Source organism: Eretmochelys imbricata, chromosome 1 (assembly GCF_965152235.1).
Source record: "Eretmochelys imbricata isolate rEreImb1 chromosome 1, rEreImb1.hap1, whole genome shotgun sequence".
NCBI classification, from domain to species: Eukaryota; Metazoa; Chordata; order Testudines; family Cheloniidae; genus Eretmochelys; species Eretmochelys imbricata.
The window spans coordinates 39,887,594-39,959,682 of record NC_135572.1 but is presented as its reverse complement, the minus strand read 5'-3'; the positions used below and the strand labels follow the sequence as shown (position 1 = coordinate 39,959,682).

Sequence of the window (72,089 nt, the reverse complement as noted above, 5' to 3'; positions counted from 1 at the left end):
TCATTTACAGCTGGTACAAAAAATTCCAACTAAACATTTTTTCTTTGGATTTTGTTTCTTCAAAATCCAAACATTTTATGGAAATAGTTTGATTCCAATGAAGTTCCAAAAGAACTCAGGCAAGGTTCCATTAAAAACCCGATGAGTTTCCTGCCAACTCGCCTGCCCAGCTCCTGGGTAGTTCAGGCTCCATGCTCGTCATCAGCCCACCTGGTGGACCGATACGCAGATCTTTGGCAGCCCAGGGCTTCCAATCTTCTGTTCTGGGGCAGTCTGCCAGGCACTCTGTCCCTGAGTTCGGCACCCCAGGGCTTCTTGAGTCCATGGCAGTCCCTCAGGCAGACTGCCATCGAGCCTGGATTCCATTCCTTTTCACAAAGAATTTTTAAATGTTTGGGTTTTTTTCCAAACCAAAATGAAACCAAATGTCATAATATCGAAGTCCTCTACAAAACAGCATTACTTTTCTACACCCAGCTCTACTTTCAATTCATCAGCTGGCTACCAGTGTTAATGAACTAGCCTTCCCTTGAAATGGCAAGTCTTCCTGAAATTATAACTAGACAAAGCAATAGGGTCCCCCACATAGCAAAACCATTGTTTGGAAAGGGTTTGAGAAGGGTTGATTTTTTTTTAAACCAGTTTAAAGGATAATTTTAGGAACTACTGAGGACATCAGTACTGACAGCAAGTTCTAGCTTTAGCCTGAACACTTTCATATACCTGCATTAGAGCCCTGAATGGTTGGCTGAGAAAATGAAATAGAGCTCATGGGTACCAGACAGAAAGAGCCCTTCCCATTAGCCCCAGCTAGCATTTGACATAAGGATTTCTCTGTCTGGTTCACTAATGTGTGGATCCTTTCAAAAAATCTGAAGTTCTGCATTCATGGATTGAGGGAGCCAAGAATAGATAATTGGATCTTGACCTCTGCCAATGGATGTGATAGGGTGCGATGTGGAGGAGCTAACAGGATTTACTGGGTAGGCCTCATGTGAACCCTGGTTCCCTGAAGCAGGTCTGTGCATGAGGTTAGCATTCCCAATAGGTTTCACTAAGAATTGGATTTTCATTTCTGTGACACCACTTGTTTTTGTTTATAGCCATCTTCATCATGGCTTCATCTTCATCTTTTAACATTCCGCTGAGAAGAGACCCTGGGCCTACTTGTCAGATCAAATGGTAATTATTCCCATCAGCCATATGCAAAGTGGGAGAACTGTCTGTGGGATGGAAAAATGGAAATTTGAAAACAGGCCTCTTTTAGGAACTTATTCAGATGTTTCAGACTGAGTCCTGCTCCATTTATTCCTGAGTCCCTGCAGCTAGAAGTAGAATAAGGACCAGCCCTCGATAGGGAATGGGTTATTTCTAGAGCCCCATTAAATTCTTTTTAGTTTTTGTACTTTTCCATTTTATGTTTCCAGAAATCATGTCTTGTTTTAGCTGTCAAAAATGTTTTTTTCTTTTTATTACATTTGCATTAATAAAATACTGTACCTCAAATGACCGTGTATAGACAAAAACAGTGTAAAAATGCCACTTATTTATACTACATCATTTTATTAAGCATTAATCATTATTCCATGCCTTGAGACATTCACCAACCACCCCTCCCTCCCACACACCATAGTTAACCACCCCAAAATACCCTGGACATCTCTTTAGGGTTTTCCTCCTCAAAATTTACCCAATACTGCATTCCCCACTTGGTGCCACAAACCCCATGGGACACTGCAGATCCTCCCAAACCCTACTGGTTCCTTCTCCAGCACCCCCCTCCCACCTGCTCCCACTCTATTTAGTCAGGGACCGATCCCTGGGCACCCTCATCTTCCTTTCTATATTCCTTCTCTGCCATTGAACCTTACCCACCCCATTAACCCTCCCCCTTTTAATATTTCCCATCCTGCATTGAGTTCCAGGGATCCCCTCCTCTATACCCCTTTATATATTCCCTCTGCCTCACTGAACCCCTAACCCCACCCCTCTAGCCCTGCTCCCCCAGGAGAAGAGGGTGTCAGGTCCTGCTTCCAGGGCGGTGGAGGTCCTTGGCTGGGGGGGCGGGGAGGGAGGGGGAAAGGAGGGTTGCAGAGCAAGCCCACCCTGCAGTAGTGGGTCCTGTCTGTGGAGCTGGCCCAATGCCAAACTTTGTGACCTGGCGCAGCACTGGTGATGTTTGGCCTGACCATCCCTTTCTCATGATGTTGGCGAGGCAGCCAGGCCAAATTTGAGTGAGTGGTGCTGTGACCCACATGTGCCAGGTCACAATGCCACTCTCTCAAATTTGGCCTGGCTGTCCCGCACTTATTACTGTGTACCCTAGGTCACAACTCCCAGAGTGGGGAGCCCAGCCCGGGCCTGCTCTAGGGAGTGGGGAGCCACTGCTGCAAGGTGAGGCTTTTCACTTTGTCATTTTTTACTTCCTTTTGTTTTGTGTTATTTTGCATTTGAGAAATCCACAGGGTGCTTGCTATAGCACTCTGATCAAAGTAGCTGATGGATGTCTTGGCATTTCCAGGGGGGTGCGTGAAATTGGGAATCGGACAAAACTGTGCTTCTAATTCTTGCACAGTACCATAGCGTGCTCCCTCTGGATATCCAGGGACCTCATTTTGACCAAAGCTGTAGATAATTTTCTACCAAACTGAAAGAACCTGGAACTAATTTCAGGTTTAACTCCTGGTAGGGCTGGTCAGAAGTTATGCTCTGACCTTCCCTCACCAAAGTGGTATTCTCTGTCATACTACAGCAACTTCGTCAACTTGCCACATGCTCTGTAGTCTCTGACAGGAGCTAGGATTGTAAAACTTCTTTTCCGATGTCTATGAACAGCTCCGGCTTTCTGTAACGATCCCCACTGCAACATGAAGAACTGGAAACTGTTTTGCCTGAGCAGCTGATCTCAATGGCAAAGGTCCCCTCAAACCAGCATGAAACAGCTTTGTGCCCCACTGTTTCTTTTCAGGGTGCAGCCCTTAGATTATGAGCTATTTTAGGATCAGAGAGCTGATATGGCAACACTGACCACCCATGTAAGCATTGCTTGTGCAAGCGTGTGGAGGCTGTTGAATGTCATTTTGCGCATTTATTTCTGTTGGTAGGCAGTGGCCTACAGACCTTTCATGCCCAAGGGAGGGAGCTAAAGTGATACCTGCCCAGACTTGGCTGCCTGCAAAGGGCCTCCATAGTAAAGAGGCCACTGTTTCAGGTACAAGAGTCTCCCCCAGTTAAAAATGCTGAGTCCCTGGCCACCAGAGAAGATAATCACATTTACCTTTGGAAGTGACACCATATTGAATTTGGACTAGTGCACCCCAAAAAAATGTATGACCTTATAAAATGGAGGCCAGGCACCATTAGAAACAAGGAAATGGTGAGCCAAGAGACTCCTCAGTGCCTGCTTGTTCTTCCACATCTGGGCTACTCTCCTTATGACTCTATGGAGAACAGTTTCAAGGCAGAGTTAGAGGTGAAGCTTGGCAGCATGCAGCAGCAGCTAATCTGGCCTGGTTGCCCACCACTGCAACCAGGGGACAGCAGCCCAATCTTTAGGGTGTGGTGACCCAAAGAGGATGACAGCCCATTTCCTAGTATTTTAGGAGTGGCAGGAAATCCCCAGTCCTTTATTATATCGTTCCAGAACACTTGAGGAGGGACAGTTACAGCTTGTTTAGAGCAGCTCTAGCCCTCCCAAGTATTGTTTCACAGTATTTAGTGCTCTGCTGATCCTGTTTTATGATTTGGCCAGCTGGCCTTCCTCACATAAGAAGGACGAACATCTTCTTTGTAAAAAAAAATTAAGTGTGCACCATAGAGGAATCTGCAGGGCTTTTTGGGTTGGTCTGTTCTGCATTAATCTGCCATGCTGCATACTATGAAGGTAAACTGGGGAATTGGGTGCTGAGGCTTATCTACCATGCTCCACTCTGTAAAGTGAGCGGGGAACCAGTGCTGAGTTATTTATAGTAGCTTTGGGAGTTTGTCCCTATAATCCTGCCTGAGGGGGCTCAGACATTGCACCAAATATAGTTCAAGTGGCTCAACCTCACTGCCCCCCACAAAGGGGCTGACCTTGTCTCCCCAATAGGGGCCTCATCAGGCAGGAGCACCATTTAAAGCAGGGGGAGGCCAGATGGGGCATGGGGGGGGGGTGTTGCATCCCACCACCAGGGGTTGTGATGTAGTGGAAGGCATATTTGGGTCCTGCCCTGGCTGGGGTTGGAGAATGAGCCCATCCTCACCACTCATCCCACAGCAGCTCCTGTCCTTCCAGGGTGGTACCAGCTCCCCATGCTTGCCCATTGGCTCTTGCCACAGCATGCAGGTAAGGCTCGCTCCCTGCAACACTGCACTCTGCCCTCTTCCTGGCCAGAGTACTGCTGGATCGCTTGCTCTGAGCTAGACTGTGGCAGGCCAAAAATTGGTCAGGCCATGGCCCAGTTATCCCCTCCACCTCTGTGGCCTGTGTTCTTAGGGATGGTACTGTGAATTACGAATGGACTGGTAGGCAGCTCTACCCCTTTCTGTTGTATGAAGTATAGATTGTTCTGCATTTCTCCTAGGGCCTAGGCTAGCAGTCCTCTTATAGAGGTGGCAGACTAGGGGCAGGGCTGGGCCTGAAGGTCCCTTATTAGACTTTGAAACATTAGTAGGGTCCAGGCTGTATCCAGTGGCTTCCATCCACAATCTGCAGGGAGGTGGAACAGGAGGAGCAGCAAACTTCCACTCAGAACTATGGCTGCTGGTGGGAGCTCTAGGGATGCTGTATTCATTTCCCACCTGGCACATGGTCCTTCTAGGATTGTTTGCTGCATGGAGATGGAGGAATTTCATGCTCCTGAATCCAATTATTGCAGTCCTGGATGGACCCTTTCCTTCCCTGGCAAGGAGGCTGAGGCAACTCAGTTGAGAGTGGGCTGGATGGTTGATCATCACACGACCTGAGAGCTGGCCGAGCTCCCTGACTAGACACTCAAAGAAGTGAAACAGGAGACAAAATCCTCTCCTTTTGCCTTTGGAATTTCTTAGCTTAGCTCTCTCCCTGAAGTCTGCAAGGGCACCTATAGCACCAAACCCTTCAGAAAGCTGAGGTGAGGGGACAAACTCCCCAAAAGGCAAATGCAATCCTGAAGGTTAGATTAGAGGTGAGGTATTCCATTGCTGCCAGGTATGGTTCTGCCCCCTACCTGCACATGCACACCATAATGGGAGCTGCAGTCCTTAGCATAATGAAGAAAGGATGAAAGTAGAGGGAATCAGGTTAAGTCAGCTCCTTCCCTTACATAGGAAAACTAAGGATGAGTGTAGTATACTCTGCCTTAGTTACCTAAGGATTAAGCTGTGACCCCTCTCACCCCTTAAATTTCTGTCAGAAGATAAATGCAATTGTAAATCATCCTTTCCTTAGTCTTTACTTCCACGATACAGTTAGATCAGTAATGTATTTTGCTATTTAAGTAGTCATCCACAATAATGAAGTCATTTAATAGGGAAATTAGAAAATACCATGTGCCAAAGTTGTCCCTACTGTACTCCTACTGAAGTCAACAAGGTTACAGTAGATCGATATATGGTACCAAATATCCTACCATACACTGAGTTATGTATTTTCTGAAGTACGTGGCAATTCCTTCACCCTTCCTCAGATCCACATTCCTATACAACATAGGACACGCACAGAAGCCAAAATGGACTTTGCGGTCTCTGTTTGCCTCTCTCTGCTGAATGAATTCCTCCAATAATCATATTTTACAAAATCCAAAAGAAAAAACCCCTCACGCTGCAGGAGGCCTTCTTGTGAAGTGCTAACACATGAGAACAGCTCTGCTCTAGCTATACCAAAGACAGTTGCACATTGGTGGTTTCACATTTGTGTGGTGATACAGAGCTAGATTCACAAAGGGACTCAGACATTGCAAGATTGAACATCATTGTTCCTATATTTTAGATGCCTAGAAAATCATTGGGATTTACAGTGCCTGAGTTATGCACACAGATTTCCTGTGGAGTGAAGGGAGGGACATAGGCACCTAAGAATGGGATTCACAGAAGCCAGCACACTAAGCAGCTCCCTGCCGAAACTAGCCAATGTGAGGGGAGTGTGGCCTAAGGGGAATTCAACACCTAAATTCAGGATGGACAGCGGCACCTACAGCTGCTGGGATTATCAGATGTGCACACTCTCTTGTTGGGGAGGAGGGCGGGGTAGAAAAGCTCTCATAACTTTTAGCCGTGGTTAGAATATTCATCTTAGCTATGGAAGGACCCCACCCACAATGCAGAGAAGTACCTGCCATTTCTTAGGTAAGTATCCTATCACTGGGTTCCTGGATCAGAATATCCTGTACTACCCCAATCACTGCTGTTAAAGCTGGTCCACTTAGGATAAATAATTAGAATCACTGGGCCAGAGAGCACAAGTGGACATATGTGAGCATGATAATGACTTCATAGCCTGCATAGAGCATTCACCTAAGATGTAGGAGACCTAGGAACCAGTTCCCCATCTCCCATTTATCCAAAGCAGAACAGCTTCAACAGGAGAGAGTGAGGGAGCCCCACACCAGAATATCCCATAGAGTGTATCTTTTCTTGCTTTATTAAATATATTATAATTGCTTATTTCCTTTAAATAAATGATACTTTGTTTTCAAAGACTTACTGTTTGCATGTCAATCCTTTGAGCAGAGGGCTGTATCAGTGTCCTTCCAAGGGATTAGCAGGATTAGCCTGCTCCATGCCTTGCCTCTGAGGGCTAGAGGCAAACCCCTGGTAATAATTCTAGGGCGGGCCAACACCTTATTACCCATTTGGATGGAATAAATTGCATAATTGTAGGCAAATCACTACGGGAGTGCCTAAGGTCCAAATTGTGGATTAACAAGATGAAACCTATAACAACAAATGATGATGGAAAACAGGTTAAGTTGCTTTCACTAATGAATGTTATAAACAAGTGGAAGAGAAGCCGAGAGACTAAATTAATTCAATCAAATAAGGGGCAGGTTGATATGATTAAAGGAGTCAGCTGAAATCATGCTTGGTAAAAAGATAAGATGTGGAACTGGCAATTGACTAACCAAAATTGGTGTGTCAGATATTAAGACCTCAGTGGTAGACAAAATAATGACGGGATGGGCTATTGCTCCCATCACTCCTGTTTTGGGTCCGTAAAGAAAGACTTCAGAGGGTGGGATGAGGGGGGAATATAGAAGAGCAGAGTCTCCTGGAGCTGGATGCCACCCCCACACTGTCTTTTGGGACCCCAGACCTTCTGCATCCTAATCCTGAGGAAATGTCTTTACTAGGTCAGGCCAGAGAGAGGGACTGAGAGAATATCACCACCACCACCTCCACCTTCACCACCTCCAGCTGAATCCCAAACAACACATGGAGTAAAATAGAAGCAGACTATCAGCTCCAGCTCATTAACTTCTTCTCTTTTACACAAAAAGACAGTTACCATCTTGGACACTGACTGACTGTCAAACAAGAGGGGGGGGGGTTCCTTTCAAAACTTCTTTCATAGAAACATTTACAAGTTCACAGAAAGGCCAGCAACCAATTCAAGGGCTTCAGGAGATGCAGAGTACATCTTTTCTATAGCTATTGGAAATGAAAAGATGAAGCAGTTGTTTGATGGTTTGGAGGTCTCCACATTCACACTGTGGCAAATCCTCGATTGTCCATTTGTGCATGGGATGCACACATCTTCCATGGAACATCCTAATACAGTTGATGGTCGTTCACGGTCTTTGGTGGAACAAGAAACCAGGCAGTTCAACAGCAGAATCATCTACGAGGTGCTTGTTGTTTACATCACTCCCTGCCCGTTGCAGGCACCAGGTGTCTTCTGAGTTGAAGCTGGATGAAAAAAAAAGTATCTTCAGTTGCCCTGAATGGTTGGTGGCATTAAATCAAGTGTAAGGCAACTGAACAAGGTTGTCATGGAGCAGCAGCTTTTGATTAGTGAGAGCTTTCTTGTACTCATGCAATATAGCCAGCTGTCACCAGACGGTTCGAAGATGTCTGTGAGGACTGAAACCAAGGCAGCAGAATGAACTTCAGGGTGCCAGCCCCATTTAGCTTGATATCAAGGTCTGTATCTGAATGTCCTCCCCAAATAGGTGGGCAATACTTGGACATGGAATAAACAGTGTTACTGTTCATAGCATTCGAGCACCACGAACTCAGACAGCTGCAGCAGCACAGGAGCCAGCAAACAGAGCTGTAAACAGGGGAGTTTGAGAGGGGAGTTTGTATTGTGGTACTTGTTTGGGATTTGGTTTTGCTGTGGGTGGTGGTGTTTTGGTGTGGTTTGTGTTTCCCAGATTAACAGGATTTTTAGGTGGGAAGGCTATGACAGATACAGAGGCAGCAGTGGGAGTGACCCATGTAGTGGAAGATGCAATGAGGGTGACTGGATGTGGAAGCTGCGGTATGTACATGATCCTGGAGGGGGTACCTGATAAGAGTTCTGTCTGCATGAAATGCCGTCTGATAGAGCTGATGGAGGAAAAGATCCAAGGGTTGGAGATGCAGGTGGAAAGTCTGGTTGAGTTTAGGAAGGGGTTTGAGCAGATTATGGAGCAAAGACATGAGGTATCTGAAGGGAAAAGCTCAGACTTGCAGATGGAAGCAGGGCTGGGGAATTCTGAGGAGAGACTGGGTAAGGAAAGTGGTCAGTGGAAGCATGTGACTAAAAGAACCAGGCAGAGGAAAAGACGGGCTAGTGAAGGAGAAATAGAGCTCAAGAACAGGTTTGCAGAGTTGGAAAATGAAGGGGCTCAGCAGGTAGTCGCTGAAGGTGGAAGGGCAAGGAAGAAGAGAAGAGCTGCTAGTCATATAGGAAAAGGGGAAGAGTCAATGGAGACTACACCAAATATGAGCCCCAGGAGGATACAGGATGGGTTGAAGAGGATTACAAGGGAGAATAGGAATGGAAAGAACTTGCAGCCAGAGGGAACAGGGGATAGACTGGAGAATAGCACCGTCACCAGGAAAAGGCAGGTCTATGTGATTGGGGACTCTTTACTGAGAAGAATAGACAGGCCTGTAACCAGAGCTGATCCAGAGAATAGAAGGGTGTGCTGTCTTCCAGGTGCTAAGATACGGGATGCAGACCTGAGGTTGAAAAGGATCCTAAAGGGAGCAGGAAAGAATCCCCTAATTATCCTTCATGTGGGAACAAATGATATGGCTAGATTCTCGCTGGAAAGTATTAAGGGAGACTATGCTAGGCTGGGGAAGACGCTTAAGGAAATAGAGGCTCAGGTAATCTTTAGTGGGATTCTGCCTGTTCCTAGAGAAGGGCAACAAAGGTGTGACAAGATTATGCCTATCAACAGATGGCTTAGGCAGTGGTGCTATAAGGAGGTCTTTGGGATGTATGACCATTGGGAGGCATTCATGGACAGAGGACAGTTCTCTCGGGATGGACTTCATCTGAGTAGGAAAGGAAATAGACTTCTAGGATGGAGGCTGGCACAACTGATTAAGAGAGCTTTAAACTAGTAATTTGGGGGAGATGGTTGGGAGATGTCCAGGTAATCTCCACCTCAGATTTTAGCATTGGGAGGGAAGAAAACAAAGTAAGAAAGGATACAGCCGTGGGTAGGAGAAAGGGCAGTGTGGATACCAGTCTAATAGGTTATACTGGCTGTAGAATGACCGTGCCTAATAGGGTACAGAATGTGAGTGAGGCCAAACAGCAAAAATTAAGATGTTTGTACACCAATGCGAGGAGCCTTGGTAATAAAATGGAGGAACTAGAGCTACTGGTGCAGGAAGTGAAACCAGATATTGTAGGGATAACAGAAACATGGTGGAACAGTAGTCATGACTGGACTACAGGTATTGAAGGGTATGTGCTGTTTAGAAAAGACCGAAATAAAGGTAAAGATGGTGGAGTAGCATTGTATATCAATGATGAGGTAGAATGTAAAGAAATTAGAAGCGATGGAATGGATAAGACAGAGTCCGTCTGGGCAAAAATTACATTGGGGAAGAAAACTATTAGAACCTCCCCTGGGATAGTGCTTGGGGTGTGCTAGAGGCCGCCGGGATCTAATTTAGATATGGATAGAGCCCTTTTTAATGTTTTTAATGAAGTAAATACTAATGGAAACGGCGTGATCATGGGAGACTAACTTCCCAGATATAGACTGGAGGATGAGTGCTAGTAATAATAATAGGGTTCAGATTTTCCTAGATGTGATAGCTGATGGATTCCTTCATCAAGTAGTTGCTGAACTGAGTAGAGGGGATGCCATTTTAGATTTGGTTTTGGTGAGTAGTGAGGCCCTCACAGAGGAAATGGTTGTAGGGGATAATCTTGGTTCAAGTGATCATGAGCTAATTCAGTTCAAACTGAACGGAAGGATTAACAAAAATAAATCTGCAACTAGGGTTTTTGATTTCAAAAGGGCTGACTTTCAAAAATTAAGGAAATTAGTTAGGGAAGTGGATTGGACTGAAGAACTTGTGGATCTAAAGGTAGAGGAGGCCTGGGATTACTTTAAATCAAAGCTGCAGAAGCTATCGGAAGCCTGCATCCCAAGAAAGGGGAAAAATTCATAGGCAGGAGTTGTAGACCAAGTATCTCAGAGAGGTGATTAAGAAAAAACAGAAATCATACAGGGAGTGGAAGATGGGAGGGATCAGCAAGGAAAGCTACCTTATTGAGGTCAGAACATGTAGGGATAAAGCGAGACAGGCTAAAAGTCAAGTAGAGTTCGACCTTGCAAAGGGAATTAAATAGTAAATAGTAAAAGGTTCTATAGCCATATAAATAAGAAGAAAAAGAAAGAAGAAGTGGGACCGCTAAACACTGAGGATGGAGTGGAGGTTAAGGATAATCTAAGCATGGCCCAATATCTAAACAAATACTTTGCCTCAGTCTTTAATAAGGCTAAAGAGGATCTTAGGGATAATGGTAGCATGACCAATGGGAATGAGGATATGGAAGTAGATATTACCATATCTGAGGTAGAAGCGAAACTCAAACAGCTTAATCGGGACTAAATCAGGGGGGCCCAGATAATCTTCATCCAAGAATATTAAAGGAATTGGCATCCGAAATTGCAAGCCCATTAGCAAGAATTCTTAATGAATCTGTAAACTCAGGAGTTGTACTGTATGATTGGAGAATTTCTTAAAAATAGGAACTATGTTAGCAAGGGAAAAAAAGTGATCTGGGTAACTACAGGCCTGTTAGTTTGACATCTGTAGTATGCAAGGTCTTGGAAAAAAATTTGAAGGAGAAAGTAGTTAAGGACATTGAGGTCAATGGTAAATGGGACAAAATACAACATGGTTTTACAAAAGGTAGATCACACCAAACCAACCTGATCTCCTTCTTTGAGAAAGTAACAGATTTTTTAGACAAAGGAAACGCAGTGGATCTAATTTACCTAGATTTCAGTAAGGCGTTTGATACCGTGCCACATGAGGAATTAATAGTTAAATTGGAAAAGATGAGGATCAATATGAACATTGAAAGGTGGATAAGGAATTGGTTAAAGGGGAGACTACAACGGGTCCTACTGAAAGGTGAACTGTCAGGCTGGAGGGAGGTTACCAGTGGAGTTCCTCAAGGATCAGTTTTGGGACCAATCTTATTTAATCTTTTTATTACTGACCTTGGCACAAAAAGTGGGAGTGCGCTAATAAAGTTTGTGGATGATACAAAGCTGGGAGGTATTGCCAATTTAGAGAAGAACCAGGATGTCATACAGGAGAATCTAGATGACCTTGTAAACTGGAGTAATAGTAATAGAATGAAATTTAATAGTGAGAAGTGTAAGGTTATGCATTTAGGGATTAATAACAAGAATTTTAGTTATAAGCTGGGGACGCATCAATTAGAAGTAACGGAGGAGGAGAAGGACCTTGGATTATTGGTTGATCATAGGATGACTATGGAGCTGCCAATGTGATATGGCTGTGAAAAAAGCTAATGTGGTCTTGGGATGCATCAGGAGAGGTATTTCCAGTAGGGATAAGGAGGTTTTAGTATGGTTATACAAGGCACTGGTGAGACCTCACCTGGAATACTGTGTGCAGTTCTGGTCTCCCATGTTTAAGAAGGATGAATCCAAACTGGAACAGGTACAGAGAAGGGCTACTAGAATGATCCGAGGAATGGAAAACCTGTCTTATGAAAGGAGACTCAAGGAGCTTGGCTTGTTTAGCCTAACTAAAAGAAGATTGAGGGGAGATATGATTGCTCTCTATAAATGTATTAGAGGGATAAATACTGGAGAGGGAGAGGAATTATTTAAGCTCAGTACCAATGTGGACACAAGAACAAAATGGATATATACTGGCCACCGGGAAGTTTAGACTTGAAATTAGACGAAGGTTTCTAACCATCAGAGGAGTGAAGTTTTGGAATAGCCTTCCAAGGGAAGCAGTGGGGGCAAAAGATCTATCTGGCTTTAAGATTAAACTCAATTAAGTTTATGGAGGAGATGGTATGAGGGATAACATGATTTTGGTAATTAATTGATCTTTAAATATTCATGGTAAATAGGCCTAATGGCCTGTGATGGGATGTTAGATGGGGTGGGATCTGAGTTACCCAGGAAAGAATTTTCTGTAATATCTGGCTGGTGAATCTTGCCCATATGCTCAGGGTTTAGCTGCTCGCCATATTTGGGGTCGGGAAGGAATTTTCCTCCAGGGCAGATTGGAAGAGGCCCTGGAGGTTTTTCGCCTTCCTCTGTAGCATGGGGCACGGGTCACTTGCTGGAAGATTCTCTGCTCCTTGAAGTCTTTAAACCACGATTTGAGGACTTCAATACTTCAGGCATAAGTGAGGTTTTTCGCAGGAGTGGGTGGGTAAGATTCTGTGTCCTGCGTTGTGCAGGAGGTCAGACTAGATGATAATAATAGTCCTTTCTGACCTTAGTATCTATGAATCTATGAACCCCACTAGAACCTTCTAGCTTTTGCATGATATTGGTGCAACTCCTCATTTTATGGCTTACCTATTTCAAATGTTGATAGGTAAGGCTGTGACTGAGAAGGACTCTGAGGTAGTGGGGGTAGGATCATGGGCAATTACTTTGCCACAGAAGTTTACATTCAGCATCTTCTTAACTTCAGAACTGCTGAGATGGAAAGCTGACACCATTTTTGATGTATTGGGTTTGATCCGCCAGTACTGAAATGTAAATTTTTCATCCTCTTCAGATCAGCAAAAAGGACGTCTTTCACATCCTTGAATGTTGTAGCCTGTGTCAGTGGCACCAGGTCATTGGCATAAATGATCTTGCAGCATGTAATACCAATTACTGGAGTGGACGATACTGGTAAGGATGACCCCAATCCTAGAGCCTGTAAGACCCCCTGAAAGGAAACGCTGCTGGGCAGGACAAAGCTCAGAGCCAGTGCTTGCACTGACTACACATATTGAGGCTGGCTTCCAGCAGAAGCTTAAAAGGCACACAGCTTTTATCAACTTGTCATCAGCCTGACACTCTTGCACAAGGACTCAGAGCTGACGCTATCCAACCTAATTCAGTGTGACCGGGCATTTCTACTCATTAGGTCAATGCTTTTGGACAGACCGTTCCATAATCTCGCAATTCACGTTAGCAAAAAGTAGAGTCTGCACAATGGCTTCCCACAGAGATCAGTACTAGCACCATTCCTTTTTAAGGTCTGAAATGTTCTCCAGGGAAAAGGAACAAGAAACGTTAAAATGAAAGCCTTACTTAATACTTTATATTTCAAATGCTTTAACAGTTTTTCCTTAAGATACAAAGAATGTTTAATGGTGTGTTTGCCATGGTACTAAGCAGGCTGAGGTCTCTGTATACCAAACCATAGACCTTGTTTAATGTTGGACAGTGATGGGCTTAGGTTCACACCTTTCACCTGCCTCCCAGGTGAGTACCCTCACCACTGGGCTAAAAGTTTTGAGGGAAGCCCTCCTTCTCTGCCACCTCTTTTGTGTGGAACGAGGTGAGCTCACCTGCAAGGCATGATCCAGTAAAACTACTGGATCAGGCGCTACATGCCAATTTGGCAGAGGAATGACTATCTTCCCCTGGTTTGCACATCACACTGGAGCTTGGTTGGGAGAGAGGTGTCTTGATGCCTACAGGAAAGCTGCAGTGTATATGCACAGACAGACACCTAGTGAGCTTTTCTGCAGAAATGTAGGTGTCAAGTGAGTTTAGGCACCTACAGAGTTGAGTGTCAGGTGAGCAGAATTTTATGACTACCTGTGGAACCTACATTTCAGAGTTAGGCACATAAAGTGTCAGGCACTAAATCCCTTTGTGAATCTAGCTCACAGTGTTTAAGTGCTTTGAGGTCACCACAATGAAAAGTGCCTTGTACCTTAAATAAAACTTACTAAAAAGTTCAGTTTTCTACAGCACATGTAGACAGTATAACAAACGACATCCATTCTTGTGACCTGAATTGCAAGTGTGTCCTTAGTCAAATGTAAAGAGCTGTTATTCAATAAAAAAATATTTTAAGTGATAGTACTGCAGTACATAAAAGCATTCAGGGAGGAGGAGGACAGTGTGACTCCCTTTGATACTACACTCCCACCATCCTACAATGTTATTCACAGAGCAGTAACAGAGGAAAAGACAGAGCTCAATATCTATTTATATTTTATCTTAAATATATTTCCCTAATTTACCCTTCTTTTTGTTCTTCTTATGTCCCAATGAGGCTTCAGAATGAATATACTCCTGCTGTTTTTTGTCAGACCACTCAACCAAGTATTTTTTTGAAAATCGAAGTAAATGAACTCTCTCATCAGAGCATATAGCGTAAGGGATAAAGTCCTACATAGATTAAAAATGGATTAGATAATAAGAATCCCTATAATAAAAAAAAGGTTACTGTAGAAGAGGACCCCTAAAATCAGAAGTAGAATGAGTGTTTTTGAAATATTTAGAAGAGAAGGAATTCCTTGGTTATGTAAAAAGATGTTGATTCACTGTAAGAAGCTATAGAAGGATTTAGTCAATCCTGGGTAACAGACATGGCAAATTAAGTTTATGAGTTACAGGTACTGCATAGTAAGAAAAGTAATTCTTTTTCACATATAAATGAAACATGAAAGAACCTTTTACATAAAAAAAAAAATCTAGGGGTCAGTGTTGACAGCTCAGATACTGCACCTGATGAGTATACTTAAGTACTCAAATGTAAATTAATGTTAGGCTATATACAAAATAAAAATTTCATCCAAATCTTAAAATGACTTTATAAGCTAGTGGTATGACCATTGTATTTCATGGTAGTTGACTCACCTAATAACGTATGCAATGAAAACTGAAAAGGTAAACAGTGATGGTAAAAGCATGGAGTTAGGTTTTTTTTTAAACCATACTGAAAAAAAAAAAATCTAGAAAGGGTCCAATATTTAGCGAGGACTTAATCCTATGCACACAGTAACTGTAAAATTCCCATAATGGGCAATGGGAAGATAAGAAAATTGCTTTTATCAGGTATTAAACATCATCATCAGCAGGACTGGACCAGACGGAAACATCATCTCAACAGTATTTATCATATTTTATCAAGATTTCCAGATTTAGGATAGGCCAGCTCCACCTGTCTTCCTAATTACACTTCCAGTTGTTGTGAAGGCACCATACCATCAACCAGCACATTAGCTCTCTTTGGATACACTTGTTTCTACTCCACCACATGAAGTACACAAGGAATTAAACAGAAACACAGTCTGTGCTACATTTGTCATCTGTCCAGCACCCTAATGTTTCTAGGCCTGAAACCCTAAAAAACAAAATTGTTTTGAATCTATATATAAAAAAAAAACAACCCATACTATTTTAGTGAAAAAGTCTGGTTTTCAAATACAGCTGAAAAAGAAAAGACTTCTTTACACAAATAAATCCATTAATGACTTCTCCGAGTATAATTTGGCCAACATTTTACAGTTTAGCTTTAACTTATTAAAAAGTATTACCTCTTTTTAAGAATCAAAATAAGTGGTTTCATAAAGAAAATTAGAACAGAATTAACATTGATAGTCAAAAAATAACTCCCATGATTATGTGAGTTCACATTTAAACATTTAGAAATAAGTTATAAAAATAGTTAAAAATTTCATGAGAAGCTCCGAATAAGTTTTATTTTAGGAATTCTTGCTCATATCTATGGATTGTCTAGCGTCAGCAACAGCTTCAGGTACTCGAACAGTCATATTGTTCATAAATTTCTTCAAGCAGATCTGGCAGCCCAAACGTGATCTATAACGAAGAACAACACTATGTTTAGTTCTAGCCATATACTTATGCTGATGGTGTTATAACACTGCAGTCACAAAGCATGGGGTTTAAAATCTGATCTTTCAGAACCTATTCACATGAGACTTAGTACCGTTTACCCTTCTCTCCCCCTCCAAAAAGCGCATTTGTAAAAAGCTGGCAGGCTGTAAATACTGTAGCATAAAGATGCAAAATAATACAGCTAAAACACATTTAATGTAGTCCTTAATGTGAACTGGTAGATTGTGTTACCTTAGAGGGAGGGAAATTGGTTTTTAATTTATATGTAAAATTCTGATCCTGCAAGCTGCTCCACATGAGTAAACCATTATGTTTACTGAAATCAATGGGGTTCTGCCTGGGTGTATGCACATGATAGCTTTAAGGAGAGGGGTCTAAGTTTGAAAATCAGCAGCATGGGGTAGTTAAAACCTATGGAGCAGATTCTCAGCTAGCTTAAATTGTCATAGCTCTTCACCACAGAACGTCTTCTAAGCTTATGTAACTGGTTTTAAATCACTAGTAATTTGAGATTTTCTCAGGTGGTTTATGTGACACAAGTTGGTATTCTCAAGTCCAGTTTCTAGTGAAAAGTCTAAATCACATTATATAGCAACTGGTATAAAAAAAGGCTACATTTTCTGATGGTTCAGGCAGATCACAACTAGTGAATAGTCACAGAACTATGCATGGGGGCGTGGAGAGAGAAAAATCAGCCTCTATTTGTACTTCTACCTATTCTTTAGCTAGGACCTCACTCTTCATTGTTGTCAGTTCAGAAACTTTATTTAAAAAAAAAAAAAAACAATAGAAATAGTGGAGTGAATAGATCTGGCACCCAAGTAGACTGAATGGAGTAAATATTTTCCACGGGTTATTAGGCTTTGCTTTTGTCCTTTTGATCCTTTGTCATACTCGGAAGCTCTCTCTCAATGCCCCTTTCTTTTTTTTCCCTGTCTCAGCCTCCTCATTTCCCCTGCCTCTTTTCCCCTCTGCATATATCCTAAATAAAACTTTGTTTAGCCTGCTCAAGATTAACCAAGGAAGACTGTATTTTCCCAATGTTTTGACATCCACTCTCCTCATCCCGCCAGCCTAGTTTCTGCTCTCCACCTCATTAGAAGAGGTGCCCTCACTAATGACTATTTCCTAAGACTCTTCTCTTCTTCTCAATCTGTCGGAGTGCTGGATCACCAGATGCCATATTGAATCATACTGACTGTGACACAGTGCCTCTTTTCTATGGTCACGTGGCAGCAAGCAAAGAAAGGATTAGTTAGCAGGCAGAAAAAGTGAAAGGTCCATGTGCCTTTGGATGGGGGGATGACATGCTGAAGCTGTTATCAGATGTACTCTAAATAGAACTAATGGACAGTCCAGAGCTCTACAATAATAGTAAATAATCCAGAAAAAAAAGGAACCCGAGTTTCCAAGGGAGAAATGTGATTCTGTTCTGCCCAAATGGACAATCTTTTCTATTTAGCTTCATGTATCAAATTTGTTGTGCCTTTTCTGCTTTGGATCAAATGTTGATACCAGCAAAACAGCTCCTTTTCACTACAATCAACCAGACAGCATGCATGCTGAGAGATGCAGTGAAGCTGGTTTGGGATGAAAGATCTGTCCATTGTTCTGGGAAATTGTGTGCAGGATCTGAGGTAACGTTACTGATGGTCAGATATATAGCTCAGAAGATCTGGATACTAAGATTGCTTAGGAACGTCGAGTGCTATTAGGATCATTAACTATCTTGCCTGAGCTTTTCAATATTAGAGGGATTGGTGAGGAAAACATCTAAGTGAGAGCCAGGGCTCACATGAGCATGCATACACACTCTCTCCCCTGAACAGAAATTTGGACAATGTTTATTTCTGTTGCAAATAAATCCATGACCCTATTTGCAGAAAATGTGAATGACTTGAGTCCTTGATTGCCATGTGATTGCATATGGACAATAGCCTGCTCAGGTAATCTGCTAGGGTGTTTTGTAATCCCAGAAGGTTCAGAGCTACTGAAGTGATTTGATGCCCACTGCACCAATTTGACAGCTGAATCACTTCTTGGCAAAGGGTGGACAACTGGACTCCTCGAGTGGAGGTGCTAATTTTACCAGAGTCCCAGGGTGAGGCATAGGGAACTCCCTCAACTGTACTGTGGAAATACTCGGTGCCTGAGTTGAGGTAGTGGCCAGTGCAAAAGAGCATGTCCTCGCATAACAGTACTGACTCAGGAAGCATCGTACCATGAGATCACTCAATACTGTGAACTCAGAGGCAAAAAGGTTGGTATCCCGAATAGGACACTAGATATTAATGGCACCAGGGTGGCAGACGCTGAAGATGCAGACACTGAAAAGACTGGTTCCAGTACCAAGAGCACCAATTATGGTATCACAGTTTCAGTACAGACAGGCTGAAACTGTTCCTTAGACAGTACCACAACTCAGTCACTGGAGCCTGAGGATACCAGACAGACATATTTTGGGACACATGGTATTCTTGGGGTGAAATAAAAGACTAGCGGCACAGCTGTGTTTAGCCCAGGTCAGCTGATTTGGGCTTGTAGGGCTCAGGCTGCAAGGCTAAAAACTGCTATGTAGATATTCAGGTTTAGGCTGGAGCCCAAGCTCTGGGACCCTCCTCCCTCCCTCACAGGAGCCCAGAGCTCAGGCTCCAGCCCAAGGCTAAACATCTATATAGCAATTTTACAGCTCCACAGCTGGAGTCACCTGATCCGGGCCAGCTGCGGGGGTTTAACTGCTATGTAGACATACCCTTAGAGGCAGTAAAATAAGGTGATTTGAGCCTCTTTTTCTTAGCAGCTCCCTTAGAAGGTGACCTTTTCCTATGCTTTCCCAGAGCAGTGCTTTCTCATACCCTCCTCAGCAGCCGACAACAAAGACCTGAAGGCAGGAACACTGGATAGTCTTTTCAGGAGCAGGAGCCTGGGTGCTATCAATGGAACAAGAGCTTACCAAAACACGTTCAGAGGAAACCTGCTCTCTTCCACAAGAGTCTTGTTTATCCAGATCAAAAAAGGTCTTACTAGACAAGCCCATGAGAAGAGCTGTTTAGGAGAGCTTCTTTTGCCTCTGTATTCATTTAGAAAACAATCTGCAGATTGGATATTTTTCAGGGATATGCCCTTTCCCAGACAAAACAGAGACATCTGAGATCTATCACTAAGGGGCATAGCTGCCTCATAAAAGGGGCAATATTTAAGACTTAGCCATAAGGACTGAAGACCAGTATTGGATATAAGAAAAACAAAAACCAAAACCCTATGCTAACTATCTACACACTGATCTAAATATAATGTAACTAAGGGATAACTGAAGGTAGCCAAGTAGGCAATAAATAGAAAAACTGCTCACAGTTCCATCTCGCAGCTATGATCTGTAGCAAGGTATTGAGGGAAGTTTGGCCCTCCCCTGCCCTTTATGCTCTTGAATGGGAGGGTGCAAGGGTACTCAGGGCACACACATGACCCCCCCACGGACACTGCTAGCCAAAAGATTGCAATCTGAAGTGCATGGAGTATGTATGCAACTGAGGAAAAATACATATAAACAATCATCTGAAGAACTACAGATAGTCTAAATACTGAAGCCAGTTTTTGAGGCTTTCAGTTGTGCTTTTACTCAATTAGGTTGGCTTTTACTCTTTACTTAAAAAGCTAAGTTTGGAAAACAAAACAGGTAGTTCATCTCTAATAATAAAATATGAAAGTAAAACACCATTTCAGCTGCTGATAAGCACTACTGAAAGCCTAGTTGGCTAGTAGTTTTAATTTTGAAACCTGGGATGGGGGGAGAAGCAGAGCATCAAGAAAATTCCTAAAACCTTTTAAAAGTAACACCCCCCCCAATAATTAGCAAGGTACCCCAAATGTAAGAGTTTGGCTTGTAATTATAGCTAGAAGTTCTAGTGCCAAAATTGCAAGAGCAAAAAGGTGCATTTCTTTATGTAACAATGGTTATAAATAATTGAAAATAATTTAAAAATATATGCATAGAAGCAGAACTTCAGATAAAGAGGACATGAAGTTATGTATTCAGTGGTGTTTGGTAGAGCTATAGAGCAGTTTTCCTCTGCATACAAAGGAGTTTGATGATGCAAACCTCTCCCATCCATCTGTGATTACCTGTAATGATTTCCAGGGTCAGTTGTGCTATTAATACATATTTTCTCTTTACACCTCAGCAGTATAACGGAGAAAGAAAGCATATAAAGCAAGGAATTCTGGGTTATATGTGACAGTGAAGGAAGGCAGTGGGTTGAATAGCTCAGATCCTAAGGTTGGAAAAAGGAAAGGAAAGGTGATGGAGTGAATTTGATCTGGAAAATAATTGATACAATTATGTAGGGTTAATAATGACATTAAAAATATAGGGAAGGATTAAGACAAAAACAGTAGACAGGCAAGGAAATTTAAAAAAATAATACATGATTTAAGAAACTGAAGAGTAAACAGGCAAGGGATTAAAAAGAAAAAAAAATTAAGACGTGCATCTAACATTACCTCAAAACATTTTGCTTGACTGTTGCCCTTCTATTCTCTCTCAATCAGTGTACAATACACAGGCACAGCAATGCCCATGCATTGCACATTGCAAGCTCAAGGCCTCAGACTATAAGCTTTTCATGGCATGGGCCATATCACCCTATGCGTTTGCACAGTACCAAGCACAGCGATCCTGATTGGGGTTTGTGGGCAATGCCGTAACTCCTCACTTAACGTTGTAGTTATGTTCCTGAAAAATGCTACTTTAAGCGAAACTATGTTAAGTGAATCCAATTTCCCCATAAGAATTAATGTAAATTGGGGGGGTGGGGGGGAGAGGAGGGGAGGGTTTATGTTCCAGGGAAATTTTTTTTCCCAGACAAAAGACTATACTTAACACACACACACACACAGAGTATAAGTTTTAAACAAACAACTTAATACTGTACACAGCAAATGATTGTGAAGCTTGGTTGAGGTGGTGAAGTCAGAGGGTGGAAGAGGGTGGGATATTTCCCAGGGAACGCCTTACTGCTAAATGATGAACTAGCTCTCAGCTGAGCCCTCAAGGGTTAACACATCGTTGTTAAGGTAGCCTCACACTCTACAAGGCAGCATGAATGGAAGGAGGGGAGACAGTGACACACGCCGCGTGTGTGTGTGTGTGTGTGTGTGTGTGTGTGTGAAAGAGAGAGAGACGCGCATTGCCCCTTTCGGTATGCTGACCCCACTCTAAGTACACTGTCTTTTTAAGCAGATCAGCAAGTTGAGACAGCAGCTGCTGCCAGCAAGCTCCCTCCATCCTGAGACTTGTCTTGTCTGCCCCCTGCTCTGTGGGGATAAGGTACAGAAGTGGGGGGAGGGAAGGGGGACATCCTGACATCAGCACCCCTCTTCCCCCCCACTCTGCACAGCAAGCAGGAGGCTCCCAGGAGCAGTTCCAAGGCAGAGGGGCAGGACAGCACAGGGCAGTGGGGGGAGGGACAGCCGAACTGCCCGGCAATTCATAGCCTGCTGGGCGGCTGCCGCACAGGGAACTTAGGAGAGCTAATAGGGGGCTGCCGGTCCATCCTAGTTCCAAGCCTCCACCAACTAGCTCCAATGGGCTGCTCTTTCTGCAAGCAGTGGACAAAGCAGGCGGCTGCCAAACAACGTTATATGCCCAACTTTAAACGAGCATGTTCTCTAATTGATCAGCAATGTAACAACGAAACAACGTTAACCAGGACGACTTTAAGTGAGGAGTTACTGTACTGCAACAGAACTCATATCAGTTTCACTTAAGGACTGAGGGGAAACAAACACCTATAAAAATAGCATTTAATATTCTTATTTAAGCATTTCATTATGTTCTTCCTGTAATTTAGCAATACCATTAGCAAGATAATTTTCAAGTTCATTCACAAATAAAGGCATTTATTAAGACACCACTTTTTTTTTTTTTTAGAGAGACTAAGTGACACCTGACATGTCAAAAAAGTTACCTCCAGCATCATTTTAGACCAATAAAAACATCAATTTTACCTGTGCAAACTTCCACGTAGGACCAACATTAACTTTATTCACAGTGCATCTATTTCAGATATACTGATTTTTGCAGCGCCAAGCTATAGACAGTCTCTGACTTTAGCTTAGTTTCACTGGACCAAAAGTAACTAACTCCACCAAAACAGTCCCTGCCACCAATTACAGTAACTCTGATGCTCAGATTCACTAACTCAGTTCATTTACTCATTACATGGGAAATCCAGCTCTAATTACTAGAGCAACGATACAGAACCAGCAAAGATATTCAAAGGAGCCAGACATTCATTAGCACAACAAATCATTCTGCTATCTTAATAAAAATATCCTGCAAATTATTCTCTCCCTTTTGGTTTGCTGGAACAAAAGAAAGATTTTTTTTTTTTTAAATGAAAAAAACTTTTGTTTAGGAAAGACTCCCATTTAAGGATGATTTTATGGACTGGTTTCGTGAAGAGACAGAACAGGTAAATTAATGAGTTCTATTAATTTAATTTTGAAAGACAACACAGGTGAAATTTAATCCTCATATCAATGGAATATCAGTATATCCCTCGAGGTGAATTGCACTTCAGAGAAATGGGCTCATAATGACAATCAGAAGAGGGTGGCATCCTTTCCCATGCTTTACTGAGGTAGCTAGAGCAAACAAGGGGGGCAATACGAAGACACTTGTTCTTCACTTCCAACTAGATGAATATATTATAATACTCAAGGTTAAAGATTAACACCAACTAGTAACTTTATTTTGAATTTGAGAGACTATAACAACTTTAGGAAGATTCATCCTCAAAAATCCACATGGTGGGTTAAATCAGCAATGTTCTTTATAGTAAATAAAAACAACCAGGCTAAATGTCCTTCTCAGTCTAATGTTACTTATTTGCCAATCTTCACTAGAGGGCAGTAGCGAGCAGTGAAAAAATACACAGATACACAGTTATGGGGGTAGGGCAGAGGTGGGCAAACTGCGGCCTGCGGCCTCGTTCTGCCCGGCCCCTGAGCTCCTGGCCCGGAAGGCTAGCCCCCTGCCCCTCCCCTGCTGTCCCCTCTCCCCCGCAGCCTCAGCTCACTGCGCCGCTGGCACAATGCTCTGGGCAGCGGGGCTGTGAGCTCCTGGGGCAGCGCAGCTGCAGAGCCCGGCCTGACCCGGTGCTCGGTGCTGCACGGTGCGTGCCGCCAGCCACCGGTGCTCCAGGCAGCGCGGTAAGGGGGCAGGGAGGGGGGGTGGATAGAGGTCAGGGGCTGGGGGTGTGGATAGGGGTCAGGGTGGTCAGAGGGCGGTCAGAGGGCGGGGAACAGGGGGGTTGAATGGGGGCAGGAGAGGAAGGAGTGCCAGGGGCAGCCAGGAAGGGTGGGGGTTGGATGGGGCAGGAGTACCAGAGGGGCTGTCAGGGGGCGAAAAGCAGAGGGGGTTGGATAGGGGGCAGGGGCTGGGTCATACCCTAGGTGTTTGGGGAGGCAGCGCCTTCCCTAACCAGCCCTCCATACAATTTCTGAAACCCGATGCAGCCCTCAGGCCAAAAAGTTTGCCCACCCCTGGGGTAGGGGGTCAGAGAAGCCAAGAAGAAACCAGATGAAGCTCTGATTACTGGTCTAAGGCTTTAGATGAAGAATTGTAGTGGTCTCATGTGGCTCCTGGCCTAGAGAATCACCTTTAACTCTGACAGGTTTCAGAGTAGCAGCCGTGTTAGTCTATATCCGCAAAAATGCATCCGATGAAGTGAGCTGTAGCTCACGAAAGCTTATGCTCAAATAAATTTGTTAGTCTCTAAGGTGCCACAAGTACTCCTTTTCTTTAACTCTGAGAACATCATAGGTGTCTGCTTTAAACAGGGATATAATTTAAGATATAAATTGATCTCAGGTTGGTTGCAAGTTCTTTGGGACAGGGACTGTTTGTCTGTACGGTGCACAGCATAACAGAGCCCCAATCTGATGGGTACACTGTAATGAAAATATTTAACAGTTTTCTCATTAAGTTCCTCTATCAATTCTTTTAGCGTCTTTGTGAATGGTTCAAACAATTATCTTTAACCAAATATATTTCCCTTGCTGAAACTTTCCCAGTCTAGAGATTCACCTGCGAAGAAAACCCATGCATAATATTATCCTAGCAAAGTTAGCAGGCTTTTCTCTTTACCTAACAATTGTATCGCCGTAACAGGCCAGACAACCTATAGCAAATGCAATAGAGACATAAAAGTTGTTTCCTATTGTTGGTCTGGTTAGCCATAAAAAGCCACCCTCTTGAGCAGACCATAGCATCCTTGGCCAGAGAAGCAATAGCTACGACAGGTAAACTGATGAAGTATAGCTTGCTTTAGAAACTCTGAAACTTCACCATCTTGCTTCCTCTCATTCATATTTTTTTTTTTATTTAAACTGCCTGAGCTATCTGTTTGGCATTCTGCTCCTTAGTCATTAAAAGAACATTGCTCTAAAGCCTTAAATAAAAGGTGGTTAAATCAAAAACATATGGTCTTGGAACATTCTTTCCGGCGTCTGTTCCCCAAATAGCTCTGGCCCAGAGTCTAAAGTACCTCTTTCTCAATGGAGGAAGTAAACAGAGATGGTAAGGGTGAAGTAACTATGTTTAACAGTCTTACATTTTCTTCATCCTTTCTTTTTAATTTTCTGTTTAGGGAAGGGGATGGGGAGGAGGATGAAGGAAAGGAAGCAAAACCAACTCTCTCATAGCTTAATGTCTTAGTTAGGAGACAAATCCTAGAAACAAATAGCAATTAAAAAAAATATTTGGCTGACCAAAAGCCAGGCAGAGGGTGAGGAAATGTCTCTGATTAATTCAGAAGTCCCATTGATTGCAGGGAGGAAGGATGCTTGAATTAGACCCACCTCTCTGCAGCGTCAAAAAACTGTTTTGGGATACATCCAAAGCCCACTGGGAGGGAGCGGGAGGAGAAAACAAAAACAAAAAAAAATCAATGGAAAGATTCCCAAAGACATCAATGGGCTCTGGATCAGGCCTTTTGTGAGGCCCACCTCAGATAGAATTAGGCCTTTAAAACCATTAAATGAAGTGCTTGTCTACCTTGTTCTCCTGTCTTTGAGTCTTCACAAGGAAAAGCTGATCATATAACAGCCTTTGACAGTTGGGAAAATGTATTCATATGTGTAGGGCCCTGTGCAGATATAAATGTATATCTGCAAGAATCGGAGGGCTCTCCTGAGAACTGCAGTGGTGAAAGGAGAATGTGGGGCCACTGCTCTCAGGAGCCAGCACACCCCTGCCTGCAGCCCTGACCCTGTCCCTTCCACGCAGTTGTCTGCGTCTCCTGTCTGGGGGCATCAGTGCCACTTGAACACAAGAGTGCCATCAGGGACAGCTGCCAGCGAGCCTGGTGCCCGTCCCAGTGGGCGGGACTGGGGTGCTACAGCTGCTGGCATGGGGTACTGGTCATGGCCCCCTGTTCTGCTCCTTTCATTGGTGCGGATCCTGGGAGAGCCCTGCAGCTCCGCCGATACCGATTTATATCCGCGGATTTAAATTTGTATGCGTGCAGGGCTCCACATATATGGAGGTAGAGGGAGAGGAGTTGATTTGCAGCTTCTCTAGAATAGCTCTTTAAGGGGTAGTTGTCTCCCTCAATGGGTAGTACACAATTCCTCGGTGTGGGTGAGTGACTGAACCCCATATGTTGAGCACAAAACTTTTTTTTAAAACTCCCTTGGGTTTTTTGAAGCACTGTATTAAAGAGTGCTTGTCTGTGTTCACCTGAATGCTATAACAGACTAACACTAGAAAAGGTTAACAGGAAAAGGTTTTCGGCAGACAAAGAAACTTGCTTAAAACTAAACAACAATCAAATATTTTTTGCTTTTGCTTTTATAGATGGCTGCTAATTACCTGTTCCAAAATGGCAACATGGTGTTGTTCAGAACCTCTACAGACAAAGTTAATATGGTCCAGAAAAGCAGAAGAAAGAATATAAACAGGAGAGCAGTAGCAGAACTACTAGTAGGATGCTTTGTTTATACTGAGCTACATGACAGCTCTGTGCAAGATCATCTGTACGCTGAAAGGATACTACTGAGGACTGGCAAACAGTCTTTAGTTTGGCACAGGTGCCACCTATGTAGTAAACTTCAGCTAACAAAGAAAATCTAACCTACTATTCCTTTCTATGTAATAGATCCCAACTATTTATTCTCATTTGATTAAGTTATTCTAGCAACATTTAATTCTTTCCTGCCCCTTTCTCCATCCCTTTCTTTCAGCCCGCTGGCATACTTGAAAAGTCTGTGCCTTACGTTTCTGTCAGTCCATAGGCTAGGTCCAGCATGTCCATCTCCTCATCAGTAACTGCATCTAATTTCTCAAATATGTGATCTTCAAAGATTAAGTGGCAAGTGGAGCAGGCCAATGTTCCTTCACATGCACCTGGAAGACAGACAAAAGTTTAATAGAAATACTGAGTTTTATATAAAAAGAAAAGGAGTACTTGTGCCACTTTAGAGACTAACAAATTTATTTGAGCATAAGCTTTCTTGAGCTACAGCTCATGCTCAAATAAATTTGTTAGTCTCTAAGGTGCCACAAGTACTCCTTTTCTTTTTCCGAATACAGACTAACACGGCTGCTACTCTGAAACCTGAGTTTTATATTCTAACAGAGGTTCATGGGTTCATCTGCACTCACTGCCTCTCCCTCCTCTGAGCAGCCAGGTCTGGATGCAGAGCGGGGCCTCTCTTGCTTTCATTCACCCACTGAATTGGGAGACTACATCTGCCACTGCATTATAGCACAATTTCAGTAGAATCCCTTACTAAACAACGAACTACTTGTTAATAAAAGTCAACCACTGAGTAATAAACGTTAAAGTGCCAAGATATGACATGCTATTTATTTCCAACAAATTCTTGTGTTAATCAGAAGTCTTATTAGGCAGCATAGAGAGCATTACTTGATCCATCCACTTTTTCCTCAGACATCACAAGCCACATGTACAAATATATTTACTGTAGTTTTGTTGAATTTATGTATCCAGTGTGAAAAGAAGAAACTGAACTATAAGGCAGGGCTAAAGAATAAGAAGTACCCTATCACAGGAATGTGAATGTTACTTAAACGACTTAAAAATGTGTGATATTTAGATCTTATTTCAAATATATAAAGGGCTTGAAAAATTCACTCAGGGCCCACCAGCCCAAAGAATAAGCCTAGTAACCAGAATGCTTCCAACACCAATATTGTCGAGGCCCTCAAAGCAAAACCCATTTTGATAATTAAGTCCCTCTGGTAATGTCTTTCCACATTGTATCAGTATCTCCTGGACTTGCCAAGAACAGTCCCCATCCATGGTACTCCAGACAAAAATCCATGCAGCCAGATGCTACAGTTTCAGGTCTGGATGGATTATCTGATTATGGTGCTGTGAAATCAAGTCCAGGCAGTCTAGGAGCTGAATGAATATCTGGAGCAGGTCTGTCAGCCAAAACTGCTGGGAATGAGTAGGGGAGCTATGAGGAGGATTGTGGCTCTGTGTGGTTTAACTATGAATAGTGCCCTGGGAAGATTGTTGGAAAGGCATATAGGAGGTCTTGACTCCATTACAGAAGGAAGGTTTTCGATGATAATCTTCTGGGCTCCTCCTACCCCCTCTGGAAGAAAGGTTCAGATTCTTGATATTCTCTTCAGTGCTAAACTGGTCTTTCACAGGAATTCCCTCCTTCCCCCCAACAATGGAATTAATCAGCTCTGTGATGGTTCACAAGTGACCCTTTATGATTGGTAACAGATTTTCTGCTCAAGAAGTCCACGAAATTGTTGTTGACTTCCAAGAGACGACCCTTGGAGTAATCCCATTTCAGTGGCACCATCTTTCACAGCTTGATGACTTCCAGTCAGAGGGATGATGAGCAGGCTCCTCCGTGCTTTTTTATGTAGTGCATCACAGATGTGTTGTCTGTCAGGATCTACACTAGGGAATTTCAAAGGACACTTGGGAATGCCATACACACTACCCTGATGCTTTGAGTTCCAGGACATTTTTGTGAAGTCCAATGTCTTCTGGGGGACCAGGTCCCTTGCATTGGATCAGGTGGGCTCCCCAGCCTGTGTGATACATCCACAATTAATGTCCTTATAAAGGAAGGGGCAGAGAACGGCACACCTCCTCGTATATTTTTGGGTTCTAGCTACCATCTCAGCTCTTCAATCACATGAGGTGACACTAAGACCTTCTTATTCATCTTTCTCCAGGGAGTAGACTGACCTGAGCCACAGTTGAAGGAGCAGGAGGTGGAGTCTGGTAAGGGACGTTTCATACATAAATACCGACGTATAGCCTAACACCCTAAGGAAGTCCGTACCATCATGGTCTGGTTTGATTTTATCTCAAGTAATAGTAATTGCACTAGCAGAAATCTGTCCTCAGGCAGATACACGCTTTCAGACCTGAAGACTCAATCATAGCTCCTATGAGCGCGATCGTCTGTGATGGGATATGAGAAGATATTTTGATAGTTCACCAGCAGGGCTAGTTGGGCTAACAGAGCGTGTGTGCACGAGCGCATATTCTAGACTTGCCACTGTCTCCTGCTGGAATCTGCCTCTGATCACCCAACCATCCAGAAAAGGATACATAAGAATGCCCCTACTGCTCATGTGGGCCAGCACTATTGCTAAGAATTCTGTGAAGACTCAAAGCCATGGAGAGTCTACATGGCAGTACCTTGTACAGATATGATTTGGCCGCACTGTAAATATGAGGTACTTCCTCTGGCCCCACTGTGAATATGAGGTACTTCCTTGTGTACCTCTCTCTGGTGGAGAGATGTGGAAATATGCATCCTGTAAGTCAACAGGAATGAATCAATCTTGAGCCTGAAGAGATAATTACCCTCCTGAATCAGAGGTAGCATATGTATTTGTTCAGTCCTACCCATGTCTTAGATATAGGACAAAGACACTTTCTTCTTTGGGATAAGGAAATACCAGGAGTAGCAGCCTCTTCCCCTATATTCCTGAGGTACTTCCTCTGTGGCACCTAGAGGAAGCAATGAGGAGGCCACTTCTTTTTGTGATGAGCTTGTGAGAAGAGGATGGAAATGAATGGGGTAGCCCTGGATGAGGATATCCACCAGCTGCTTGTCAGCTGTGATAGTAGTCCAAGTCTGGTGGAAGGGGGCAAGGTGGTGGTAAGTGCTAAAATGGCTCTCAACATTCCTACCAAACCTGTCACCTCCTTTGTGACCAAAGGAGCACAAAAGAAATGGGGTCTCCTGGAATACTGGGGCCTTTTCCTCTCAGGTACATGGGCTGTAAACACTGGGAGTAGGACCGTGTCCTCTGCTGAAATTGGGTTTTACTTGGCTTTTACATTTGTGTAGATTCCCAAGGAATGTAGAATGGACTGAGAGGCTTTTAGTGAATGGAGCACTTCATCTGTTCTGCTTCTAAAGAGCTCCATCCCTTTAAAGGGCAAGTCCTCTATGGTGGCTTGACCTCTTTTGAGATGCCTGATGCTAGCAGCAATGTGGATCTTCTAATTTTGATGGCTGTAACCATGGCCCATGAGGCAGCATCATATGCATCCTTGGCTGTTTGTAACACTGCTCTGGCCACCATCTGACCCTTCTTTGTAATCTTTCTATCCACAATTCCACAGGAGAACAGGGAGGAACTGAAAGGGAGTGACTCTTTCCTAGATGAAGTAGCTGTATGTTGCAAACAGGGCCTGATAGGTTGCAATGCAGATCTGCAACAAAGTGGAGGAATGTGCCTTGCGCCTGAAGATATCCAGTTTTTTAATCTTTTTTTATTTTAGGGTGCCCTTCGTGGAGCACCTTGTACTGCCAACACCAGAGACTCTAGATTTAAGCCAGCACAGAAGTGTTTAAAACCCTCTGGAAGGAGCTGGTAACTTTTTCCATTTGTTTACATGTGCCAAATAGAGTGGCCGGGGCCTGACTCAGTCCCTTCGCTGGCTCAAGTATGCAGTACACAGGGACAAAGGCAGGTGACAGGATCCCTTGTTGATCAACAGGGCAATCATGCCAGGGTTCGTAGAACTCAGTATGCCAAATAGCTTGTGGGACTTAACTTGTATCACCATTGTTTCAGTGTTTATTATTATTATTATTTGTATGAGACATGAAGAAGCCATGGATGGCTGGTTTAAAAGAGATGAAATCGGTGTTCCAGAGACAGCGGCGTGGATGGTGAGGGAGGGGAGAGAGGTGTGGGGTTAGGAACGGTGGCATGAGGGAGAGGAGATGGTGGCAGGGACAGTTGTGGGAGATGGAGAAGATGGCCATAGTGGGACAGCCAACATTGGGGCAAACATTACCAAAGGAAGGAGGTGGCCAAGGGCCTCAGATTTAGAACTGGAGATCCTGGTATGCCTGGAAGTAATCAGCTGTTGGTACTGGAGCCAATAGCACTGCCTCCATTTCATATAGTGACAATGTTGATGGAGGTTTCTGCTGTCCCTCTGTTGCCTGCTCCTGGAGGCTGACGTCAAGCTTTGGTGTGGATGGGCTGGCTAACTATGCTGCTGGAAAGCAAGATCTGCTCCAGAACTTACATGATGATAGTTTGCAATCAGGCCAAAATGGCCAAGAAGGTGTGCTGTAAGGGTACTGGGTCAGGTTGCAGATGGCTGATCCAGTGCTGCTCAAGTCTCACTTGAGGGTCCCTGGAACCCTCCCTGGGGATGCTCTCCAAAAGGTAGAGAAAAGGGATCCCTATCCACTGTGGTAAAATTGGTGAGACGTATCCTTCCTCAAACAGGGGGGTTGGAGAGTGATACAGCCTCAGTGCCAGCTGCAGATTCTGATGTAGATGATGCATCTGGCTCCTTTACAGCAACGTTATGATTTGATAAACCGATCTACAACTTATGAATTGTGTTCGATCAGATGAAATTATGCAGTTGTTACCATGAAAACTGCTGTGTCATATATGACCTCTGTCTTTGTGTATCCATCACTGCGGAAAAATATTTTAGCACAACTCCCAGGCCTGGGATAATAGCCAATTGTTAAAGACCTATCGGTATCTGGGGCAAACACTTCTCTCCAACTTATCTGCAGGGAGGAGATAGCGGAAAGAATGGAAATTCCCCAAGAAGGACAAAGAGATGGGGGTGACAAAGCAGGAGGTTATAAACAAACTTAGGAGGGAAGACTGGGACCCACAAGGGAACAGACCAGCCAAGGAAAGAAAAGAATATGTTGGAGAGAGGCTCCATGTTTCAGAACCCATGTCAGGCATTGCCCGGGTAGGACACTGGACAGCCCCAGATGACTCTGACCCCACCCAAAAAGTACTCTGAAGCTATGACAATACTGAGATAGGGTCCAGGGAAATGTGTATTGGATTTATTATTTTTGTACAGATCTCTTTATTTCTCATGCTATTAAAGAAAGAATAGTGTTGTAGAATCCTGTGCAAAGTGTTAGCATGTTTCATGTGTTACACTATTCATATGCCCCTTGAAGTAGTAAACTGTGGACTTCTACTACCATATGCTGGAGTTCTGTGGAAGGATGTGTTTAAGCTATGGGAAGAGTCTGGGAGTCAGCACTGACTCTAGGGCAGAGGTGGGCCACATCTGACCCGCGGGACTGTCCTGCCTGGCCCCTGAGCTCCTGGCCAGGGAGGCTAGTCGCCGGCTCCTCCCCCGCTGTTCCCTCTCTCCCGCAGCCATGTGGGCAGTGCTCTGGGCTGCGTGCTCCTGCCGGGCAGAGCGGTAGCGTGTCTAGCTCAGGCTGGGCGGCGTGGCTGCCAGACATGCCGCTCTGAGTGGCATGGTAAGGCGGCCGGGTGGTTGGGATAAGGGGCAGGGGGCAGTTGGATGGGGCAGAGGGGCGGTCAGGGGACGGGGAACAGAGGGCGGTTGGATAGGGCAGAGGTTCTGGGGGCGGGCAGGAGACAGGGAGTGAGGTTCCATTAGGGGTGGGGGGGTCCTTGGAGGTGGCAGTCAGGGGACAAGGAGCAGGTTGGAGGAGGGGAGGGTTGGATGGAGCAGTCACGGGGGCAGTGGCCAGCCTGTTTGGGGAGGCACAGCCTTCTCTACCCGACCCTCCATACAGGTTTGCGTCCCGATGTGGCCCTTGGGCCAAAAGTTTGCCCACCCCTGCTCTAGGGGCTGGGAAGCTGTAGCAAGTGGTTGCAACTCTCAGGAGGGAAAAGTGCCAAACAATCTGCACCCTGAAAGCATGCCTAGATGCCTCAAGATGGGGACAATGCTTGGTTCCTGTTCAGACTCCAAAGGCTTAAAATACCCAAGGATTCAGTTGTTGGATCCCCTCACAGTACTCTGATGAGGGGCCAAACTGAGGCACTTGCCCAGACCTGTAACAGATGCATCTCAGGCCCTTGATGGGTACAGTCACCAATATCAGTACTCAGGTTGGCACACGATCTTCTTCCCTCCACGGTGCATGTTCAGACTGCGAGCCAGGGAGGATGTGTCTCTGGATGAGTAATGCTTAGAGTCCTCCTTGCAGGACCGTCCTGCATGGTACCTGGAGCCAAGCTTATACTCTATCTGGCCTCATCTCTCAAAGCTGCCCTCTGGTGTCAGGGGCACAGGTGCCAGAACTGCCACTGTTGGCTCAGAGGCTTCCAGTACTTTCTCTGATACCTTTTTCTCTCTAGATCCGGGAGTATGGTGTCCACTTAAAGGAGTGCTGGCTGATTAGATGTTTGGCTCTATCTGGTGGTTAACATTTCCTCTGGGTCAGAAGTGACTCACACAATCTGCTCTAAAAGATGTAGCTTGAGCCAAGAGTTTCTGGACTAGCAAGTCCTTGCAGAGAAAGACAAGCACAGAGAACACCTATTTGGGATTTGGCTTTCTCCCAAGCAGAACAAGCATCTGCTACATTTGTTAGTAAGGGGGATGAGCAGGGTTTGAACCCAACAGCTTAGAGTCTGTCATGATGTGTTGCAGTTGATACCAGGTATCCCAACTTGTACAGGGGACAATGTCCAATTAAAAGAAGGGTAGAAAACAAAGTACTTCTCAAATTTGTGAAAAATGCAAGTTTTGAAGCTCTCAAAAGAATACCTGGTCAGACACTTGCTACATTCCATCTTGCTGCTATTGGCAGCAAGAGGAAACTAAGAGGACAGTGGCTGCTCTTACCTTTGTCCTCGCATTGGAGCATAGATGGCACAAGCCACATATGACTGCAGTGGACACTGCAGTACGAAATCTTCCAATCTAGCTGTGAATGCACCTCATGTGCGCCAGAGTGGGATCCACACTGACACATACTTGAAGAATCACCCAGGGTCTAGAAGGCACCACAGAGCAAAACTAAAATGCTGTTGGGAAGAATGATCATTAAATAGAACAGGTTTTCCATTCTGTAAAAAGAAGCATTATGCCTCTAGATACTATTTGACTTCACAGTTCGGAAATAATACTAAAAATTGTTTGGCTGGCCAGCCAAACAAGTTATTTAAATTAGCCACAAGAATAGAGGAAATAAATTTTCAGTTGAGATTATGTGATCTCATTACACTGACCATTCCATTTAAATAATTAATTTTGTTAAACAAGTAGTATTAAGTGAGGTGGTTATAGTTAAGTATCCCTATAGCACGATTGCTGCATCTGGATTGCCCCCTAGTGACAAAACTGCACTCCTAGCAAAGGTTTTACAAGACCAAGTACTGCGATACATAGGACTGTTTTAATAAAACAGAATTTCTTTAAATATTATGTAGGGTAGCCTCACACAGCCAGATTGTGATTCTCCTCCCCGCCCCACCCCAGTTTAATTTGCTCACATATTTATTTTGGCTTCTTAACCTACAGACCACCACTTTTTGCTTCAAGATTAACAAGGGATATTTTTATATAGAATACAAGCAGAGTAGCCACACACCTATATGCTGTGGTATTTAAGGTATTAGATGGTATTTATAATTCTTAATAGAATAACTATAATATTTTGGAATGTGTTACAAATTTAACTATGCCAACCATTTTAGTTTTAAATGATCATGTTAGGAGTCTATTCTTCTCCAATATGTATGCAGTTTCTACTGAAGTGAACAGAGGTTCTACAAGTCTACCAAGGAGTTTTCGGATTACTGACATCACCAATATGTTTATTTACATGCTTTTTAAACAAGACTGAATCCTGCAAATTGTGCACCTCACTAGTCTATTTAACTCTATTTTGTTCCTCTCTAATTACTGTATTCCTATCTCAGTCACTCATATCCATCTTCTCCCACTCCCTCCTTTTGTTTATTCTAGCTCTAGTCTCAAGACCCAATCCGGAAAGTTGATTTGTCTGGGCAGATCCCTGGTCATGCAGAGCTCTTTTGCCTTCAGTGGAGCTCAGTGGTTTGCGTACGTAGACAACCTTGCAGTTTGGGGTCAGATTGTGAGGCCTTCAGTGCAAGGACCAGCTCTTATTTAGTTTATACAGTGCCCAGTATAACAAGGCCCCAATCTGATACGGGCTTTTGGATGCTATTATAAAAACTGGAAACCATTAATTTGGATCTGCACATGACGCTTATTAAAATTACGATTTATTTGCCAAAGACGCAATCCAGTTCCACTGAAATCAAGGAGAATCTTCCCACAGACTTCAGTGAGCACTAGATGAGGTCCTAAATTACTCGCTTTTGGCCAGTGACTTGATGTACTATTGCATATGCAGACTAAGCAATATGTACCTAAACTTTGCAAGATGATTAGACAACAGGAAAACAATAGACAAAGGTTCTTATCTAGGAATTACAGAATATTACATTCTGAATATTGTAAAATGGATATTTTATGAAAGAGAAAAGTTTTAATTCAGTAAATTAAATGAAAATATATAGCATTTCCTGAAAAATATGGAAAAGCTAAGACATGTTACTTCAACGGCTTGGATACTTTAGTCTACAATCACATTTTATTTTTTGTACAAGAGACACACAGGTGAAATTCTCCAGTACAATTGGCTGAGGGAGAAGGAAAAAATGTGTGACAACTTAGTTTCCCCTTACATCTGCCATCAAACTCACCCCCACCATAGTTAAGTACTGCATCTCTGAAATGAAACCTAAACTGCTACTTTAGTACATTAACAGAGCAGATTTATTGACACTGCCTCCATTATTGTTGATACTTATTCCTACTTCTGTGACTCAAAAAGCAATACTGGCTGGTGGCTAATGTAACAGATTAGTAATACTTCCACAGCATCATAAAGGAGTTTGGTGCTTTACTATTCATAAAGAACAATTCCAAGACTGCCTCTGGATCAAGCAGAGGCCAAAATTATGAAGTCAAATCAAATCCTGAATTCTGAAATACTCCAACTCCTCCAGGAGTTGGGAAAGTGTTATTACCATTGTACAAGGCATTGATGAGACCTTATCTGGAATATTGACCACAATTCTGGTCTCCAATGTTTAAGAAAGATGAATTCAAACTGAAACAGGTGCAGAGAAGGACTAATAGAATGATCAGAGGAATGGAGAACCTGCCTTACAAAAGGAAGCTTAAGGAGCTTTGGTTGTTTAGCCTAACCAAATGAAGAACGGTGGAAGATAAGATTGCTGTATATAAATACATCAGAGGAACAAACGCTAGGGAGGGAGGGGAGTTATTTAAGTTAAGGGACAATGTTGGCACAAGAACAAATTGATTTAAACTGTCCATCAACAAGTTTAGGCTTTAAATTAGATTAAGGTTTCTGTGAAGTTCTGGAACAGCCGTCCAAGAAGAGCATTGGGGCAAAAAAACCCTAACTTGTTTCAAGACTGAGATCAATAACTTTATGGAAAGGACGGTATGATGAAGTTGCCTACAATGGCATATGGCCCATCTGCGACTGCTATTAGCAAATATCTCCAACAGCCAGAGATGGGATGCTAAATGGGGAGAGCTCTGAGTTTCTACAGAGAATTCTTTCCCAAGTGTCTGGCTGGCGGGTCTTATCCACATGGTCTAGGTCCAACTGATCACCATATTTGGGATTGGGAAGAAATTCTCCCCAGGTCAGATTGGCAGAAATCCAGAGGTATTGTTTTTTGCCCCTTCCTCTGCAGCAAGGGGCATGCATCACCGGCTGGCTTGAACTAGAGTAAATGGTGGATTCTCCATAACTTGAAATCTTTAAATCAAGATTTGAGGATTTCAGTAATTCTTCCAAAGTTTATGGGTCTATAACAGGAGCAGGTGGGTGAATTTGTGGCCTACAATGTGCCAGAGGTCAGAACAGATGACCACGATGGTCTAACTATTGTAAAGCGCTTTAGATAAAAGCGCTATATAAAAAAAAAACCTTAATAAACTTTTTTGGTTGTACAAATAAAAGCACACAACTCATATTTCAATATCAATAATCTTACCTTTCTAATGTGATGGATGTACCCTCTCTCCCCAGCCACAGCAGCCACTGAGCTGAGGCTGGGAAGGAGGGCTGTCTCTCCCTGGCAGCTGCAGCCCTGGAGCTGAGGAAAGTTGCCTCTTTCTCTGGCCACCGCAGCCCTGCACATCCCAAATTCCTCCCACCCACTTTTCTCACCCCCACTTCCCCCTCCCACCTACCCCTTGTTCCCCCCAAGGCCACTACCTCACCTTACATGTGCATCTTCTCCAGGGTCCAGGCACCTAATCGGTGGAGCCGCGCAGGCATGGCTCCACTAATTAGGTGCGTGGCCCTTCATTCTCTTCTGTGCAGCCGCTCAGACACTCATCTTAGAGGGAACTATCTGCAGACCACCTGAATGGAGCTTGCGGACCACTGTGGTCCACAGAACACAATTTGAGAATCTCTGCTTTAGAGTCTCTTGCAAGATTTCTCTGTTGCAAGATTCTTTTGGGATACACACCCTTTCCAAGAGTGGAATAAATTTTTTCTTCTGAAATCACCTCTGTGCTAAGTCATGCCAGAATGGCTCAAGATTCACTGACACTTTTTCAGGAGCAAATATCTGACATTGTGTGTTGCCCCCTGCCCCAACTCCATATTACTGATCTTCTTGGTCTTGTGAAAAATTCTCCCTAAACTTCAACAGCCCCTTTCAAGGGATTATCTGATCCTTAGACTCTGCCCCAAACAAATAACAAATGGAAGAGGCAACTTCTAAATCCTATATGGTGAGCAATCTGGCTTTTTCCAGTGGGGCGGGGGGAAGGGGGCAAAGGAGACAAGTTTCATTCTGTGGAAGCACTCATCTGGAGGAACCATTTGGCACCCCAGTCTAACAGGTGGAAACTGCTTATTCCATGTCCTGAACAAACAAACTGGGAAAGACAAGGAGAGGGAGAAGCCAACAGAAGAAAAGTGTGAGAGTTCTCTCCCCGCAAAAACATGTACCTAGAAGACTACTCAGAGCATTTGTGAAACAGACTGGGAGAGACAAAGGGGAATAGGGACTCTGGTTCCCTTAATGAAACTTTGTGGAAAAGGGGAAATACTCCTGACCACACTTCCCTTGGGAGGAAGGGAAAGGAGGTTTTTTATCCCCTCTGCCCCAACCCCTCTAAAAAACAGATATGGTTTCCTGGAAGGCAGAGTTTAATAGGATGAAGTTGAAATAATTGAACTGGGATAAGTAAAAGGGTTTCCCTCTACCCTTGTGCACAGAAGCTAAACTGTGTGCCCATATCTGCAGATGGCCTTAGCTGGTTCCTCCTCTCAGCACTTACATTCAACAGTGATGGGTGTTACAGATAGTCCTACAACAGATGAAGAGGAGTTATAGTGACAGTAGAGGCAGAAGGAACTTGCCATTGATGGGAATATGCGAGTTCTACAGATTTTGCACCTGTAGGAATAGCTACTGCCATTACGAGATCAACTATCTGTGTAGCATCTCTACAGTGGGCAAAACAGAGAAAGACTCGGGCACCAGACAGATTGCTTGAAAGACATAGGAGTGAAAATTTTCACGGCAAAAACTACTTGTTATTAGAAGAGAGCAGTCAGATTGAGTGCATCACCTTCAGAGAAAGCTCTATAGCTAATGTTTAAAATTCCATTTTGAGATCTGTCTGCAGAGATCTCGTGTAAATTTTTAAATAACTTCAAAGCAAATATTTCCGTTTTCCAAAAAGTTATGTTGTATATTAAATAAATGCTAACTATTCTATGCAGCCCCAGACAGAAAAAGAAAAGTTAGACAAATTCTGAAGTTCCAAAGAAGATAATTATGTTTTTAGACACATCCCATGCAAATGAGAAAATTGGTCATTTATACTTTAAAAAATTAAGTACAGTATTCAAGTGATTTTACTTACCAAATCCATCTATGTCTAGATTCTTATCAACAACAACATCTAGCAGCGAGTCCCCAACTTTCCCTTCAGCTGTTAGTTTGTCACCATCACGGTTTATGAAGTGGACAGTTACTTTATCTTCTGAGCTGAAAAATAAAAGCACATCCTTGTTAACTATTTCTAAAGCATATAATGTGATTGGCAGAAGAATTTTAGAGCTTTATGGTAGTCTACCAATTTTAAAGAAGCACCAATAAAACACTAAACACTACCAAAAGTTTTTAGCACAAAAATCCCAGGAAATAATTAAGTCTAACTCTTCATGACAAAGAAAGTATTTCCTGCTACATCTTGTACAGTGCTGACCGCACCAACATAAGAAATAAGGAATAACAGCTAAGTTTTGTGTTTTGTCATCACGAATGATAGAGAGAGGGAAGAGTATTAGATCCTGAATTTCCCTTTTTTCCATAAAAGTTAGAGTTATTTTATTTCAGACACAGGCTAACTGACAAAATCCCTTCACTGAACGCCACTTCCAACAGAGGATATGCAAAGAGTGGCCCAGGACAGACAGGAATGGTGGAACCTCATTCACTACCTACATGACATCTGATGGTCTGGAAAGGCTTCAGAAGTACATCAACTGAATTAGAGGGGTAGCCATGTTAGTCTGGATCTCTAAAAGCGGCAAAGAGTCCTGTGGCACCTTATAGACTAACAGACGTATTGGAGTGTAAGCTTTCGTGGGTGAATACTCACTTCGTCGGATGCATCCACTACATGCATCCGATGAAGTGGGTATTCATCCACGAAAGCTTACGCTCCAATATGTCTGTTAGTCTATAAGGTGCCACAGGACTCTTTGCCGCATCAACTGAATTGTTTACTCAATTCCAAACAGTTATATCTGTGCAACCCCAGTGTTGAGGACACTGGGGCATGGCCACTAGATAACTCGAGGGGATGGAAGACCACGGGTGTCGATGAAGCCCCCCTCGCACTAGGCCCAGGTGTCCTTGGCCCCCACCTCCCGCCTGGAGGCGCTCGCGGCAGCTCTGCGTACTAGGCCCAAGTGTCCTTGGCCCCCCCTCCTGGAGGCACTCACAGCAGGTATGCTGAGGATCTGCAACAATATGTTGCAGAGTCAGACTGCCTGAAACTAAACAAGGGCAAACAGGGCAGATATGGAAGAAAAATGCTGAATAAAGCAGCTTTATGTATAGTTTAACAAATGATACAAAAAACAAGGGAACTAGCTGGTAACTGGATTGGCTGGCTATATGGATAATTAGGGCAGCTTGCTATTGGATAAGTATGCTGAAGAAAGGATGTATAAAAGCCTGTGTAACTTCCTGCTCTGTGTGCAGAATTTGAGATTCTATTCTCCCTGTACCTTTTTGAAGCTTCAAATAAACTTTTCTGCTTCTCCACCCCGTTGTGATTATTGGGTGAAGCACACCGGGTAGCGAAGCAACCCCTGCTGTTGTTTTGCCTCTCGGCACTGGGTGCTGGCAACAGCTTTTGGCGTCCCTGGGTGGGCAACGAGGCTGCTATTTAGCCTTGCCCGGACCCCTCCTGGAGGTCGAGGATTGCGGCGAGAACCGACGCCCAGCGCACACCGGTGAGTTCATCGGGAGCCTCAGAGGAGACGCGATTTGATCGACCCCGGAGGGCACAATGGTGCAACGCACTCATAGTGGAGAAGCAGCTGCGGACGACGGTGAGGAACCGGTCCCTTGGATAAGGTAGGAACCTTTTGAAATCCGGATTGTATGCTCTGTTGGAACCTGGGGACGCCCAGAGTTACCCTGTAGGTATGGGACAGGGACAGAGCTCCGGGGTTAGGGCACGGTGTATGCCCCTAGAGTGCATTCTAGCAAACTGGAAGGTATTTGGTGCGGATCCGATGACTAAAAGCCAATTAAAACGATTCTGTACAGTTGACTGGCCTCAATATCAACTAGGGGACCAGGAGTGGTGGCCACCAGGAGGGTCAATTAATTACAACACAATCCTCCAATTAGTTTTGTTTTGTCAGTGAATGGGTAAATGGAATGAACATTTGTATGCACAAGTGTTTATGGCTTTAAGAAATAGAACAGAGCTGTAATTCTGCAGAGCTGTAATTTGACTCCGACTGGTTCGGTAGTAGCTAATGTTAGTCCCCAGGCCCCCACCCCCACTGTAATGGCAGAGCTGGTGTCCCCTTCGGCCCCCCACACCCCCCACCTTATAAGGGTAGGATGCCTTGGGTTACAGAGATTGCCCCCTCGGTGGGACTCTATCCTTTAATTACTGAGACTGTTGTGGCTTGCCCAGGGGCAGACGGATGTCAGGCTACCACTATGCAAGTTTACACCCATGTGCCATTCAATCCAATAGACCTAGCAGCTTTTAAAGCACAGGCTAAGGAATTCTCCATGAACCCAGGCCGGTTTATTTCAGTCTTTGAGGGGTGTCTCAGTAGTCACAAGCCGGACTGAGACGACTGAAATGTCCTCCTGAGAGCCCTGTTGTCTGAGGTGGAGAGGGATCAGGTTACAGCTAAGGCAAGGGGAGCGTCAGCTTTCAAGCGAAAAAAAAAAAAAAAAAGAAAGGAAGCTATCTGTCAAGTTTCTACCCCAAGTAATCGTAAGCGGCTCAGGGCATTTCTGGGTATGGCAGGCTTTTGCAGGATATGGATCTCAGAGTTTGGACTGTGGGCTAAACCCCTGTACGACTGTGTAAAAGGAGCAGATCATGACCCCTTCTATTGGGCCCCAGAGGCTGACAGGGCATTTAAAATCCTGAAAAGGAAATTGATGGAAGCCCCGGCACTGGGCCCGCCGGATCTCTCTAAGCCGTTTCAGTTGTATGTACATGAACGAAAGGGGGTGGCCCTAGGAGTGCTCACACAGCTGTTAGGAGCATGGAGACGTCCCGTGGCTTATTTTTCTAAGCAACTGGATCAGGTTACAAAGGGTTGGCCGGCATGTTTACGGGCGGTTGTAGCTATTGCCCTAGTGCTTGAGGAAGCCGAGAAGCTAACATTGGGAGGGATTATGCAAATCTATACTCCCCATATAGTCCGAGCCTTATTGGATGCAAAGGGAGGGCTTTGGCTCACCCAGGCTCGGATTGCTTGGTATCAAGCTAAGCTGTTGGAGAACTCTGAAGTCACTTTACAGCCTTGCCCCTCCCTTAACCCAGTCACCCTCTTGCCAGAAACAGAGGAACAGAAACAAGACTGTTTAGAGATCATAGATGCCCAGTACTCCAGCCGTCCGGAGTTAAAGGATGTACCCCTCCCAAATGCAGATTATGAGTGGTACACTGATGGTAGCAGTACTGTAATAGATGGGCAAAGGAGGGCGGGTTATGCTGTTGTGACCCTCCATGACACTGTGGAAGCTGAAGGTTTGCCTGCTGGGACCTCTGCCCATCTTGCCAAACTAATAGCCCTGACCCGTGCAGTTGAACTGTCAAAAGGAAAGCGCATCAACATTTTTACTGATTCAAAATATGCTTTTGGTGTGCTACATGCTTATGCTGGCCTATGGAAGCAAAGGGGAATGCTGACAGTCCAAGGCTCCCCAGTCCAGTACGGGCCCCAAATCCTCCGGCTCCTAGATGCCATACAACTTCCCTCGGAAGTGGCAGTGGTACACTGTAAAGCCCGTCAAAGGGAAGATCAAGATGTGGCAAGAGGTAATGCCCGGGCAGACAGAGAGGCTAAGCATGCTGCCACCCTGCCATCCCCTCAGACTGAGAACGCCCATATGCATGCCCTTATCCCATCAGTAGGGGAGTTTCCAACCCCTCAGTACTCTGGGGAGGAGAGACAGCTAACTGACAAACTCGGTCTCCGGGAAAAGGAGGGATGGCTCCATTCCCCGGAAGGGAAGGTCCTCTTACCAAAGGGCCTGATCCGGCCAGTGCTGCAGAAACTATATCAAACCATTCATGCTGGCAGGGAAGCACTTATCCATCTAATGGGAAAATACTTTATCACTTCCGTACTCCGATCTCTGGCTGACCAGGTACAAGCGGACTGCTTAGTCTGCCAAAAGAATAACCCCCAACCGGGACATCCTGTGCCACCAGCTGCCCTAGAACCCACTCTGGACCCCGTACAAGTGTGGCAAATAGACTTTACTGAGTTTCCCCGGACCCAAGTGTTCAAATATCTCCTTGTCATAGTGAATCGGTTCAGCGGATGTCCAAAAGCCTTCCCCTGCCGTAATTGCACTGCCAGAACAGCGGTCCTCAAGTTTGTTAAGGAGCTCGTTCCTCGCTTTGGACTCCCCCTGTGGATGGAATCTGACAACGGGACACATTTCACGTCAAAAATCATTCAAAGCATCTCACATGCCTTACAGATTCCCTGGAAACTCCATATGCCCTCGAGACCGCAAGCCAGTGGTGTAGTGGAGCGTACCCATCAGACCATTAAACGGTATCTCTCAAAAGTGTGCCAAGAAGCCTCACTGCGATGGCCTGATCCTACTTCATATCTGCGTTCTCCCTAAGGGTAGATTAGGGCTTAGTCCCTTTGAAATTATGTTTGGAAGGCATGGCCTATGAATGGCACCCCGGTTCTGTCAGGGGAATGGTAGCTGGGTAATGTTTTTTTGTCACAGTATATATGTTCCCTGTCTGCTGTTCTCTTGTCTCTTCACAGTTATACCAGGGATTCCCAGCCTCTCCCCTTGGACTCTCCCGTCCGCTCCTTATAGCCCGGTGACCCTAAAGACGAGCCTCTCCAGGAAAAATGGAAAGGACCCTATACCGTCCTGCTGGTCTCCCATACAGCGGCAAAGATCGAGGGACACAAGAACTGGATCCATCACTCTTGTCTGAAGGCAGTACCCGCCACCTCGTCAGCAGAACAGTGGACCGTCCAACCTGCTGACTCCTCATCTAGTGACGATCTCGGGCTAAAGCGACTGTTTAAAAGACACAAATAGCGGGCACCTTAATGCTAAAATGGGCCCACCCAGGTACTGGAGACCCTGGGTTGGGAAGACTCTGGTGATAATTAATTGGGTAACATCATTATTCTCTGTATTGGTATTTCCAAACTGTGCATATCAGGAGCATAACTCCTTTGTTTCGCTTGCGCACTATGTTGCTACTTTAACAAACCAGACTGATTGCCGAGTATGTGCTCCAACTCCACTGTCCCCCAAAATGGGAATGCCGCTTGACATGCTGCCCCTGACCCTAGCAGAATTAGCTGCCACCAAAGAGCAGGAAAGAACGGACTCGCCGTTCTGAAATAAGACCTCTTTACAGCAAGCCACCTATCAGGACCAGGAGTATTCAGCTGCAGTACTCACTGAGGGAGTGTTAAGTTTTACCCGAAACCAATCTGATTACTATGGGCGTCCTGTGGGAAAAAGCTCCTGTGTTATTACACAGTGGGCTGATGAGTATTGGATAAAGACCACAAGGGGAGGCTAGCAGTGTGGGTGTAATGGTTCCTCCCCTTTTAGGGAAACTCTTACAAATAATCTTACCACAAAAGAGGGGTTTGGAAATATAACTTGCCGTCCAGTTAATATCTCCAATGTAGCAAGCCAACGGTGGGTTTGTAGTGGTCCCTATGGCGAGTGTAATTTGAACGGCACAATTAGAAACGCCCCCACTTGTACCCAATCGGGAGGATGGGATGCTCCCTTAGGGGCATATGAACTGTTTGGAAAAACAGCCTTACATATCCTAGGAATCCCCTTAAGAAACAGCCCTTACTGGGTCCTACAGGGTCACTATTTTGTATGTGGCCGAAAGGCTTATAAGGTACTGCCAGCCAACTGGACAGGTAACTGTTATATAGCTCATGGAGTTCCTCATCTGTCAATAACTGCCACAATGCCCAAAGGAAAGATTAGAAATGCCCAAGACACCTCTTTTGAGTCACGAGAAAAGACCCTGCGGCGACTGACTACGGCAGTGGAGGGCAATATGAAAAATTCCTTCACAACCGAGAAGCTTGTAGAGTGCTCTGTACTGGAAATAGCGCCACTGTTTTCCAGGCCAGCCATGGCATGCTGTCATAAATATAAAGGGAAGGGTAAACCCCTTTGAAATCCCTCCTGGCCAGGGGAAAGCTCCTCTCACTTGTAAAGGGTTAAAAAGCTAAAGGTAACCTCACTGGCACCTGACCAAAATGACCAATGAGGAGACAAGATACTTTCAAAAGCTGGAAGGAGGGAGAGAAACAAAGGGTCTGTGTGTCTGTCTATAGTCTATCTTGGCCGGTGATAGACCAGGAATGGAGTCTTAGAACTTTTAGTAAGTAATCTAGCTAGGTACGTGTTAGATTATGATTTCTTTAAATGGCTGAGAAAAGAACTGTGCTGAATAGAATAACTATTTCTGTCTGTGTATCTTTTTTGTAACTTAAGGTTTTGCCTAGAGGGGTTCTCTATGTTTTGGATCTAATTACCCTGTAAGGTGTCTACCATCCTGATTTTACAGGGGGGATTTCTTTATTTCTATTTACTTCTATTTTTATTAAAAGTCTTCTTGTAAGAAAACTGAATGCTTTTTCATTATTCTCAGATCCCAGGGTTTGGGTCTGTGGTCACCTATGCAAATTGGTGAGGCTTTTTAATCCAACATTTCCCAGGAAAGGGGGGGTGCAAGTGTTGGGAGGATTGTTCATTGTTCTTAAGATCCAAGGGTCTGGGTCTGTAGTCACCTAGGCAAATTGGTGAGGCTTTTTCCAAACCTTGTCCAGGAAGTGGGGTGCAAGGTTTTGGGGGGAAAGACGTGTCCAAACAGCTCTTCCCCAGTAACCAGTATTAGTTTGGTGGTGGTAGCAGCCAATCAAAGGACAAAGGGTGGAATATTTTGTACCTTGGGGAAGTTTTGACCTAAGCTGGTAAAGATAAGCTTAGGAGGTTTTTCATGCAGGTCCCCACATCTGTACCCTAGAATTCATAGTGGGGGAGGAACCTTGACACATGCATAGGCTGCTATACTGTAAGGCTACAAATGGTACTTGAGAAAGTTGCCTTAGAATTAGAGGACTCGGTTAGTGATTTAGGGTCAGCAGTAAAAACATTAAATAAAGAGGTACAGCAGCTCAGGACGTTTTCCCTCCAAAACAGGCTGGCTTTGGACTATCTCTTGGCATCCCAAGGAGGGGTTTGTGCCCTCGTTGGGCCCCGATGTTGTGTATATGTAAATGATAGCAGTTATGAGATCTATGAAAAGGTGGTACAGGCTGAGGCCCATGCCCGAGCCGGAGCACAGGTTGCCTATACTGTCCCAGAGAGCGATTGCTTGCAAACCTTGTTTTCAGGCTGGTGGTTGGCTTGGTGGTTTATTTAGCCTGTTATTGAAATTTCTCTTTCCTGTATTGCTTGTATTAATGGTATTATGCTGTGCAGTATCATGTGTCAGGGCCCTTTTGCAAAAGTTAATAAGTCATTCTCTTCGGGGCTATCACAAAGTGCTTATGCAAAGTCCTATTGTAAAGAAATAAATAGCTCAAGTGAGAAAACTAAGAGCCAAGGCTGTTGAGTGTTCTCAAAGGAGGGAGTTGTTGGGGACAGTGGGGCATGGCCACTAGGTAACTCGAGGGGATGGAAGACCACGAGTGTCGATGAAGCCCCCTCACACTAGGCCCAGGTGTCCTTGGCCCCCACCTCCCGCCTGGGGGCACTCGTGGCAGCTCTGCGTACTAGGCCCAAGTGTCCTTAGCCCCCCGTCCTGGAGGCACTCACAGCAGGTATGCTGAGGATCTGCAACAATATGTTGCAGAGTCAGACTGCCTGAAACTAAACAAGGGCAAACAGGGCAGATATGGAAGAAAAATGCTGAATAAAGCAGCTTTATGTATAGTTTAACAAATGATACAAAAAACAAGGGAACTAGCTGGTAACTGGATTGGCTGGCTATATGGATAATTAGGGCAGCTTGCTATTGGATAAGTATGCTGAAGAAAGGATGTATAAAAGCCTGTGTAACTTCCTGCTCTGTGTGCAGAATTTGAGATTCTATTCTCCCTGTACCTTTTTGAAGCTTCAAATAAACTTTTCTGCTTCTCCACCCCATTGTGATTATTGGGTGAAGCACACCGGGTAGCGAAGCAACCCCTGCTGTTGTTTTGCCTCTCGGCACTGGGTGCCGGCAACACCAGTGACCGCAATATGGCTGCACAGGTGTCTGCAATAACTTTTTTTTAAAACCACTAATGATGTGCATGAAAGAACACCATTTAACTTTGGGTTTGCATGGTTGAGAGGGAAAAAAAAAAATCCTTATTTGTGAGATTAGTACTTTCAATAAAAAATAAAGACAACAACTAGGAATTTAAGAATACTATTTTAAAGTCACTTCTAAAGAGCAGAACCATACTTTAAGGATTATCAATCAAACCAAGAGGATCAGATTCTTCACTGGAGGTCCTGCTATTTTATTTTGTATACATGAGAGCATGCGCACGTGTGTCAACTAGTAAATAGAATTATCCTTGGACTGGCAATAGGACTGCTCCCACCAGCAAAAAGGCAGACCAATACAATGTTTGCTTTAAAATTACATCTAGCTTCAAGAAATTAAATCCAAGTATTACCTCTAATGCATACAGGCTCTGGATGACCTGCTATGTATAATAATTACCAATCCTGTAAATGAAGCCAATCCATAAGAAGTCTAAGCTGCACAGCCAATGCTAAACAAAATTATGAAAGTTTTCATACTGAAATTTACATTTTTTCCCCCAAAATGTATTTTAATATTCCTCACAAAACATATCATTTACTATACAATTAGACTAAAACCTTAAGTGCCTTAATAACGACTACATTAAATCAAAGATTTTCAAACAGGTCATACAATGATATATTTAGAAGTATCCTTATACTTATTTTTTTTTAAATAAAATTGTATGTTTCTTGAGAAAAAGAGTTGTTATATTTGCCATAACTGCAAAAAACTTTGGCAGCAATATGTGGCATGATTCATTATGATGCCATGTTCAATTCTTCTAAAATATTCCCTCAGTCCATTTTCCAGAAGATAGCTACAAGCTACTTTCAACAATGAATTAATCCAAAAAATATGATCAGTGATGAAAGACTGACCTTGTTAATCTGCAAAATTCAAGTGAAGCATGTACTACATTAACTTTAGTGGGGTTTCTGAATTTCTGGACATAAAGTTGTTTAGCGTTAAGAACACAGAAGTGCATACATTCTGACAGACAAAGCATGTTTCAGTCTATTTCGAATACTTTTTTATCCCAGCAGGTGAAGGAGATACAGATCTGACTGCTTTTAAGGAACTACTTTGTAAGTGTGCTAAATGTAAAATATTATTCATTCAGAGTGCCAACCGCATGCCAGGCCATCTAGAATGGATATGTTCTGTGCCCTGATGTGCTCAAAATCCAGTAGCAGACATGATGCAACAAGTGTGGGAGAGAAACAATAGTTGGGCAAGTCATAGGTTGGCGGGACAGAGGTTACAAAAATAAAAATTTAGGCTTACTTAGTTATATAGGCTTCTTTCTCCAAAATATGCCAAGTCTTTCAAGGAAAAGTGCTCCCTTAAACAAAACTCTCATTCACCCTTCCATGGTCACTATCCAACCATCTTCTGTTCCATGCCCCCAACATCAAAAGGAAGGACAAAAAGGCCTTTGGATGCCTACACCAGTTTTTCAGCAGCTCCAGCAGTGCTCAGAGCAGTTTCTGGCTCCTACCAATCTGGCCCTGCATCTGGGAGACGTTCTTCCGTTCAGGCCACACGGCTATAAGGCATTAAGCCTCTGAAGAACATTCTTCCTGATGATGTCAGGCTGGTAAAATTCCTGCTTGGCTTAGCATTTCTGCTGCCCAGAAGGGATACCTAGGTAAGTGTCAGGTTTCAGAGTAACAGCCGTGTTAGTCTGTATTCGCAAAAAGAAAAGGAGTACTTGTGGCACCTTAGAGACTAACCAGGTGCCACAAGTATTCCTTTTCTTTTTAGGTAAGTGTCAGTCTTCCTGTCTACTATACTAGGACAATAGGGAACTTGGGAGTGGGCTGCATACAGCATTAAGCTTCCAGTCAGCAAGCAGAATTGCCAGAAGGGCTGAATGGGAGCGGAGCAAAGAAAATTGGGCAACCAATTAGAGGGGAACAGGGGCGTGTGCAGGAATAAAAATTTGACGGCTCTTGTGGGGGCACATTCTGTGCCCCTGTGTGGCACCAGGGCCAGAAACACTGTCAGCTCTCCCCGCACAGCCCCAGGGCTGAAGGAACCCCATGCCCCTGCTTGCCACCTGGAGCGGAGAGGAGAGGACAACAACAACAACTGTAGGTATGTCGCTAGTCAGCAGGGAAGGTGGTGAGCTCAGCTGATGTCAGCCACATAAGTAATGTCTTGTAAGAAGGGGGTGAGGCTAAGGAAAAAGCCCTCTGCTGAACTGAACACGTCTGAAGCCATCTCAGTTTGAATGTGTCACCTGTTAGTAGTAAATGAGGCAGGGAGAGGCTGCATCTGGGATTTTTAGCTACAGATATGAAGTTAATCATTTTTGTCAACAATGCACACGAGCTCAATTTGCCAACAAACTGGAGGACACTGTATAAAAATTATGATTCTATTACTTGCTGCAGCAGTAAAACAGTTTAACTTGATTTTAGTAGGAAGATAAGTATTAGAGACTATTACAATCACAATTTTAACTACGACTATGATCAGAGCCAGGCCATTTCATTTCCAAATTAGTCAGACTTACACACTAAGACCTAAAATCCTAAAAAAATGTATGTATATTATGTAAAAAAAATCCTCAATCCTAAAAAGATGTATGTATATGCTTAACTTTGAAGTCTATGGGACTACTCACATGTTCAAGTGAAGCACATGTGTAAATAGTCACAGGACTGCAGCCCAACATTTAAAAACACATCTTTATAAACAATTACATATAGTTTAGGTGGATTTAAAAGAATTTGAAAAATGTCTGGGAACCTTTTGGGTGAAAAACCCTCGTCCTAAATCAGTAGAGGAAAGGCCCTGGGACAAATGAAGTACGTGGCTCAGAAAACAATAAGGGGTATTAAAGGATAAGTACCTGTGGGTTTGCAAAAAGCAGGAGAAGCTTTCTGATAAAGTGCTGTCCTCCTATAAGTATTAGACTTCTTATTCACCACACATACATAGGCAAGCTGCTCGTGTGAAACACACAGAAATAGAAATGTGTCACTTTGATCCATAAAATACAGCATAAGGAAAGAAATAAAATGCCATTTTGTTTAACAGCTTACACAGCTGCTAAACATTATTTGAATTTTAGAAATGAACTGTTTTGTAGTTTTCAAGTCAAAAGTGGTCTGAATGTTTGTTTGATCAATCTATATTAATAGACAGAATGAAAGACTGCAGAAAGGCAACTGCAAAACCACTAAGGAAACACTCAAGAAGGCTGAAAGATAGATCTGTCACTGTGCTTGCTGTTTGATCCACTGACAGATCTGCAACTGAGCGCATACATCAGACTGGGTCAGGATAGTAATTTTATAACCTCATGGTTTGTATTTTCTAAATGGATAATTACTGTGAGACAATCTTCACTCATTGATATATGTGCTTTCCACAACCAACACTCTGTCTAACTTTCCATGAGTGATGAACCTGAATACTTGGATGCTAATATCTAAACTGTATTCTTAAATTTACTCACCTAAATTTGGGTTACTGCTGATTATGCAGTATCTTATCACTTTAAAAACAAAACTTTGTATTTGTGGATAATCTAAGCACTATACCCAGATGTACAGACACTTTTTTCAGACTGTGTATTAACATTAGCTTCAATAAATTTTAACAATTTGTTTGCTGACATTGTAGAGTTGGAAACTGGTGCAGCTGATGGTATTGCAAAAGGAAAAAAGAACAGTTTTAGAAAATTTAGGGATCATGGTAGAATAAGATAAAAACTGGTTGGTTTGAATGTAGATGGCGTAACAGTGAATACGGGCTGTGTAACAGGAGAGTGCCTTTTAAGGAAAGGAGCTTCAAGCCTGCCCATTATCTTGGCCCTTTAAAGCAAGCAAATTTTGGGAGATATGGTTCCCAGAAGAACTCTGGGAAATGTAGGCTACAGCAAAGCAGACTGGGAAGGAATGGGTATATAGTGGCTCATGGCTCAGAGCAGGAAAGCCCAAGGACCTTCTATCAACATAGGAAAGCAGTACATCAGGGGTTGTGACAAAAAGGGCCTATGAAGAGGCTTAGGGACCACTCATCTGGTCCGAATTCCCCCACTGCATGATGCTACTCATGAAAAGACCTACCAACATCCCTATGAAGAAAGTAATAAAGATGACTCAGATCTATGGAACACTATTTTATCTTTCCAGTAAAAAGTTTTAGTAGTGTGAGCAGCATTATTTTAATGACAGAGATTAAAGTTGTAAAATTGCTTTTCTTTCCAGATCTCTGCTTTAACACTAAAACTAGGAGAAGAGACCTTGCTACAATAAAATAATAAACAACAAATTTGACTAAAGGAACAGAAGCCTTTATCATATGTCCAGCAAAATTAAAGTCTACCCATGGTGGGAAATCCTATATATTTTGAGATTTCATTGGGGTCCAGTGTACATGGGGAAAAAATCCAGAATGCTAATCGAGATAAGTATTTTGATAAAGGAAAACACTACAGAACTAGAATTAAAGTTGAGTATTGCTAGTGCAGTCTTTATTATCTATCTAATATTTAATTTTCTGGTGTGCTGGTATTCAGATGTATACAAAATATTTTACTACAAAAAGGTACATATCACAGTTTGAATTTAAGAGTTCTAATTGTTTAGTTTTTTGATTAAATTACGTACAGTAGGAGAAACACTGTCATTAGCAGTGATTTCTTACTTACAGGTCAAACATAGGCCTAGAATAGTGAATAATGCATAACATAGAAGTCTTACTGGAAATCTTAATATCATGATGTAACAGTTAGTGTACTTGTAATCCTTTTTAGTCAAAGGGTGAATACCTCTAGAATAAATAAATTCTGTATAATCCTATGCATGTATCTTGGATATTGCTTTAGAGCCAGACCCTGTACTCCTTTCCTAGACAAAACTCTCAGTACAGCTTGTACCATGATAGAGGTCTGAGTAAAGACTACATGGGAGATTTAAACAGACTTCGTGAAGATCCATGTAATGGGATCACCCAGTTTTGGGACTTGATGCATTTTCTTTAGGCTTTTTGATGAGCACCTTCTATTATAAGTATAAAATTAAAGAATTGAAGTTAGCTTAAAGGAGAAATAGTTATAGAAAGAAAGAGACAGAAATGAAGGCACCAATCTGCAAGTAAAATAAGGCAGTGAGAATAATAAGTAGTAGGGCTGTCAAGCAATTTAAAAAAAAAATCAATTGATATAAATGTTTGGATGTTTTCCACATTTTCAAGTATATTGATTTGAATTGCAACAGAATATAAAGTGTACAGTGCTCAGTTTATATTTATTATAAATATTTGCACTGTAAAGCGTATTTTTAATTCACTTAATACAAGTACTGTAGTACAATCTCATTTGTAAGTTCAACTTTCATGATAAAGAATTATGTAAAAACACCCCCCCCCAAAAAAAACCCCCAACAACCTGCATTCAAAAACAAAAATGTAAAAGTTTAGAGCCTACAAGTCCACTCAGTCTTACTTCTTGTTCAGCCAATCACCCAGACAAACAAGTTTGTTTATATTTGCAGGAGATAATGCTGCCCACTTCTTGTTTACAGTGTCACCTAAAATTGAGAAAAGGCATTTGCATGGCACTGTTGTAGCTGGTGTTGCAAGATGTGCTAAAGATTCATATGCCCCTTTGTGCTTCAACCACTATTCCGGAGGACATGCATTCACGCTGATGATGGATTCTGCTTGATAACAATCCAAAGCAGTGTTCATTTTCATCATCCGTGTCAGATGCCACCAGCAGAAGCTTGATTTTCTTTTTTGGTAGCTTGGGTTCTGCATTGGAGTGTTGCTCTTTTAAGACTTCTGAAAGCATGCTCCACAACACCCCATCTCAATCAGATTTTGGAAGGCACTTCAGATTCTTAAAGTCTCGGGTTGAGTGCTGTAGCTATCTTTAGAAATCTCACATTGGTACCTTCTTTGTGTTTTGTCAAAACGGCAGTGAAAAAGCGTTCTTAAAAAGAACAACATGCTGGGTCATCATCCAAGACTGCTATAACATGAAATATATGACAAAGTGCAGGTAAAACACAGCAGGAGACACACAATTCTCCCCCAAGGAGTTCAGTCACAAATTTAATTAACACTTTTAAAAAAAAAAAAAAAAAAAAAAAAGCGTCACAGATGCATATCCTCTGGAATGCTGGCCAAAACATGAAGGGGCATACGAATGTTTAGTATGCCTGGCATGTAAATACCTTACAATGCCGGCTACAAAAGTGCCATGCGAACGTCTGTTCCCACTGTCAGGCGACATTGTAAATAAGATGCGGGCAGCAGTATCTCCCGTAAATGTAAACAAATTTGTTTCTCTTAGCAATTGGCTGCACAAGAAGTAGGACTGAGTAGACTTGTAGGTTCTAAAGTTTTACATTGTTTTGTTTTTGAGTGAAGTTATGTAACAACAACAACAAAAAATCCTACCTTTGTAAGTTGCACTTTCACAATAAAGAGATTGCACTACAGTACTTGCATGAGGTGAAAAAAAATTTAAATAATTTTCAGTGCAAATATTTATAATAAAAATATAAAGTGAGTACTGTACGCTTTGTATTCTGTGTTGTAACTGAAATAAATATTTGAAAATGTAGAAAAACATCCAAAATATTTAATTAATTTCAATTGGTATTCTATTGTTTAACAGTGCAATTAAATCCAAGGTTAGTTAGTTAAAGAGTTAACTGTGATTAATCAACAGCCTTAACAAGTAGTATTACTGTAGTGTGGGAAGGATGTATGGTTTCAAAAGTAACAAATAAAATAAAGAACTGTGTCACGAAGTGGGGAATTTATTTGTATGAATGCTGTGTGCGCGTGCCTTAGTTTCCTCTATGTGCATGTTTAACAAGGTGGTAGGAAAGGGTGTTTATTGTTGCAGAGGACCAAGTGTGGTCCCACATAGTAGCCTGGACCCAGAAAGCCTGCACACTTTGTAACTTAGCAACTGATGGCCCGAAGGCCTACTCCATCTTGGGAGCCAGCCAGTTTTAACCAGCAGGAGAACTAAGGGCTGGAGACATCCCAGGTGATCTGTTTGCCCAGAAAAAGACGACAAACCAAGCAGGGGCCCTGGAAGTGGTACAGCGTGGGCCACTGGAAGAAGGGGTCACTTCTACACTGGGACAAAGAGCAGCCTGAGCCCATCTGGATGCTGGAAAGTCCTATTTTGGACTATGCTCAAGGCCCCTGAGAACTTTCTGTGCTGTATTCCAGATGTGCAATAAACCCTTCTTGTTTAAGCTGACAGAGAGTCATTCTAGTCTAGAAATCAGGGTTGCAGTGCTCCCTCTGGGTATGGAGGCCCTCTCAGGGGGTCCAGAGCGAGTGGACTCTCCAAGGAGGGCTCACGGAGACAGACAGGCCTGTTGAAGGCTCAGAGGTGCAGCTGCAGAAGGCAGTGGATGCTAGGGCTAACCCCCTAGAGAGAGTGACTCCAGAGAAGGGCTGTCACACACAGTGCTGTAGCAGCACACCTGTGCTTTCACAGCTTAATAGAGCTCTATACTTTGTTTTCTTTCTTTGGGATTGTGGCTTCAGTTTTGTAACTTGTTTGTGTGTGTAACATCTCTACATTTAAATAAGTAGGCACTAGCTATTTTGTAACCACATGATTAGAATCTAGCTTAATAAATTTTGGTAACCATTTATGCATAAGCCTGACTTGTTTTCTCTGGTCTACTGTAAAGCAGCCAACACAATTAAAGAACCTCAGCCGTTTTGGCTCTAAAGCCTGGCCATTAGGTGAGAGTACTAAGAGCCTAGCGTTGAGTTGTGCCGCCTCCACGGGTGGTTAGGACCTTGGGGCATCCGTCAGCCCGGGCTAGGCTGACGGATGCCCCAAGGTCCTAACCACCCGTGGAGGCGGCACAACTCAACGCTAGGCTCTTAGTACTCTCACCTAATGGCCAGGCTTTAGAGCCAAAACGGCTGAGGTTCTTTAATTGTGTTGGCTGCTTTACAGTAGACCAGAGAAAACAAGTCAGGCTTATGCATAAATGGTTACCAAAATTTATTAAGCTAGATTCTAATCATGTGGTTACAAAATTGCTAGTGCCTACTTATTTAAATGTAGAGATGTTACACACACAAACAAGTTACAAAACTGAAGCCACAATCCCAAAGAAAGAAAACAAAGTATAGAGCTCTATTTCAAAATATGTGTACACTAAAGATAGGAGATCAGGTGTGGGTGCTTCTTACCCTCCTTGCATCTCTCGATTCCAGCGGTGCCAAGCCAGGATCGGTCACTCAATTCCGCGGAAAGACGAATAAGGGACAAGGCGTAGGGACCCTCTTAGCTGCAGAAGCCTTGGGAGGCTGTCACTTATCTGACCAGCAGATAGATAGTGAAAAGCACTCAAAAATCATGGTGCTGTAGGTCCCCTACTTATACCTCTGTACTCCTTTATTCTCTTTCTCCTTTCTTATGCCAAATTGAGGCTGGTCTGTCTGGGTGATGCCAGCTTTCGCAAGAGTAGTTTACACTTGCAAGGGAGAGAAACAATAAGTGTCGACTACTGGACATTTCTTTTATCAGGGTAAATATTTTCCCAACTAGGATGTTGGTGTGTGTGCATCACGCTATTTAGTAGGGGCTAAGAGCCATGTCTGTCACAGGGCCTCTGCCTGCTGTGAGCTTAATCGTTGTATCTGCTCCCAGAGGCACACTGTAGCAGCACACCTGTGCTTTCACAGCTTCAAAGGCTGTGCTGGAATATATGTTAAGTGCCCTGTTCCGGCTTCCTCCTGTGTTTCCAGCAATGCTGGTCTGAGGGGGGGGGGCTGGCTGTCTGGCTACATTCCACCCCCTGATGCACCACACTACATCCCAGATTGCAAGGTGGCGGTGATGCCAGCACCTCTTGCCCTCCTTGGGGAAATCTAGAAATACCCAACAACCAAATTAGAGGATGAGGGTTCGCGGAATTGGTTAGGATCCCTTTTTAGCTCTAGGTATCTGATTTGCATGGAGGAAAGAGCAGTTTGAATCAAACGCTTCATAATACATAAAGTTACACAAAAAACAATTACAATAATTAAAATGGTTAAAACAGTATTCACAACCGAATGTAAAACGGGGAGAGGGAAAATCCCAAGTGTTGAGCTAACCATTGCATCCATGAGGTTTGTCCATTCTCAGCCACTGCATGTAGTGGTACACATTCAATTCCCAGTCCATTGGTTGAATCTAGCAAGGTGCACATCCAGCAATTTGTAGCACCAGCAGCTGAGGCGATGGTTTGGATTGCTCCCCGGAGAGGATGTTCTGGTATTGCCAAGGTGACTGGAGCCAACAGAAGGATCATGAGGGCTTGCAGGAACATATCTCTTGTGGGTCGTGTTCTAGCTAAAAAAACTTATTTTAAAACCAAAAGCAAAAATTACACCTGCTATTATAAGTAATGGCAAATATATATCAACAGTCCATAGTAGTCTCTAGTGATCAAACAGGTCTGCTGCATGGTCCATTTTGCTGACAGGTTAGCTGGCAGGTTGCTCGGAACCGTGGGACCATTCCTGCAATAAATCACATGGTCAGCCAGTCTTGGATGCGATCCAAGCCTCTGTAATGGTTATTAGCCTTTTATCAGCATTTAAAGCACTCCATACACCTTTCTCTTTATAGGCATGCAAAACGCAGGTAAAGGTTCCCAGGGCTGGGTGTTTAATCACAACAGTGTCTCCGGGAGCATACTTGGAACTGTGCAGTGGTGTTCTGGCAGGGGAGATAGCTTTCCCTGTAGGGAAGAATCCCCTGCTGATTGGACTTCCTGTAGGAGTCTGTCTGTTGTTTAATCTCTGCACCACTTCGTCCAGTCTGTCTCCCCATGTGCCATCAGTAGGCTTCAAGTGATTCTTTAGCAACCCATTCCAGCGCTCGACCATGCCATTAGATTGAGGTCGATATGGAAGGTGGAAGGTCCATTGGACTCCATGTTTAAGGGTCCATTCCCTTACAAGCTTATTCTTAAAATGCGAACCATTATCTGATTGGATTTCTTGAGGCATTGGGACAATTGCTGTTAAGCGGTTTAGTCCCATAACTGTGGACAACCCTGTTGCCAATCGGGTTGGATATGCAAAACCAATCCCTGAAACAATTTCTACCCCAGTCAAGATGTATTTCCACCTCTGCCTTGTAGTGGGCAGTGGTCCGACATAGTCGACCTGCCAGGTTGCCCATAGTGTTTTTCCATCTCTTAGCCTGGCAAACCGTTGTCCTTCTGCTATATGTTTTCTAGTCTCAGCACAAATAGTGCAGGCTTGCACCAGGTCTCTAGCCTGTCTGTGGGTGATAGGCCACCCCCTGATATGTGCTTGCCGCACTAACTCATCACTTCCTGTGTGTCCTAAATTATCATGTAACCATGAATATAAGCGTTCCCATTCGACTTGTGCGGTAAAGAGCTGGGCAGCTGCATCGGCTAAATTGTTTAACTGTGCAGCTGGGGTATTATTCCTCTGATGAGCTGAGACATGTCCTATAGACAGGGGTTGTTGCAGGGCATGCTGATATAACCACTTCCAGTATTCCAGTCCCCAGACTGGTTTACCTCCTATTTCCCAGTGGTTATTTTTCCAGTTAGTTATCCACTGAGTGGCACCTGCCCATACCGCATAGGAGTCCGTATATACTGTGGTGGCTCCTGCTTCACAGGCCAGTTTAATTGCAGCCAATTCTGCAAGTTGTGCTGACCCAACAATTCCAGCAGTTAGGGGTGCTGCAGAGGTGTCTGCAGGCACTGCTGCAGCTTTTCCCTTCCATTTTCCTTTTACCAGCCTGGCACTGCCATCAGTGAACCATACTCCCTCAGGCTTAGAAGGATCAAATGGGGCAGCATCCTTAATGGGAGACTGCTGTGGAGGTAGGCGGTATTCATCAGGCATTCCTACTTTCCATAGGGATTCCTGAATCATAGTGGGGTTTTGTGCAGTGTCTGCACTCCCTACCCTGTGGTGTATGTAAAGTGCCCATCTTTGGATAGTCATCTTTTGTGCTACACCAGGTGGTAACTCTTTCCCTTCCAATATAGGTTTAATGATTGGAAGAGGAGTGTGAATTGTGATGTCCTTATCCTGAGTTAATTCCTCAGTTTCTAAACATCCTTGGCCGTCGGCTAACAATGCTAGGGCTAACCCCCTAGAGAGAGTGACTCCAGAGAAGGGCTGTCACACACAGTGCTTTCCCCAGGAATTGAAATTGGGGGGGAGGGGTTGAACTTACAGGGGTGTGGGGGTGGTGTGCTGTATAGCACCATAGTAAAATCTGAAAAATGTTTCATGACCGTTTTAAAAAACGCACAAATTAAAAGTTGGCTACTCAAGCCTTCTGTGAAGCACTACATCTACATCCTTCTTGGTTTCTTGTTATAAAATTTTGCACAGTTCTGTTAATGAACTTCTTGAATGCAATGCATTCATCTTTGGTGGCTTCTTGTGTGTCCGGTACTTCCATTCCTTCAGTTCATATGCTCATTAGTTCATTCACATGATCAGGCAGAAGGCAACTTCTTTCAGAACACAAAATTCTATTCAACGATGAAAAAGAACACTCAACTGTAACTGTTGTTCCTGGGATGAAAGAAGTAGGAATTCATCTCTTGCTACTCCCAGTCACATAGCATAAAGATTTGGTCGAGCCACTAGTGATGATAAAAAAGAAGTTGCAGTCAAATCTTCATTCATTCGTCGTATGATATTCCACTGTGTTCAAATTCTCTATTCTATCCTGAGCACATGGAAGCCCCATTGCTGGTAGTGACTCACTCCACTCAACTGTCAGTGTTTTATTGGACAGGGATCTGTAAAAGCTACGTAGAGGTTGAGTAGAATCTAGAAGTCGCTGTTGTAGATTTTAAGAATCAAGTCTGTGTACTTTCAGTTGTCTTAACAAAACACTTCTTGTCTTCTTCACTTAAGGAATCAATATAAATGCCTTCATTAGTCAGCTTCTGGACTGAAGTTTTTGCTGCTTCTAGTACTTTTTCAATGGATAGCTCTCTGATTCATCCAAATGTAGCTTCTATTGCTAGACAAAGATCTACTACTGTTGTAGCAGATGCCTGGATAGCATTGTTTAATGACCCAAGTGGTTTCAACAGTACACTTACAAGAGAGAGAATGGCAATAGTCTTCTCTGAATGTAGTAGCAAAAGTAATTCACCAGCCTCACTACTTAGATCCATCCCATCTTGGTAGATACTTAAGTCAGTAATAACGGCTGGAGTAATTTTAAGACAACAGCTAAGGATTGCTCATGAGAAAGCCAGAGGGTTTTCCCAGGTTGGACTAGTTTGAACTTCAGTCCCAGTGTATCTTCTATATTTTCCAAGATATTCAGTCTTTTTGGACTTTTCTGAAAGAAGAATACAATGAAGACATTAAATGTATAGCTTTTTAAAGATGTCTTTTGAAGAATCTGCAGCTTGTACTAGCGCTAGTTGGAGTAGATGGACTCTGCAATGTGTATAGGAGAGATTAGGGTTACACTTTTCTCTGAGCAAAGCTTGTACTTCACCATGTCTTCCAGAGAAATGTGCAGCTCCATCAAATGCACAAGCAGCCATCTGTTTGGGGTCCAACTGACAAGCATTTAACTCTAAGATGTGGGTTGTCACAGATGCAGCCGATGTGTCTTCTATAAACTTGAAGATATAGAAATGCATCTACTGGCCTACCACTGACATCAAGATAATGTACACAATGACTTAATACTTGATGCCCATTTGCATCAGTGCATTCATCAGCCCTGTATGCAAATTTTTTGAATGTGATGAGAGAGTTCTTCACTTTTTCAATTGTTGAGTCTTTCACTGTTGCACCACATGCTTCTAGCCAGTCAGTTGAGCTTCTTGCAGAAAGCTAGTGAGCATTTGCTGGTCTTGTTCGGAACCAGTGTTCAACTTCAGGATGAACAAGTGACAATGCACTTAACACTGGCCTCCAGTTTGTAGTGTGTGGTATCTCTTGCTTAAATAGAAAGTATGATGCCATATTTGTTCGCATGAACTGTGTTGTGTCTCTAGCATTCTTAACAGCCTCATTAACACTCCCTGGTGTTGTCCTGGGTCAGTGGAGACTCAAAGTTCAGAGGTGCTTTCACATGAGTTCACCTCCCAGGTGGTGGGCAAGAAAGCACCTTGCTCGTTCCTCCAGCTACTCACTGTTTGCTCTGGCCACTGTTCTTCATTGTGCCACCGTTCACTCCATCGCTCTGTTGCCAATGGCCCTATGCCATCATTGTCTGCTGCCACTGTGACCTCTGTGAGTTGGTCTCTTGAGGTTCCACCCAGCTCTGAGCCCTGGTCTACACTTCAGGGTGAGGTTGAATTTAGCCGCGTTCGGTCGATTTTAAAATGGATGCATCCACACAACCAACCCCGTTCCCATCAACTTAAAATCGACTTCTGTACTCCTCCCCGGCAAGGGGAGTAGTGATAAAAATCGACCTTGCTGGGTCAAATTTGGGGTAGTACGGATGCAAATCAACATTATTGGCCTCCAAGAGCTATCCCAGAGTGCTCCAATGTGACCGCTCTGGACAGCACTTCCAACTCCGATGCACTAGCCAGGTACACAGGAAAAGCTCCAGGAAATTTTGAATTTTATTTCCTGTTTGGTCAGCGTGGTGAGCTCAGCAGCACAGGTGACCATGCAGTCCCCCCCAGAATTACAAATGAGCTTTAGCATGGACCGAAAGGGAGATACTGGATCTGATTGCTGTATGGGGAGAAGCATCTGTGCATGCAGAACTCCAAGCAAAAAGAAGAAATGCGAATATATTTGCCAAAATCTCACAGGGCATGATGGACTGAGGCTACAACAGGGACACTCAGCAGTGCCATGTGAAAGTTAAGGAGCTCAGGCAAGCTTATCAAAAGACACACGAGGCAAACGAACACTCCGGGTCAGACCCTCATACATGCCGCTTCTATGATCAGCTGCATGGCATTCTAGGGGCGGGGGGGGGACCCTATCACTACCCCACCACTGTCCGTGGACACCTGCAAGGGAGCGGGGGGGGCTCATGCAACAGGGAGGAGGATTTTGTGGTGGAGGAGGAGGAAGAGAATGCGCAGCAGGCAAGTGGTGAATCCATTCTCCCCGGCAGCCAGAACCTTTTCATCACCCTGGACCCAATACCCTCCAAAGGCAGAATCCCCAATCCTGAAGCTGGAGAAGGCAGCTCTGGTGAGTGCACATTTGTAACTACAGTACAGGGTTTAAAAGCAATAATGTTTAACTTGTCCTGAAGAATTGGGATGCATTCACGGCCAGTATAGCTACTGGAAAAGTCTGTTCACATGTCCCTGGAGGATTCCTGCTCCATCCCCAGACATCTCCATGAAGCTCTCCTGGAGGTACTCTGAAAGCCTTTGTAGAAGGTTTCTGGGAAGTGCTGCCTTATTTTGTCCTCCACGGTAGGACACTTTACCACAGCAAGCCAGTAGCAAGTATTCTGGAATCATGGCAGCGAAAGGTCCTGGGTTTTGGTCGCATTCAAGCAACATTCGGTCTCTATCTTTCTGTGTTAGCCTCAGGAGAGCGATATCATTCATGGTCACTTGGTTGAAATAGGAGAATTTTTGTAAGGGAAGAGTAAAAGGACCCCATTCATGCTGGGCTGTTTGCGCTTGGGTAAACGGGATCATCCCAGACAATAACCACGTGGGGGGGTGGTGGGAGGTTTGTGCTGCACATCTACCCGAAAACCGCAGCCCCTCCTTTTGAATGTGAAACCCAACCCATTGCTTGCTATGGGAAAGGATGGCACTGCAGTTTGAAACCATTCCCACATCTTATGCATAAGAAGCCAACCCTGCGTACCCTGTGCCTTACCATGGTTGCCTAGAAACTGAATTCTGTTGCCCAGCCATGTGTGATGTATCACCATACCAGCAGGTGCTCAATATAAAAGGCAAAATGCAACCTTGTACCTAACGCACATGTGCTGTCTGCTGTGAGTTGCTTGATTCACTGTGAAAGAGTATCCCTTTTGCTCTCAGAAATGTATCATCTTAAATTTTACACTCCCTTTTTATCCCCCCAGGTGCAAATGTTTCTACGCTCCCCCATCATCTCCGTCCCTGACGTTATCACAGATTAGAAAGCGGAAAAAAAAAAAAAAAAACGCACTTGCGATGACATGTTTTCCGAGCTCATGCAGTCCTCCTGCACTGATAGGGCACAGCTTAATGTATGGAGGCATTCAGTGTTCGAGGCCAGGAAAGCATTAAGTGAGCGTGAAGAGCAGAGGCAGGAGTGCGAAGCTGAAGCTAATGGGGGAGCAAACTGACATGATGAAGCATCTGGTGTAGCTGCAGAAAAGCCAACAGGAGCACAGACCCCAGCTGCATCCATTGTATAGCCACCTGACCTCCTCACCCAGATGCCCAAGAACGCGTCGGGGGAGGCTCCAGGCACCCAGCCATTCCACTCCAGAGGATGGCCCAAGCAACAGAAGGCTGTCATTCAAACAGTTTGATCTGTAGTGTGGCTACAAAAGCAATGTGGCCTTGTCCTTCCCTCCTCCCGCACCCCACCTGGACTACCTTGTCAGTTATCTCACTTTTTTTTTTTTAAATTAAGAATGCATGGTTTCAAAACAGTAGTTACTTTATTTCAAAGGGGAGAGGGAGGGTGGTTTGGTTACACAGAATTAAAATCAACCGAGGGGGGCGGGTTTGCATCAAGTAGAAACACACACAGCAGTCACACTGTAGCCTGACCGGTCATGAAACTGGTTTTCAAAGCCTCTTTGATGCGCAGCGTGCCTAGCAGTACTCTTCTAATTGCCCTGGTGTCGGGTTGCTCAAAATTGGATGCCAGGAGATTTACCTCAACCTCCCACCCTGCCATAAATGTCTCCCCCTTACTCTCACAGATATTATGGAGCACACAGCAAGCAGCAATAACAATGGGAATGTTGGTTGCACTGAGGTCTGACCTAGTCAGCAAACAGCGCCAGTGAGCTTTTAAACGTCCAAAGACGCATTCTACCACCATACAGGACTCCTTAAACCACTCACACTATCCATCCCAGTAACTGCAGAACACCAGGCCATTCAAACCATTGTTACAGCTACTACCAGGAATAGTACTGGAAGACACTGCACCCATAAGGTTTTAAAAGAGTTTGTTTCTCCTCCTCAAATACTGTTGCAAGACAATGCAAAGGTCTGGAAAGTCCTGGGTCTCCTGTTGCTTGCACCTGGGAGACACCTACATGTACAGATGTACTATCTTACAGATGGAGTTGCTGGCATGTCAGTTCAACTGGGGAAAACTGCACAATACAGTTGAGATGCTGGGGAACTGGTGAAAACCACTAGGCTATGAATGGTAAATTTTAAATGGTAGCTGGAATTAACCACTGTTGATGTGGATCCAATTAACCAATGTTTTGTTTCACACCAAAATTCACTGCAGTGATAAATGGAACGACTTTGCATCCCATACCCATTTTTCATAATGTAACTGAATTACAGGCTGAATTGAGATTACAGAAGTGCACTTTAAAAGCAGTACCCAAGTTTGGGCATCCTATTCCTCCCTTGAACCTAGATCTTAAAAGCTCAATAGCCATGAACAGGGAATTGAAGAGTTAACTAGCCCCTTCTGGTGGGAACAAGTATACACATGGAGATTATATCCATGATGAAGAGGGATAACAACCAAAACTCTAAATGACAAAATGTGATTGTGGTAATTTTAATTTTGACAGTACAAGTTTATTAGTTGTACAAGATGTTGCAAAATTATAGAAGTATATTTGACATGCTTAATGTAATAAAACCAACATAGCATGTAGGGTTTTAAGGTAGGAAATGTAGAAGATATATAGGCAGTAAAGGAGGTCCTAATCAGCAAGTAAAAGAAGGCCATGAGAATAAGTAGTATTATTGTAGTGTTGGAAGGATGTTACGGTTTCAATCAATAAAATAAAGAATTACAGTAAAAAGACAAAGAAAAAAAGTGTCTTAAAAGAAACAAACCCAAACCTTCCCACTGTTCTGCTGGTAAGCAAGCCAGGTGGGGGACAAGAGAAGATAAGAAAAGGAAAGGCCTTGGAAAGAACAGAGGCTATAAATCTTATCTGGATTAAGACTGGAAATAAGGTGAATTGTCTCAAGTTGGTTTTTAGCTCAACTCAGTAACTGTCAGTTACATCACTTGTTTGTTAAAGCAGTGGTCCTGGTACTCAGAGGTCTTCCGGGGGTACATCAACTCATCTAGATATTTGCCTAGTTTTACTACAGGCTACATAAAAAGCACTAGCGAAGTCTGTACAAACTAAAATGTCAGACAATGATTTGTTTATACTGCTCTGTATACTATGCACTGAAATGTAAATACAGTATTTATATTCCAATTGATTTATAATTATATGGTAAAAATGAGAAAGTAAGCAATTTTTCACTAATAGCCTGCTGTGATACTTCTTTGTATTTTTAGGTCTGATTTTGTACAGTTTTCAGTGAGGTGAAACTTGGGGGTACACAAGACAAACCAGACTCTTGAAAAAGAGGTACAGCAGTCTGGAAAGGTTGAGAGTCACTTTCAAAGGGTATAACAAGTAAACTCTTACAGAGGTTCATTGCTAAAAACTGCCTGTCCATGTTGGAGCCAACCAATACGGGTCTAAGCACTCCTGGCATTAGCCCATTTCAAAATATCTTGATCAAATGCTTATAAATGTTTTGGATGTTTTGTTTTGGACCTCAAAGGGTAAGAAGTGCAGCCAGTAGGGAAGCAAGATTAATAAAATTAATGCCTTGACAATCCCTCCCTCACTGTCTTTCAAGACCCACCCTCATTACACAGGCAGGTTGTGACCCTCCTGGTCAGTGGTGGATTACCCACTGGGTCTATGGGGCCAGTGCCCAGGGGTCCTGGCCAACTGGGGGGCCCCCAGTGGTGGAAGCCCAGAGTCCCAGCCACCGGGACCAAAGAAGCCCCCACAGCAGCAGCGCCCCGACTAAGTCAGCAGCCATGGGACAGGAGAAGCTTCTCCCACTAGCAGCCCCCAACCCCATCAGAAGCCGTGGGGCAGCAGGACAAGCCTCCACTCCCAACCCACTCTCCAGCAGAAGTGCTGGGCCAGGAGAAGCCCCAGTGCCCTGACCCTGGTCCTCCGCAGAAGTGCTGAGGTGTGTGTGGGGGGGGGGGGGAGGGGGGGGCAGCCCCAGCAGCCAGACCCGCGCTGCAGCCCTGGGACTGAAGGAGCTCTCACTTCCCACTGTGGCGCCAGGGCTGCGGGGACAGAGCTTCTCCGGTCTGGGGGGTGGGTGCAGAAAGGAGCAAAAAGGGGTTGCCGGGCTGCAGTGGGGGGCGGGGGGCGGGAGAAATGGAGGGGACCCTGGGTGGAACTGGGGTGGACCCCGAGGAAGGAGCAGAAGGGTGGGGGAGGGCCCCCCACTTGCTCTGGCCCAGGGCCCCAGGAAATCTTAATCTGCCTCTGCTCCTGGTTGAGAAATTCTGAACTAGACAATCTTGTTCTTGAATGCCACAGAAGTGATTGATGTCCAACTCTAAAGCTAGACAAATCTAGGTGAGGTGACCACAGACCCTCTTAATGGGCACAAGTTTATCTTAGGCCCCAAATCTTGCAAACTTTAACTATGCAACGTGTCCCATCAGCAACAGAAATACTTTTGCACTTAAAGAACCTGCAAGGATTTGCAGGATTAAGGCTAAATTTGAACTATGCATTTAAAAAAAAAAAAAAAAAAAAATCATGAAGTGCTTTGAAATCTACTGATGTTAAGTACTATGTAAGAGGTAGGTATTGTGTGATTCTACGTAAATTTTACTAGATAACAAGCTTTCTAAGTTTTATTAAAACTTCCTAGGAGAAAATTCAGGACTTCCCCCAGATGGGGAAAAGGAAGCCTAGAATACTAAGGCAAAAGCTCGGATAGTAAAACTAAGCTCTCTAATCAGAATGTCACGAATTCCATAACGTACATTGGTTAAGTAAGGCCAAAACTGAATTTCAAATACTTTAAAACGTAAACATGTATTTGTAATGTGAATGGGCATGTCAGTGACTGACAATTAAAGCAGATTTTTATCCTAAAGTCTGATCCTGCAGACACTTACATACACAAACTTTCCACATGTTGAAGTTCAATGGGACTATTTATATGCATAAAATAAATTAAGTGCATAAGTGCACTTCGGGATTATGCCATAACCTAACTTTTAAACTTGAGCACAGATCTAATCAAAGGAAGGCAAACAACCTGAAGGCCAGTCCTTGCTTACAAACAGCCCCCTAACCTGAAGCAAATACTCACCAGCAACCACACTCCACACAACAAAAACACTAACCCAGGAACCTATCCTTGCCACAAAGCCTGTTGCCAACTGTGTCCACATATCCATTCAGGGGACACCATCATAGGACCTAATCACATCAGCCACACTATCAGAGGCTGATTCACCTGCACATCTACCAATCTGATATATACCATCATGTGCCAACAATTCCCCTCTGCCATGTACATTGGCCAAACCGGACAGTCCCTACATAAAAGAATAAATGGACACAAACCAGATGTCAGGAATTATAACAGTCAAAAACCAGTCAGAGAACACTTCAATCTCCCTCGTCACTCAATTACAGACCTAAAAGTCACAATATTACAACAAAAAAAACTTCAAGACAACTCCAACGAGAGACTACTGAATTGGAATTAATTTGCAAACTCGACACCATTAAATTAGGCTTGAATAAAGACTCAGGAGTGGATGTGTCATTACACAAAATAAAACTATTTCCCCATGTTTATTTTTCCCCCCTACTGTTCCTCACACGTTCTTGTCAACTGCTGGAAATGGCCCATCTTGATTATCACTACAAAAGGTTTTTTTCCTCTCCTGCTGGTAATAAGAAAAGGAGTACTTGTGGCACCTTAGACACTAACCAATTTATTTGAGCATGAGCTTTTGTGAGCTACAGCTCACTTCATCGGATGCATACCGTGGAAACTGCAGAGGACATTATATACACACAGAGACCATGAAACAATACCTCCTCCCACCCCACTGTCCTGCTGGTAATAGCTTATCTAAAGTGATCATCAAGTTGGGACATTGCCAGCACAAATCCAGGTTTTCTCACCCTCTGCCCCCCCAACACAAACTCACTCTCCTGCTGGTAATAGCCCATCCAAAGTGACCACTCTCTTCATAATAGTTCACCTTAACTGATCACTCTCATTATACTGGTTTCAGAGTAACAGCCGTGTTAGTCTGTATTCGCAAAAAGAAAAGGAGTACTTGTGGCACCTTAGAGACTAACCAATTTATTTGAGCATGAGTTTCGTGAGCTACAGCTCACTTCTGAAGTGAGCTGTAGCTCACGAAAGCTCATGCTCAAATAAATTGGTTAGTCTCTAAGGTGCCACAAGTACTCCTTTTCTTTTTTCTCATTATACTGTGTATAACACCCATTGTTTCATGTGGTGTGTGTGTGGGGGTATGTATATATATCTATCTTGCTACTGTATTTTCCACTGCATGCATTCGATGAAGTGGGTTTTAGCCCACGAAAGCTTATGCTCAAATAAATTTGTTAGTCTCTGAGGTGCCACAAGTACTCCTGTTCTTTTTGCGGATACAGACTAACACGGCTGCTACTCTGCAACTTGAAGTTAGGAATTAACAATATTTAGATGTACCAAAGCTGACCAAACAGTAGATGGTGCTATAATTGCATGTCTTGTGAAATCAAGTGTTCAGAATGCTCTTCTACTTAAAAGTTTTGTTTTTAAATCAGAAAAAAGAAGAGAGATCTGTATAATGGTAGTGCCAGGAAACTCTAATCAGACGATAATCTTTGGTTTCAGAGTAATTGTCTGATTAGAGTTTCCTGGCACTACCATTATACAGATCTCTCTTCTTTTTTCTGATTTAAAAACAAAACTTTTAAGTAGAAGAGCATTCTGAACACTTGATTTCACAAGACATGCAATTATAGCACCATCTACTGTTTGGTCAGCTTTGGTACATCTAAATATTGTTAATTCCTAACTTCAAGTTGCAGAGTAGCAGCCGTGTTAGTCTGTATCCGCAAAAAGAACAGGAGTACTTGTGGCACCTCAGAGACTAACAAATTTATTTGAGCATAAGCTTTCGTGGGCTAAAACCCACTTCATCGAATGCATGCAGTGGAAAATACAGTAGCAAGATAGATATATATACATACCCCCCCACACACACACCACATGAAACAATGGGTGTTATGCTCAAATAAATTGGTTAGTCTCTAAGGTGCCACAAGTACTCCTTTTCTTTTTTCTCATTATACTGTGTATAACACCCATTGTTTCATGTGGTGTGTGTGTGTGGGGGTATGTATATATATCTATCTTGCTACTGTATTTTCCACTGCATGCATTCGATGAAGTGGGTTTTAGCCCACGAAAGCTTATGCTCAAATAAATTTGTTAGTCTCTGAGGTGTCACAAGTACTTCTGTTCTTTTTACTATAATCTTTGGCACCAATCCTGCAAACATTTACACATGCCTTTAAATCAAAGGGACTATTGCTTGGCATTAAGGACATGCATAAGTGTTTGCAGAACTGTGCCTAAACAGACAATAAGTTGAGAAAGCCAATTTCTCCCATGCATCGGGAGGCTTCAAAAGAGTGTTTCTTTGGACAACAAGGCTGTATTATGTTGAGGCCTGCGGTTAATTAGAGTAAGATTCCAAAATCTACTTCCAAAGAAAGTTGTGGATTTAATGTACTACTTTAAAACGCAAAGCAATTAGGAATATTTGTCCTGTCAATACAGGATTTTTTGATCTAAACAGTGGAAATACAATTTCTTGTCATTTGGTAAATTGCAACAAATATTGTATTTATTTCAGTGCCATTGTTTGCACTTTTAGATGAAACCTCAAGAAGACCACCCCATGGTACAGCTATTATATTTCTAGACTTGGCAAGAACTAGAGCAGGGGTCGGCAACCTATGGCACGTGTGCCAAAGATGGCATGCGAGCCAATTTTTAATGGCACGCTGCTGTCTGGGACCCTGGCAGACAGCAGCGTGCCATTAAAAATCCTGCCCAGCCCCACCCCCGCTCTCTCCTTGCAGGGCAGGCAAGCTTCCCCCTCCCCGCGCCTCTTCCCCCAGCATGCTGGATTCCTGCCCCTCCTCCTCCCTCCCTGTGGAAAAGCGGAGCAGCAGCACGGTCTCTGGTCCGGGGACCTTGGGGAAGGGGGGTGGAATTGGCATATCCCCTCCAGGTCCCTGCTGTGAGCCGCCCACACCCCAGACCCCTGCCCTGACCTCTGCATCCCCCACACCCAGACTCTTGCACCCCCCACATCCCCATCCTGAGCACCAAACGGAGCTCCTGCACACACACACCCCACATTCCCACCTGCACCCCATGCACCAAATGGGAGCTGCCCAGGTAAGCGCTCCACACCCAAACCTCCTGCCCCAACCCTGAGCCCCCTCCCTCATTCTAGCTCCTGGCCAGACCCTGGACCCCAACCTGCTCCTTCACCCCCAGTCCTGTTCTCAGCGCACTCCCACCCTCATCTCAGTGCAGAGAGAGGAAGAGAATGGCTAGAGCCAGGGAGAAGGTAGGTATGTAGACAGGATCAGGACCCCAGACCAGCAGCAGGCTGAGCGGGGCTGGCAGCTAGGACCTTGACTGGCAGGAGCTGGTGGACGGAACCTCAGACCGGCAGCAGGCTGAGCTGCTCAGCCCACTGCTGGTGTGGGGTCCCGGCCGCAAGCCCTGCTCAGCCCACTGCCGGTCTGGGGTTCTAGCTGCTGCCCCTTGCCAGCCGGGGTCCCGGTCACAGGCCCCGCTCAGCCTGCTGCTGGCCTAGGTGAACAGAACCCCAGGCCGGCAGCAGGCTGAGCGGGCCAGTGGTGTAAGATCAGCATTTTAATTTAATTTCAAATGAAGCTTCTTAAACATTTTGAAAACCTTGTTTACATACAACAATAGTTTAGTTACAGAATATATAGACTTATAGAGAGAGACCGTCTAAAAAACTTTAAAATGTATTATTGGCACGCGAAACCTTAAAGTGAATAAATGAAGATTCAGCACACCACTTCTAAAAGGTTGCCAACCCCCTAATTAGAGCTTTACTTGGCTGGCTAAGTATCAAGCCTGCCCTGTTTAGGACAAATCTCCAGCATGTTTGCATGACTTCAAGGAGTTGAACTTCTAAAACTAACATCAGGTTGCCTTAATGAGACACAGAGGAGATTATAATTTTTATTTACCTATAAAAATTTAACTAGAAAGTGGAGCATAAAAAACAGGTTTTGCTTGACCTGCTCATACAGGTTGGGACACTGACTAGGTGAACAATATTTATCACACTTTCACCTTGGCAAGATTGAACACGGCTCTGGTATCAGGGGCAGGGCGCCGGGGGGGCGGGGCACCAAGGAAGGGAGCGCGGGAGGGAAGCCCCACAGGGAGGGCGGCGGGGGGCTGGGATCCACCGGGTCTCCCCCCCCGCCCATTACCTGAGCCGCGCCCGGGCAGAGACGCCGAAGAAGCGGCCCGGTGTCCGGACAGCGACGCTGACGACACCGACACCGCCCGGCCTCCCCACGGCTCCCCGGAACGCGGCCAGGAGCCAGCGGCAGGAGGAGGCCGTGGAGGCCCGCAGGAGGCTGGCGGTGCCCGGAGCAGCCATAGCAGAGGTAGACAAGAAGAAAACACAACCGACCCCGTCCACAACGAGTAAAGTCCACCCGCTTATACACCCGGCACAAGCTATGGCTATTCCCCAAGGCACTTACGTCTTCTACGGGGCGTAGCCCTCGCTCCACTTGCAAGTGAGTGGTGATAGTTGGTACGCAAAAGGCGCAGAGCAAGCTCCTCCTTCTGTGCAGGAGATACGCAACGTACGTAGAACCGTCCTCTAGTCTACAGCTGCGGGCAAGTAAATTGCGTAGCGTGCTCCTTGTTTGAAGCTGTGGAAGGGGTTAGGCCGTATCCCGGGCGCCCTCCCCAACCTCGCCCCCTGTCTCATGCTCCAGCCCCCTGCCCTCCAGTCACCCCTCTGGGTGCCCCCACATGCAGCCCCTCCAATGCCCCTACCTGCTGTTGCAGCCCCCACTGCTTGTCTCTGGCCACTGCACAGTGCCGCCATGAGCCCCAGCTCTCAGGAGCTGGCTTCTCAGTCGCTTGGCCCCAGCTCCCCTGTCACAGGGTTTGCGGAGACTGACAGTCCTCTTTACTCTCCATTCTTCCAGGGGTGACCGGTTCACCCATCGCCCCATTTCTAGTATGCAGCAGGGCCCTCACCTCCCCCTGGATCTAACAGGTCAGAAGGATCATTATCGCCCTTTCCCTAGTGGGGCTGGATCCTAGCAAACTGACCTCAGCTCTGTTCCCCATCTTTTACAGGAAGGGCACCAGGCAAGCCCCAGCCGCAGGAAGCCAGACTCCTGTACCCAGTTTGATAAAACTTTTCACACTGTCATGTAATCTTATTATGGCAAGGGTCAGCACAGTTAAACATAGTTCTTTATTTTTGCTTGTGAGGAAACCTTTAGTCTTGGAAGAAAATGCTGTGGTGCTGTTTATATCTTGCAGTTTCTATAGGAGATCTGTGGCAAGCATCAAGGGAACTTGCTGTCTGCCTTAATATCTCCAGCTAGAGTCAATTATTGAGGCAGAGTTGCACCATGGGCTTTGGTGTTGGAATTGAATACCTGGAAGAGGGGATTGCCGGTATGCCATTTGTGATCACTTCTATTTCAGGATTGGCATATATTTGTGAATAAAACAAGTTACACTAAGAATATTCTCAGACTCTTTCTCCTCCCAGGTGGGAACCAGCAAACCTCCCGATATCTGATTCCACTCAGCAAAGGAATGACAATACATGCTCGTTCACCTGCACATCTACCAATGTGATATATGCCATTATGTGCAAGCAATGCCCCTCTGCCATGTACATTGGTCAAACTGGACAGTCTCTACGTAAAAGAATAAATGGACACAAATCAGATGTCAAGAATTATAACATTCGTAAACCAGTCGGAGAACACTTCAATCTCTCTGGTCACGCGATTACAGACATGAAAGTTGCGATATTACAACAAAAGAGCTTCAAATCCAGACTCCAGCGAGAAACTGTTGAATCGGAATTCATTTGCAAATTGGATACAATTAACTTAGGCTTGAATAGAGACTGGGAGTGGCTAAGTCATTATGCAAGGTAACCTATTTCCTCTTGTTTTTTCCTACCCCCTTCCGCCCCCCTTGTTCCTCAGACGTTCTTGTTAAACCCTGGATTTGTGCTGGAAATGGCCTACCTTGATTATCATACACATTGTAAGGAGAGTGATCACTTCAGATAAGCTATTACCAGCAGGAGAGTGGGGTGGGGGAAG

At 44.0% G+C, this 72,089-nt stretch overlaps 1 protein-coding gene across 1 annotated transcript; it reads right to left on the bottom strand.

Moving 5' to 3' along the window:
- Positions 1 to 14,837: 14,837 nt before the first annotated feature.
- Positions 14,838 to 70,438, bottom strand: FDX1 (ferredoxin 1). Its single transcript, XM_077809010.1, has 4 exons — positions 70,209 to 70,438; positions 38,525 to 38,649; positions 26,565 to 26,694; positions 14,838 to 16,247 (listed from the first exon to the last, which is right to left on the bottom strand). Exons 1-4 carry the CDS (start codon positions 70,379 to 70,381, stop codon positions 16,133 to 16,135), a joined length of 543 nt encoding a protein of 180 aa, XP_077665136.1. The 5' UTR covers positions 70,382 to 70,438; the 3' UTR covers positions 14,838 to 16,132.
- Between the last annotated feature and the right edge of the window lie 1,651 nt (positions 70,439 to 72,089).

Coding starts and splice junctions, on each gene's coding strand:
- FDX1 (XM_077809010.1), bottom strand. CDS start 70,381: ATGGCTGCTCCGGGCACCGCCAGCCTCCTGCGGGCCTCCACGGCCTCC. Junction 38,650..70,208: donor TCTGCCCGGGCGCGGCTCAG/GTAATGGGCGGG, acceptor TTTATTTTTCAG/CTCAGAAGATAAAGTAACTG. Junction 16,248..26,564: donor GCCTATGGACTGACAGAAAC/GTAAGGCACAGA, acceptor TCTTCGTTATAG/ATCACGTTTGGGCTGCCAGA.